This window comes from Mixophyes fleayi, chromosome 4, assembly GCF_038048845.1.
Source record: "Mixophyes fleayi isolate aMixFle1 chromosome 4, aMixFle1.hap1, whole genome shotgun sequence".
NCBI lineage: Eukaryota > Metazoa > Chordata > Amphibia > Anura > Limnodynastidae > Mixophyes > Mixophyes fleayi.
The window spans coordinates 26,523,838-26,595,926 of record NC_134405.1 but is presented as its reverse complement, the minus strand read 5'-3'; the positions used below and the strand labels follow the sequence as shown (position 1 = coordinate 26,595,926).

Below are 72,089 nucleotides of genomic sequence, written 5' to 3'. Positions count from 1 at the left end.
GTATATTTAGGAACCGTGGCCGTCCTCCATCCTGAGGGTCTGCGCATGCGCAGCCCTTTCAAACCCTTCAGTACCTGTTCCTTTAACTTAATTGGCAGATCAGGCAACACTCCCTATATTAAGCACCTGTGGTCAATACCACGTTGCCTGATCTTGGAGTCTCATTCCCCATGAGCCTCTAAAGGTGTTCCTGTGTTTCCTCGTGTATTCAGTGCTGCTGATTCCTGTGGTTTCCAGACCACTTCTACTCCTGTGGTTTCCAGACCACTTCTACTCCTGTGGTTTCCAGACCACTTCTACTCCTGTGGTTTCCAAACCACTTCAACCCTCCTGTGTATCATCGTGACTGTTAGCTGATTCCTATCCGCTGCCTCCGTGCACTACAGGCTTCAAACCACTTCAACTCTGCTGTGTATCATCGTGACTGTTAGCTGATTCCTATCCGCTGCCTCCGTGCACTACAGTCTTCAAACCACTTCAACTCTGCTGTGTATCATCGTGACTGTTAGCTGATTCCTATCCGCTGCCTCCGTGCACTACAGTCTTCAATCTACTTCAACTCTGCTGTGTATCATCGTGACTGTTAGCTGATTCCTATCCGCTGCCTCCGTGCCCTACAGTCTTCAATCTACTTCAACTCGCCTGTGTTTCATCGTGACTGTTTGGCTGATTCTTACCTGCTGCCTCCGTGCGCTTCAGTCTTCAGCTCATCTCATCTCTCCCGTGTTTCCTCGAGACTGCTACAACTGATTCCTATCCGCTGCTCTCCGTGCTCAACAATTCCAGCTCAGCTCTGCTCTCCCGTGTTTCATCGTGGCTGCACCTGCTGGTTGCTACCCGCTACCTCCGTGTACCTGCAGAGTCCTGCTGACCGCTACTCCTCAGTTCTACTCGTGTCTACAACAGCTGATCCGCTCTCCGTGCTTCTCAGTGTTCCTGCTGGTCTCTACTCGCCAGTCTGCATCGGATCTGCGCCTCACTGCTTTCATCTCGTCTAGACCATCGCTACTCTTCAGGGTCCACCAGGAGTCCAGTTCTACATACTACTGCTTCCTGAGTATTTGTTCCCCTGCTGGTCTACCTACCTGTGCGCTGCACCTACTTGATTACCGCTTCACTCTTCTGGGACTTCGTATCCTGCCGGCCTCCAGCCGTTCAGGTATCTCTGCACTCCTGTCTGACAGCCTGCTCCTGAATCACGGTATGCATACTTCTCATTGACTATGCTGGTGTATTGCATATCTTGCTGGACTGAGTTTGTTCTCCTCTGGAGTTTACTATCCGCTGAGACTATTACCATCATTGACTGTGTTATCTTTTGCCCGGATAGTTTCAGTGACTTTCTATTATTGCAGTGCTGTTCAGTCATTACTATATTGTGCATGTTATTGTGGATCAAGTTTAAGGTGCCCGTGTATCCTCTGTATTGCAGTCTCTCCCCGTGCTCCTCCTCACATATATATTCAGTGGTACAACTTGCCAGAGGCAGACCACTGATCCCTGTTTCCTGTGTCACCTGTTCCAGTATCCTCTCACATAGCAGTGGTACAACTTGCTAACGCAGACCACTGACTCCCCGGATACCTCCACTTGGATTCCATTCCTTCACTCAGACAGCGGTACAACTTGCCATCCGCAGACCGCTGACTCTCATCACCTCCTTGTTTCTGTTGGACATTCCTCCTCACTATAGCAGTGGTACAACTTGCTACCGCAGACCACTGACTACCCTCACGTGTCCTTTGTCCATACAGTTCCTCGTGTATTACTACATCCATATTACCAGTGCTGCTAGTCATAGACTTTCCTGAGCATCTCTATCATCTGCTATTTCCTGTTCCGTGATCACCCTGCTACCAGAGTACCATATTACCATCTATACTGCTCTGGTAAGCCTATCACCTGGTGATCCCTGGGTAAAGACTCCTAGTGCCCGTGACATCTGCCTTCTAAACAGATGACATCACAAATCCCCAAGGCGAGTCCAAGGGTGTTGGTGGTTGTGAAGCCTGACCTTCCCATCACTGTACGGGAAGAGGTGACTCCATCCAGCATTTGTAGCACACCCTCTGCATATGTTGGAAGGATCACCCACAGTGTAGATCTAGATTTGGATAATCAAGGTGTCAATGTTGTACACCGGGAGGAGGCTATTGATTTAGCTGGCGCTGTGGAGGAACTTGATGATGAGGATGGTGATGTGGTTATTGTAAATGAGGCACCAGGGGGGGAAACAGCTGATGTCCATGGGATGAAAAAGCCCATCGTCATGCCTGGTCAGAAGACCAAAAAATGCACCTCTTCGGTCTGGAGTTAATTTTATCCAAATCCGGACAACCAATGTATGACCATATGTAGCTTATGTAAAGCTCAAATACACAGGGGTAAGGATCTTGCCCACCTAGGGACATCCTCCCTTATACGTCACCTGAATAACCTTCATAGTTCAGTGGTTAGTTCAGGAACTGGGCCTAGGACCGTCATCAGTACAGGGACACCTAAATCCCTTGGTCCTGTTAGATACACACCACCAACACCCTCCTCGTCAACTTCCTCCACGATCTCCATCAGATTTAGTACTGCAGGCCATGTCACCAGCAAGACTGAGTCCTCTTCAATACGGGATTCATCCGAGGAATCCTGCAGCGGTACGCCTACTACTGCCACTGCTGCTGTTGCAGCTGTTAGTCGGTCATCTTCCCAGAGGGAAAGTCGTAAGACCCCTACGTCTTTCAAAAAACAATTGACCGTCCAACAGTCGTTTGCCATGACCACAAAATACGATAGTAGTCACCCTATTGCAAAGCGTATAACTTCGGCTGTAACTGCTATGTTGGTGCTAGATGTGCGCCCGGTGTCCGCCATCAGTGGAGTGGGATTTAGAGGGTTGATGGAGGTATTGTGTCCCCGGTACCAAATCCCGTCGAGATTCCACTTCACTAGGCAGGTGATACCAAAGATTGTACCCACTGTCCACTTAACCACGGACATGTGGACAAGCGGTTCTGGGCAAACGAAGGACTATATGACTGTGACAGCCCACTGGGTAGATGCATCCCCTTCCGCAGCAACAGCAGCAGCTGCATCAGTAGCAGCATCTACACAATGTCTGCTTGTGCCAAAGCAGGCAACATTGTGTATTACAGGCTTTAATAAGAGGCACAACTCTGACAACCTATTAGAGAAAATGAGGGAAATTATTTCGCAGTGGCTTACCCCACTTAGACTGTCCTGGGGATTTGTGGTGTCAGACAACGCCAGTAACATTGTGCGGGCATTGCATATGGGCAATTTCCAGCACGTCCCATGTTTTGCACACACCGTTAATTTGGTGGTGCAGCATTACCTCAAGAGTGACAGGGGTGTGCAGGAGATGCTTGCGGTGGCCCGTAAAATTGCTGGACACTTTCGGCATTCTGCCAGTGCCTACCGCAGGCTCGAGGCACATCAAAAAAGCCTGAACCTGCCCTGCCATCACCTCAAACAAGAGGTTGTGACGCGCTGGAACTCCACCCTCTATATGCTGCAGAGGATGGAGGAGCAGCAAAAGGCCATTCAGGCCTACACCGCCATCTACGACATAAGCAAAGGAGTGGGGATGCGCCTGAGTCAAGCGCTGTGGAGACTGATTTCCGTGTTGCGCAAGGTTCTCCAGCCGTTTGAACTTGCCACACGAGAAGTCAGTTCCGACACTGCCAGCTTGAGTCAGGTGATTCCCCTGATCAGGCTGTTGCAGAAGCAGCTGGATAAAGTGAGGGAGGAGCTGGTAAACCATTGCGATTCCACCAAGCTTGTAGCTCTTGTGGATGAAGCCCTTCGTACGCTTTGCCAGGATCCGAGGGTGGTCACTATTTTAAAGTCAGAGGAATACATTCTGGCCACCATTCTCGATCCTCGGTTTAAAGCGTATGTTTTGTCTCTGTTTCCGGCGGACACAAGTCTGCAGCGGTGCAAAGACCTGCTGGTCAGGAGATTGTCCTCTGAGGAGGACTGTGACATGCCAACAGCTCCACCCTCATTTTCTTCCACATCTGTGGCTGCGAGGAAAAAGCTCAGTTTTCCTAAAAGAGCCGCTGGCGGGGATGCTGATAACATCTGGTCCGGACTGAAGGACCTGCCAACCATTGCAGGTCCTTGCAACTGGCTCTATTTTACCTGAGTTGTCCCCCCTCCAGTGTGTACTCTGAAAGAGTTTTTAGAGCAGCGGGGAACCTGGTCAGTGAGCGGCAAAGGAGGTTGCTTCCTCAGAACGTTGAAAAAATGATGTTCATAAAAATGAATTATCAATTCCTCAATCAAGTACAGCACTGCCCTCCAGATAGTACAGAGGGACCTGTGGTTGTGGAGTTCAGCGGGGACGAATTGATAATGTGTGAGGAGGAGGAAGTGCGCACTGTAGGGGGAGAGGAATCAGAGGTTGAGGATGAGGACGACATCTTGCCTCAGTAGAGCCTGTTTAGTTTGTACAGGGAGAGATGAATAGCTTTTTTGGTGTGGGGGTCCAAACAAACCAATCATTTCAGCCACAGTTGTTTGGTAGGCCCTGTTGCTGAAATGATTGGTTTGTTAAAGTGTGCATGTCCTATTTCAATAACATAAGGGTGGGTGGGAGGGCCCAAGGACAATTCCATCTTGCAAATCTTTTTTTGCCATTATGTGACCATTCAACAGTCGTTTGCCATGAGCACAAAGTAAAACAAAATTAAAACAAATTCAACAAATTAAACCAAAAGTAAAATGCCCTGTCATAATCAAAAACAAGAGGTATTGATGTGCTAGAACTACTGTAGTTATTATAAGTTATAAACACTACACTTGAAAGCTTGAGCCTTTAAATGAAAAAGTCACTCTTCATTGCACGCATATTTGAAACAGGGACAGTTTTTTTGTTAACAAAGTCAACAAATAACACTTCCACCCTGTCTGTCTTTCACATACTTGATGTGATCTCAATGATGAATGCTCTGTACCATGGTCGTCTAAAACAAGAGGTATTGACATGCTTGAACTACTGTGGTGTTTATAACTTATAAACACTACACTTGAAAGCTTGAGCCTTTAAATAAAAAAGTCACTCTTCATTGCACGAATATTTGCAACAGGGACAATTTTTTGGTTAACAAAGTCAACAAATAACACTTCGATGCTGTCTGTCTTTCACATACTTGATGGGATCTCAATGATGAATGCTCTGTACCATGGTCGTCTAAAACAAGAGTTATTGACGTGCTATAACTACTGTAGTTTTTATAAATTATAAACACTGCACTTGAAAGTTGGAGGAGGTATTGTGGCCCCGGTACCAAATTGGGTACCGGGGCCACTCCACTATGCAGTCCAGATAGAGGCGTATCAGATATTAAACAACGTTGACTGTTGCTGCCAAATCATAAATTAATGAAAATGACCTGTCATTGTCAAAAACAAGAGGTATTGACACGCTCGAACTACACCCTGTATATGCTGCAGAGGATGTAGGAGCAGGCAGCTGTGCAGTGGAATTCAGACCATTTGAAGGCGGAGGTATTGTGGCCCCGGTACCAAATTGTGTACCGGGACCACTGCACTATGCAGTCCAGAAAGCTACCTCGGTGAAACGTTTTGGACTAAAAACAATATTGTGAGGTGTGAGGTGTTCAGAATAGACTGGGAATTAGTGGAAATGATTGTTATTGAATGTTATTGAGGTTAATAATAGCGTAGGAGTGAAAATAAACCAAAAAAAACTTGATTTTAACACTTTTTATGTTTTTTTCAAAATAAATCCGAATCCAAAACCTTAAATCCGAACCAAAACCTTTCGTCAGGTGTTTTGCGAAACAAATCCGAACCCAAAACCTCAAGCAAATCCGAATCCAAAACACGAGACACCAAAAGTGGCCAGTGCACATCCCTAGGGATATATATGCCTTATTGAAGCGCCTCATGAGCTCAACATTTCTGTCATATGACATCAGCAGCAGCAGTTATTTATATAGTGCCACTAATTCCGCAGCGCTGTACAGAGAACTCATTCATATCAGTCTCTGCCCCATTGGAGCTTACAGCCTAAATTCCCTCACATACACACACACAAAGACTAGGGTCAATTGGATAGCAGACAATTAACCTACCCATTTGTTTTTGGATTGTGGTTGGAAACCGGAACACCCGGAGGAAACTCACGCAAACACAGGGAAAACATACAAACTCCACACAGATAAGGCCATGGTCGGGAAACAAATTCATGATCCTAGTGCTGGGAGGCAGAAGTGCTAACCACTAAGCCACTGTGCTGCCCATGGTAATAGATTTTCTAAAAAAAAAACATATTGTCATATATCAATACACCAAAAAATGGTGTCAACGTCAACTGGTATCAATAGTAAGCAAACATATACTAGCTGATTTACATACACAACTTAATTCAAAACTTACAAACATTTCATTAAAAAAATAAAAAATTATTATTTTCCATATGCACCAGTCAAGGACAATTACAGAAAGTCTTATGATATAAAGTTCTACCTTGATGTACTAACGAAGAAATCTGGTAAACGTTTGTTCGGTGCATTCGTTCGTATCCTACGGAATGTTAACGGTAAACTATTCAGACATATCAGCAAGCACGAGGTTATTATACAGGAATTAACTTTCACCCACAATGCTTCATTCATTACTTTTACCTGCCGTGATTGGTCCATATCATTTCTGCATCTATAAAATTATTGAGGAGCCACTCTGGCGGTGGTGGTGTGAGCGAAGATGGTGAATGAGGAACAGGTGCCGGAGAAAGGTGACAGAAGTGATGGAGGAGATGGAGGAGATGGAGGAGTGGAGGTAGACATAGGAAATGGAGGAGATGCAATGCAATTTATAGACATTAAAAGAACAAAGCCAATGAACCCAAGAGAAATGGAGATGATGGTAAGAGTGCTGACCAGCACGACTACACCTACCAAAAGCGAAAATACCGAAAAGTTAATCACCAAAGAGAAGTAATTATGCAGAAACTCATAAATCAGATAAGGGATAAACTCCGGAAGAAAAGAACAAAATTCCAAATCCAAAAACGGTGATCAGATTTAAAAAATAAAGAACAAAGAAGGTTTTTGAGAATCCGAAACAACTTTAAAAAAGTGAGTATTAAAGTGGATATTAAAAATGTTTAAAACTAGCTACTAAAGTGTGCTAGTTATTAACGATAACAATATCAGTTAGTTTGATTAGCAAAAGTTGATAGCTATGTACAGAAAGAAAAATACATGAAGAGATGTGCTATGTTCCTCTAAAATAAGAGCCTCTAAAACAATAATATTGAAATAAATGTGGAAAGAAAAGAATGTAAATAGGTAAAAGTTATGAGCCTTTCGGAAAAGTAAATGTGCACCCTGTTCCATTATACAAAAAAATGGAGCCTATTTTCCAAATACTTTGAAACTGCACGCCAGCATGTCTCACCCAAGAGGGACATCAGCATAAAGTGATTTCAAGTAATGTCCAAGATGAGCAAATGATAGTTGGCCCTGTGGTAGAAACAAACTTGTGTTCCGTTTGTTCCTTATACATAATTAAAATACTTCTCCTTTCTTCATAGATACAATCTTCATTGTCAAGGTATCAGATGTTAGAATAGACCCTGCTCAGGTGATGACTAACCTTCAAGAGGTGTGGTGTCTAACGGGAAGCGAGGTATTCACCACGGATCCCCGCAAGGGGATATGGGTTTGGCTGCCCTCTAACCACAGGTCGCGGCTCTCTGATGAGGCACAGAGAAGGACACAGATGCAATGAAAGGGTGAGCTGGAGCACTAGTAAGTAAGTACATAGATAGATCTAAGGAACGAAATGGAATGGCAACAGAGCAATGGAACACGGAGATCCTAGTAGGTAATAGAGCACAGGATCAATGCTGATGCGCAGTGTTCTAAGTAGAGATGGGCGGGCTCGGTTCCCAGAGAACCGAACCCATCCGAACTTTGGGTTTTCGAGTACCGAGCCGAGTAGGCTCAGTACTCTCCTGCCCGCTCAGAATCCAAATCGTGGCCGAACGTCATTGTGACGTCGTCGGATCTCGGGGCTCGGCTCTCGCGATACTTGAAGATTATAAATACACGCCTCCACAGCAATCCATCGCCATTTGACAGAGGGAGAGAGCAGGATGTAGTCACAGGCTGATTAGAGCAGAGACAGAGAATACAATATTCTGATTACAATTATACTAACAAAAATCGCTAGAGAAGAGAGAAGGATAGAGGGTTTTTTGTTTTTTTTCAATATTTGGCACTCAAAGTGCTTTTTGGGTGTCCCCCATTATTTTGCCTAAATATTTCTGGCTGTCAAAATTACTATCTGTCAGCAGTATCTACCAAATAAATTTTAGCACTCCCCAGTGCTTTTGGGGTGTTCCCCATAAATGTGCATAAATATTTCTGGCTGTCAAAATTACTATCTGTCAGCAGTATCTACCAAATAATTTTTAGCACTCCCCAGTGCTTTTGGGGTGTCCCCCATAATTGTGCATAAATATTTCTGGCTGTAAAAATTACTATCTGTCAGCAGTATCTACCAAATAATTTTTAGCTCTCCCCAGTGCTTTTGGGGTGTCCCCCATAATTGTGCATAAATATTTCTGGCTGTCAAAATTACTATCTGTCAGCAGTATCTACCAAATAAATTTTAGCACTACAAGTGCTTTGGGCTCAGAATGGATTCAAAGCAGTCCACATATGAGCAAAATGAGCAACCAGGTTCTGTCACCAGTCCTGATGGTAGTGTTGCCAGTACGTCATCTGGGAAAGGCGTTGTCAAACTACACCGTCTTTTGAAATCATCCAAAAAAACACACACCAAAAAAAATTTTACGGTGTTGAAGCGAAAAAAAAGTCTAACTGAGGAAAAGTTAAGTGCCGATAAAAAAAAAAAAAATTGCCAACATGCCATTCTACACACGCAGTGGCAAAGAGAGAATGAGGCCTTCGCCTTTCTCTATTAGTGGCAGATCCAAAAATGTTACCAAGCCTACAAGTGGTGCACAACTACTGTTAGGCATCAAAGCCGAGCTGCAAGATAACAGTAAGGCATTGGAGGATATTGTTTGCTCTGAATCAGAAATGACACCAATCCCTGTGGAGAGTCCATCCAACAGTGGTACGTCTAATCATGAGCATTCTGTTAGTGTACCCATAAAGAAGGGCCCTTTCAGCAGTTCTGCTGATTTGTACCTGAACAGCCCGAGTGTAGCCGGTGATACACAAATTGAGGATGCCACTTTGGAAATAGAGGAAGATGAGGGGGTGATTTGTGGAGGTGACGAGGGCGCTAATGAGGATGTTGATGATTATGATGCAGACAGATACCAAATTGCCTTTCTTAATTTCTATTTATATTCTAGATTATATAACGGCTGAATAGTTTTCTATGTTACTCCTAGTGGAGAGGGGATCTGATGCAGACAGATACCAAACTGCCTTTGTCCATTTCTTTGTATATTCGAATTTCTAGTTCTACAGTCTATGCAGGCTGCTTTTTTTTCTATTTTACTACAAGTGGATGGGGGGAGGGTCTGATGCAGACAGATACCAAACTGCCTTTGTCCATTTCTTTGTATATTCGAATTTCTAGTTCTACAGTCTATGCAGGATGCTTTTTTTATATTCAACTACAAGTGGAGGGCAGGGGGGGGGGCATAGATAGTCACCAAAATACCGTGGTCCATTTAATTTTACTTTCTAATTCCACAGTCTGTGCAGGCTGCTTTTTTATATTCAACTACAAGTGGAGGGTGTAATATACACCCAAAGACGATGGCTACATTGCCAATAATCAAAGATGGAGGAGGTAGACAACCCGGTTTGTCTGTATAATTTGCAGACAAGTGTTCGAATTAAGGACGGCCTACCATGGATTAAACTGTTTTTTTCATATTTTATTAGCTTTAGATTTACCTCACTTATCTAAGAAACTGGTGGAGACTAAATTAGGTTATTTTAGACCAAAAAAATGGTATTTTTTTCAAAAATACCAAAACAAAACCAAACAAAACCAAAACACGCAAGGGCGGTTTTGCCAAACCAAAACCAAAACCAAAACACGAAGGTAATCCAGATCCAAAACCAAAACCAAAACACGGGGGTCAGTGAGCATCTCTAGTTCTAAGGAGCAGGCCTCAAACAGGATTGAGAGGTGGATGACCAAAACTAGAGGAAAGACGATGCGCTGTAGAGCATAAGAGCGCTGAGATCCTGGTGGACAGTATAGTCTAGAAACAGGATCGATGATAATACAGAAAGCTCTGCAGATTAGCTACAGATCTTGATTGTGGAACAGGTAACACAAGTACAAACAATACCAATAGAAGATAGAGAGAACAGCGTCCTCACAGGGGGTGAGATCTTAAGATCTGACAATGGAAGCTAGGAGAAAGTACTTTAAATAGTTAACTGACCTACGGTCAGCCAATGAGAATACAGGGGAGGTTTGAAAGTTCTGGGCTTGCACGTGCGCAGCAACTGCAGGCCAATGTCCTCAGAAAGGAACACCGAGCACACCAAAGGGGTCGATAGTCAAGGGAAACCACGATATCAGTAGTCCCAAACAAAATAGCAGGTGAGCTGTGTGCTAGTCATATCTGCCAAAAATTCTAAAGGATAAAAAAAGCAACATGCAGTGATATTTGTAGTCCTTCCGGTGATGGGAAAGGTTTGATTGAGAAGATGGAAAAGCTGAAAGAATATTTTAAAGAATTAAGAGCAAACATCAATTATGGTAAAAAGAAGTTCAAGAAACTGGAAAAAATTGACCTAGAAATTTTTGAAGTATATGAAAAAGTTATGAAAAAGTTATGTCAGAATGCAGTAGCCATGCTACACTTTAGAGATGTAAGAAGTTCTGTTACTTCTATTTCTTCTACATCCTTTTCAGTGGATAGTGTGAAAAAATAAATGATCACACCTGTTTGGTTCATTTGGTACACTTGCAAGAAAAATATAGTTCAAATAAAGGCAAAAACAACTGACATGTCCAAATCTTTGGTATACAAACATGGTGGATGCAATTGAGATATTATCCTAGGATAATTTTTTTTGTGGAACTACAGGGCCCAGCAAGCCAGGGATGTCAGGGCATGTTGGCACTTATGGTTCTCCAAGTGCCAACATGCCCTGGCTGCCGTGGGTATGCTGGTGCTTGTAGTTATACAAGCAACAGCATGGCCACAGTTTTTAGGGCAACCGGGCTGGCTGGGACTTGTAGTTCCACAAAAAAAATTGGTGTCAGTTTGTTTTTTTAACTCTTTCTCGCCGTATTACCCTACTACCCACAGCCCAGGGGTAGTAGGAAGAGCCCTAGTGCTATCAGCACTGGGCTGGTTCTTTCTAGGGGGGGGGCCTGCTCGTTTTTTTTCGGCGGACCCCACTCCCTATGGAATCCAGCCCAGCGCTGAACAGTCTAGGGTTGGTTAGTCATTATGGCAGGGGTACCCCTGCCACGCGCCCCCCTGCTATAGTGCTGCCAACCCTGGCTGGTTTGCCTAGTGCTGGTAAAGTGAAAATCGGGGGAACCCCAAGCAAAATTTTTCCCCGATTTTCACGAGACCAGCACTAGTCAGGCAGCACTAGGGTTAAGCATAAATAGCAGGGGGACCTCACGCTTTTTTTTTTTTTAACTTTTATCTATTCTTTAACTTTTTAACACTGCCAGGGCAGTGTAACAGTGATGTGTTTCTACAACACGCTGCTATCAAGCAGCGTGTTGTATCTGGCGTGTTTAGAAGCAAACTCTCCTGAGTTTGCTAACTCGCAGCTTCATACATTGGAGACTTGTATAGCTGCAGTGGCAAACAGTGGTGAGTTTGATCTCTGGCGATTTTGCAAGTAGCGATTTTGACAGAAGCACATATCTGGCGATTTTGTATGAAAACTCAGCTTCATACATCGGCGAGTTTCAACTCTCCCGAGAAAATCGCTGGAGTTGCAAAATCGCAGCTTGATACATTTACCCCCAGGTCTTGTCTACTGTAAAAGAATTGACCAGAACTAGTGACACCTCTGATGTAACTCCACCTAATCCTATTATCAACTATCAACATAAAACAAATGGTGGAGGGGTATTTTTAATTTTTTTGAACGGTATAAAGACAATAGTTTTAATAACACTGAACAATGTTGGTTGCAGAAGTAATGTAAGCATGGATGTCTAAATAGACGTGTATATTCCACTTTGCTGCTGTTTCATCAAGTGTTTGTAATCTGGACTTTACATCAAAGGTACCTAACTATATTATCCTAATGTGGGAATTGGGGCTGATTCGAAGCTCAGTGATGAACTCGCTTTTTGCTGGGAATTACAATGGCTCTTTTTAGTGCATTGTCTGGCACCCTGGATTGGTGTGGGTCTGATAAAAGCATGCATCCCGGGGGAGTCTGCGCTCATTGACATGTATTGCAGTAGAATAACCTCAGTCATCCAAGAAATGGGTAGAGCAATCAAATGAACCATAACTGGTTTCATGACCCAAGGACAATTCCATCTTGCACCACTTTTCTATTCTGTAATTGCTCTGTGCCAATGTTTCCTAGATGTGTTTGAGTCATTGCTCTGTCGCTTAGCATCCAGCCCGACCACTGCAGTATTTGTCCGATCGTGTATAAAAATAATATTGTGACCTTTGAGGTGGTCAAAATTGACTGAAAATGACTTTATTAGTGTTATTGAAGTTAATAATAATGTAGGAACAAAAAAGAGCAAAATTATGTGAATTTAGCATATTGTAGCAATTTTTCTAAAAAAAAATACAGATCCAAAACCAAAACACACGAGGACGGTTTTGAAAAAAAGCCAAAATCCGAAGTTAATGCAGATCCAAACCCAAAACCAGAACACGGTGGTCAGTGAACATTTCTAATACTAGGACGCTCTACGTAAAAATAGCCCTGACGTTAAATTTATATCATTCACATGTAATAAATAGACATATGCCCCCCTCAACAGCTCAAACATTAAATTAATAGTATTAAAGTAATAAATAAACCTACCCACCCCAAACAGCCCAAAAATTACACATGCAATTCATAGGAGTATATTTTCTAAACTGCGAGTTGAGGAGATGTTGTCTATAGCAACCAATCAGATTCTAGCTGTAATTTTGTAGAATGTACTAAATAAATGATAACTAGAATCTGATTGGTTGCTATAGGCAACATCTCCACTTTTTCAAACCCGCAGTTTAGTAAATATACCCCATAGTGTCCATGTTTACAAAATACCCGTATCAACATTAAATAATTAATATTCACATTTAATTAATAGCTCCCCTATGCCCCTATGCGCATTTAATAGTCCAATTACACAAGCTTAAATTAATAGGCACTAACATAAGCCCATTATTAAATTAAATAGCCTCCACACCCACCCACAAGATATAAAGATCACTCCCCCCACACTTATCTTCTTGCATTTGGCACTATAAGTTTCAGAGGCACCGTTCTATCTGCTTCTCTTGTATGCCACGGTTCCTCTGCAACTGGTTCGCCTGCAATCAGCTGGCTTCTACATACAGTTTCTGTGGCCCAGTCTGATTGGGGAAGGGGTACATTCTGACCCTATAGCGAAAATGTAGACATTTCAGTAGGTTAGGATTTAACCCCGGAAGTGATTAGGACCTAGGGTCCCAATTCCATAGGGGGGTGATGCGGGAGAAGTCTAGGATTAGACCTATGAGCATCACTCCATACCATCCACAGTCCAGTGGACTATATGACAGGTTCAATGATACACTGGGGGAAAAGTCCCTGCAGCTGCTGCAGTTTTCTTCCCGAGAAGTAATGAAGGAGTCTGAAACATTGGGACAATGGCAGTTTGCTGACAGTTCATGGACGTTGCTAAACAAGAAGTAGCGGTAGAGGCAGTGCAGATAGGGGTGCAATCACAGAGGAGCTGAATAGAAGGATTGTGGAACTGTTTGAGGAGTAACAGCCCCAATTTACCAGTATAACAGGGTGTACTCTTGTACTGACCCACCATGTTGATGCTGGGGAAGCTTGTTCCATACAGCAAACCAACTTAATACAAAAACCATAGTATTGACCCACGGCGCTATGAATGTACAATCCGCAATATAGAATAAAATAAAATAAAATAAAAATAGATACAAAAATACACAAAAGTGATGACAATGATATAATAACAACAGAAGGCACTCTGGAAATACCCAGAAGGATTTAATAAATAAATCCCTAAATGATAAAGGATGAAAGGATAGCTAAAAATAGTCCATTAGATGTATAACAAAAAGAAAAAATATATTCAAATAGCAAAAAAAAAAAAAAAAAATGGGCCAATGATGATATAAGCCAGTAAAAAAATCATTTGATTTTTTACTGGCTTATATCATCATTGGCCCCTTTTTTATTTATTTATTTTTTATTTAAAAATTTTTTGCTATTTGAATATATTTTTTCTTTTTGTTATACATCTAATGGACTATTTTTAGATATCCTTTCATCCTTTATCATTTAGGGATTTATTTATTAAATCCTTCTGGGTATTTCCAGAGTGCCTACTGTTGTTATTATATCATTGTCATCACTTTTTTGTATTTTTGTATCTATTTTTATTTTATTTTATTTTATTCTATTCTATATTGCGGATTGTACATTCATATCACCGTGGGTCAATACTATGAGAAGTGAGGCACATTAAGCCAAACGTCCTTAAACTTATCCACATGTTCAGAAGCATAGCACTTACCCATTGAGGGTTAAGTTGTTGGTCACCTCCAGCCAATAGAATCCTGTGGGAGTGTTTAGGTTTGTGTGCCCATATATTCTCACGCAGAGGATGCTGGGTCTCTTCCGTCGCAGAAATCCCCTGGGAATAGCTGTGTCAGGCTGAGTAGCTGCATTTTGTGTTTTAACTGTGTTTCTAGCTGTTTTTGCGGTAGTGGTGGGAATTGAAGCTTGATATAGACAGTGGGATTGTATTTACTGCTGTTTCTCTACTTTTACTGCTGTTTATTTCGGTTTATTTTGCTTCCAATTACTACCAATTTAAACTCCCAGTTTATTTCTTTATTTTGCCTTTATCCTTTCCATCGCCTAATTCTTTCCCTGCATAGTGTATTTTGGCCATAAAACATGTCCCGCCCGAAGAGAAGTGCCCCTGCCCCCTCTAGATTCTCGGAGGGAGCTGATTCTCCTCCCCGCAATGCCCCCCCCGCTTCCTCTTCAGCCCAGATGCCCGCTGTTTCCTCCGGCGCTGACACTATGTCTGCACGCCGAGGCAGCAGCGGGGCGAAGCGCGCAGCACCTAGTGCGGCCGGGCGGGGAAGAGAAAGGGTTAGACGCTCTTCCCGCCGCGGTCGTTCAGCAGGGGGGAAGGGCGCAACCACGGCGGCCATTGATAGGAGGGCGCATGCGCCAGAGAGAGAGGCTGTGCAGCCAGTCTCCGGCGTTACAGCTCCAGACAGGGTCAGACAGAGCACGGCAAGGAGAGGGTCTCCCTCTTTGGGGTTTGCTCGGTCTGCTGAAAACAGTAGAGGACGCACTATTAACCCTTCAAGGGCGGGGGGAAGAGAACAGAGGCCCGTGGCGCAAAGGCACCAGGGTAAGGAAGTCGGCCCATCATATGCCCGGTCAGAAGTAGGGACTGTGGTGCAGAGGCAGCCGCAGAACACGAGGCCCAACAGCGCCCCACCTCTCATGTCTTTGGCATGCTTTCCACCGCCAATCCCTGTGTCTCAGACTGCGAGGGATCTGGTTTTGCCTGCTCAGATACCTGATCCCAGGTTGCACCAAAACGTACAATCACAAGACAGTTTTGTTCAGTATCAGGCTAGGGAGAGGGCAGCTCTTAACTCACAGCCCCCCTTCTCTAGCTTTCAAGCGGAGGGAATGTCTCCTTTATTATTCTCACAGGATGTTAGCGGTTCCTCATTTACCCCGTTCCCCCCTACCCAGCCCATCCCTCAGGTTCACACGACAGCCTGGCACAATAACGGGACAAGGTTCCCACAGCTTGGTCAGGTGGGAAATGTGTTGCATAGTCAGGCGCAACCGCATACATGGTATACGCCTTCTCAGTCATTAGTTGGTCCCGGTTCCTATCTACCGTTGCGAAGCCCATTTCCCCAGCCCGCACAGGTCGAGTTTCGTACGCAGACGCAGTCTCAGCAAAGAATGCCGATCAGGGGTGATGCCATTGGGGAATGGTCCGCCCCTTACCCCCCCTCCTAATTTTCCCATGTCTTTGCCTACCCCCTATGCTGGCACGATATCCGCTACCGTACATAGTGCCCACCTTCAAATGATGCAGACTTCTGCCTGTCAATCACAGGCGCCGTCCAGCCAATTCCCTATGCCGCCTGGTTTCAACTTAATACCATTCCCGGGCCAAGTTCTCAGTACTAACAGTGGGGCGGTGGGCACAGGGGTGAATTTACAAGGGAGCAGTCCCGCTGTTGATATGTCTTGTCATTCAGTATTACAGGGTATGCCAGGAGGCGAGTGTGTTTCCGCTGATGGTCGGGTCGAGTCGGGTCCACAGGGCGGTACTTCAACGTCGCACGGAACCAGGGAGGCGTCGCCTGCGTCCGGGCAGGAAGCAGCAAGCAGCGGTGAGTACTTAAATTGTTTTTCTCCGGTAGATCATTCATGTAGTCCTCCCATGTCATCCTCGGGTAGCAACAAATCTGACACAGAGGCTGGGCCGCGCAAGCTCATGAAAGTGTTGCAACAGCATTTTGGCGGGGCAAAAGGGGTTAGGAATTCAGGAGACGCAGTACCTGCTTATGAAGAAGGAGGTGATGGCAGTGACAAAGTGCGTTGCGCTAACACAGGGCTTACTACCGGTATTAGGCCATGCATAAGAGACCGAATAAACAAAGGTTTTTATGTAGACATTTTTTCAATCACGGGGCGTGCGAAAAAAGAGTTAGAAAAGGCAGCAAGTAAAGGAGGTATGGGTGAGGAGACATACAAAACGTTTACCAAGTGGATTTCAGGTTTCTGCTCATTCGCCGCGGTATATCTGGAAACCAGACCGGATGCCATGCGTGATATTCTGCGTTATCTGCATATGATAACAGTGATGTACGAGTCAGATGCCCCATTTATCTGGAGAGAGTATGATCAGGTGTTCAGAGAAAGGTTGAGTGGTAAGAGGGACATCCCGTTTGGTACCAAGGATGTTGAAACATGGATGGATATGGTTAGACGTTCAGTTTCAGAGTTGAGAAGTAACGCCGTGCCCAGGTTTCCAGGGCCGGGGAGGCAGGGGGCCTCCTTTCCCGCTCGCAATAAATGCTTCGCTTTCAATAGCGGTACATGTACAAGGGGAGTCGCTTGCAAATACAAACACATTTGCACCCTATGCAGAGGGACTCACCCGGCTCGGGATTGCACAAGAAGTAGAGAAGGGGCAGGCAGAGGAGGGCAGGCGTCAAGTGCTAAGCAGTAAGGCACGTTCACCAGTGAAGGTGCAAGCTTTGACTAGATGGTTGCGCCTTCATCCTGACCAACAGTTAGCAGAATTTTTATTTAGAGGATTTAGTTATGGTTTTAGCTTACCCATCAAGGGTGCTGTGTGCGCTCAGGCTGCCAAGAATTTGAAGTCTGCCTATACCTTTCCCGAGATTTTGTTAGAGAAGGTTCAAAAGGAAGTGTCTTTAGGTCGCATGGCAGGGCCGTTTGAAGTATCTCCTTTGGCAGATTTAGTGTTATCACCGGTAGGCGTAGTCCCAAAGAAACAAGCGGGGAGGTATCGTTTGATACAACACCTGTCGCACCCCCAAGGAAGTTCAGTTAATGACGCTATTGACCCGGAGGATAGTTCAGTGTTGTACCAGTCGTTTGAGGAAGCATTGGAGTTGGTTAGATCATTTGGGGAAGGGGCGTTGTTAGCAAAGCTAGACATAGAATCGGCTTTTAGGTTGTTACCCCTACATCCAGAGTCGTTCCATTATATGGGCTTTAGGCTTCCAGACGGTATATACGTAGACTTATGCCTCCCAATGGGGTGTTCTATTTCCTGCGCTTATTTTGAAAAGTTCAGCTCCTTCCTTCACTGGTGTGTGCAAGCAGGATCTGGTCATCCGGGTATTGCTCACTACCTGGACGACTTCCTTTTCATGGGGCCAGCCAATTCCCCAGTCTGCTCCAACGTATTGCGCGATGCGCAGTATCTGTTTTCAATTTTAGGGGTTCCAGTAGCTCAGGGCAAGACTGAGGGACCTATTACTTGCCTGTCGTTTCTAGGCATAGAGATTGACACAGTTAAAGGATGTTGTCGGTTGCCAGTGGAAAAAGTTAACAAGCTGGCGACGTTAATTCAAATGGCCATGCGTTCTAGGTCCCTGAAGTTGCGGAGCATACAGTCTCTCTTAGGGTCTCTTAACTTTGCGTGCAGAATAATACCCATGGGGAAGGTTTTCTGCAGGAAGCTGCAAATGGCAATCATTGGGTTCACTCGTCCTCATGCTTGGGTGACACTGTCGCAGGAAATTAGGCAGGATTTGCGCATTTGGTTGTCATTCCTCGTTAAATTTAACGGGGTTCGTATTTGGCCTAGTCCCATCGCTTCTAACGAGCAGCTGAACCTGTACACTGATGCAGCGGGCTCGACAGGATTCGGAGCCTACTTTGACGGGGAGTGGTGTGCTGCATTGTGGCCCGATCTATGGCGGCTTAGAGGGTTAGTTCAAAACCTGCTGGTTTTGGAACTTTTTCCCATTGTGGTTGCGGTGGAATTGTGGGCCGATAGGCTGGTAGGTCAACAAGTCGTTTTCTGGTGTGATAACCTGGGGGTGGTGCAGTGTATCAATAAGCAGAGTTCTTCATCTCCTCCCGCTATAGCCTTACTAAGACATTTGGTGCTGCGTTGCCTGGACAAGGACATCACTTTTAGCGCTAGGCATGTTCCAGGCGTAAACAATAACATAGCAGATGCCTTATCGCACTTTCAATGGACAAGGTTTAGAACTTTGGCTCCTCAAGCTAAGCTTACTGGCTCCCCGTGTCCCCCATCTATCTGGCAGATTGTCGAACAGGCTTGCAAGATCTAGCTGTAAGATCGTTGGCCCCTTCTACCAGGAGAGTGTATCAGGCAGCCTGGCAGCAGTGGTGTAGATTTCTGGAATCAAAGGGTCGACAAGATGGAGGTCAGAAAGAGGATATAGACGCTTTTATTTGGGAGCGTTTCAAGGAGGGTTTATCTAAGGCGGCTATGTCCTCCATGTTAGCGGGCATCTCCTTTATGGCCCGTTTATATGGGTTTAATGACGTAACAAAGGGTTTTCTTATATCAAGGGCCATGAGAGGTTGGGCGAGGGAGCAGCCATCAGTCGAGGATCATCGCAGGCCCATAGAGACGAGTCTATTGAGGCAGTTGATAGTTGCGCTGGCTAGTGTTACAAAGTCAGATTATGAAACCCTGTTGTTTAGTACTGCATTTTCACTTGCCTTTTTTGGCGCATTCAGAGTCAGCGAATTGGTTTCCCCCTCTAAACATGTTATCGGCAATGCGCTAATGGCCAGGCATGTTTTACTTGCACATAATGTCCTCTCTTGTAAGATTCTCAGATCAAAGACGGATCAAATGAGCAAAGGGTATTGGATGTCGATCAAAGCTCATGAGGACCAGAGTATCTGTGCGTTTATGTTATGCTCTAGATTGGAGGGGGTCCGACCCAGTGGATCTGAGCCATGGTTGATACATTTGGATGGGGCTCCATTGACCAAGTTTCAGTTCAATGCAGTACTTAAAGCTACGCTGAAGCATGTTGGTTTGAACCCAGAGTTGTACGGTACCCACTCCTTTCGGATTGGGGCAGCTACTGCAGCGGCTGGGAGAGGAGCGTCTATATCTGCAATTAAGTCTATAGGTAGATGGAAGTCTGATGTTTATAAGAAATATGTTAGACCTGAGCTAGGCTAGCAGCCCCCTTCGTTGTACGTTAGCCCAGGGCTCCTCTGCTCGTCGCTTTTAGCGGGGGCGTGGAGGGATTTTTCTCATCCTTTCTGGATCAAGGCCTGATTAGTGGTGCGCCTCCATGAATGGTTGGGTGTTTACCTCCACCTGGGTCAACGTTTAAACCCCATATCACTTTACTGTTATTGTAGGCTTATAATATTATTTGAAGGTTTGTTGAAAGAATGTTTTTATATATGATATGTGGTTACGGTTGATATGGAGCTGATATGGGAATGGTAAGTGGTTGGAAAGAGGTTTTATCAGAGGAGTGGTAAAGGTGGCAGGTAAAGGAGTTGTAAACTGAGGTTGATGGGTCAAGAGGATCGTGGTGTGCGATCTGGTTTTAATGCGGATTTTATTTACAGGTACATCGGATCGAGAGAGACAGATATGGTTGGTAGGTCATTCCTATGTGTACTGGGCATCCAGGCACGATAGGGAGGTAAGAGGTTCGGTAATACCTGATTCGTTTCAAATTAAATGGTTTGGTTATAGGGGTATGCAGTGGAGTGCTCTTATTCCTTTGTTGAAGAAATTGGAGTGTAGTGAAGGAAGACCAGACGTTTTAGTGTTGCATCTAGGGGGTAACGATTTGGGTAAAGGGAAGTCCCTTGATCTTTTTATAGCAATAAGAGAAGATTTGCGCGCTATTCAGGCTTACTGGCCGCAAGTGCGCAAATGCTGGTCTAATATTATACCTAGGCTTAGGTGGAGGTCCCCCATATCGATGGCCATTATGAAAACACTGCTTTCAAAAGCCAATAGAATGGCGAGAAAGACGTTGCAGTCCCTGGGAGGGGTGGTTATTCCTCATCCTTTGATCACAGCTACAAAAGTTCATTTATATAGGCAAGACGGGGTGCATTTGTCGGTGGTAGGGAATGATTTGTTTGTAGAGCAGATTGGGTGGTCTTTGGTTGAGGTCATTAGGTCACTTGGTGGCGGGCTGTCTGACCTTTAAGGTCGTCAGCTTGGCAGGAGAGCCCTTGCAGTTGGCAACTCGGGCGTACGGTGCTATCGCTGATTGGCTAATGCCACCACATACTTCGAAGCATCTTGGTTCGTGGTTACCCGGTACGGGAACCCTGTGTTCTGCATTGTACGGCAATTCATTCGTGAGCCCTGAAGTGATGTGGTCACTATTACGCCAGATTTAGCACCGGCCAATCGTAAGGGACTAGGTCCCGGTATCAGTGGTAGGCCGGGGGGCCGTACACTGTTTGGTTTAGCTTTTATTTAGTTAGCTGAAAGCAAGTGCTCTCGCCCCACCAGGTTTATACATTTAATAAACTGTGACCTTTTTTAAGCCATAGCTGAAGTTGTCGGTGTCTTTATTTACTAGTGGTAAGAGGTATGATTGTACATGAGGAGAGGTTGTGCGCGGAAGAAGGAATCTGTGGTATGAAGTTTATGAGAAGTGAGGCACATTAAGCCAAACGTCCTTAAACTTATCCACATGTTCAGAAGCATAGCACTTACCCATTGAGGGTTAAGTTGTTGGTCACCTCCAGCCAATAGAATCCTGTGGGAGTGTTTAGGTTTGTGTGCCCATATATTCTCACGCAGAGGATGCTGGGTCTCTTCCGTCGCAGAAATCCCCTCCCACCCACCCTGTTGTTTGTTTTTTCTTTGTTATATTATAAGGTTTGGTAGTCACAGAGTAAGTAAGGTTAAGCAGGAGAGCCCTTGCAGTTGGCAACTCGGGCGTACGGTGCTATCGCTGATTGGCTAATGCCACCACATACTTCGAAGCATCTTGGTTCGTGGTTACCCGGTACGGGAACCCTGTGTTCTGCATTGTACGGCAATTCATTCGTGAGCCCTGAAGTGATGTGGTCACTATTACGCCAGATTTAGCACCGGCCAATCGTAAGGGACTAGGTCCCGGTATCAGTGGTAGGCCGGGGGGCCGTACACTGTTTGGTTTAGCTTTTATTTAGTTAGCTGAAAGCAAGTGCTCTCGCCCCACCAGGTTTATACATTTAATAAACTGTGACCTTTTTTAAGCCATAGCTGAAGTTGTCGGTGTCTTTATTTACTAGTGGTAAGAGGTATGATTGTACATGAGGAGAGGTTGTGCGCGGAAGAAGGAATCTGTGGTATGAAGTTTATGGTTTTTGTATTATAGCTTTATGGGAAGTTTGGAATTCATCCCACACAGACCCACATTGGCAGCTTCACATTTTCTTAGAGCAGCGCTGTTATCCCTACACTTTTTCTATTTTAAACCAACTTAATGGATGAACCCTGAGGTCCTCAGCATGGTCAAGAATGAGGTGGATCAGATGCTGGAAATGGGAGTGATTGTGCCGCAAGTGTAGTACTAGTACCCAACAAGGATCAGACCAACCGGTTTTGCATGGACTACCATAGGCTTAATGTGTCACAGCAACAGGCTTTCTGGGATCCGTCTCAGGACCCTTGGGACTAGATGTGGCTGGAGTGTAGAGGAAATGGGGAGGCCAGATGAATGTCTTTCTAATTGAGCTTGATCTAATTCTGTATACTGGATGTTAGGAGGAGGAATGCTGGACTGGACACCGTACTGGAATAAATGACTGGAATCTGGACCTGATGGACTGGAACCTGGACATGGGAACAGAAGGGACTTGAACCCATGACCAGAGTTTCAGTACCTCCAAGAACTCAGAGACTCAGACAAATATAGTACCACAACTGGCACTGGGAAGACTCAGAACTCAGGCAGAGACTATTCAGGGGGTAGCAACCTCCTGAACAGAATAAGCCTTGGGTTGGCCTGGGACAACTCAGAACCTGAGGTAGGCCTGGAACTGAAAGTCGATACCCCGAGACACAGCTGGAATCTGTACACGAGGAGATAGAATGAAGGTGAATCTACATGAGGAATAAATAGCCAAAGTATTTATTTCAGCACGCAGAATGAATCTGAATTCACACAAAGGGTAAATGGTTTGCAGTTCATATAACAGTAACAGGATGAAGCTGAATTCACACAGAGGGATAATGGTAAAAGCCCATTAAACAGCATATATACGATGAAGCTGAACTCTGAGGTTTAATGGTAGAAATCCATAGAACAGCAAACAGGGTGAAGCTGAATTCACATGAAGGATTGATGGTTGAGATCTGTATACAACAGACAGTATGAAGTAGCAAACAAACAGCAACCGTGGAAGTCTGGAACCAGGAACAAGGAAAGTGTTGCACTGGCAATTTGCTGAGTGTAGGTGTTAGGAGTCGCAGCACCCCGACGGGCCGCCGCGACTCACTTCCGGTGCCTCGGACGTCCCGGCCGTCTCCATGATGACCGGGACGTCACTTCCGCCTCCCACGTCCCAGTTGCCTGGGCAACAACCGGGACGCTCTGTTGTCTGCCGCAGCGCCCGGCCAGCTGTCCTACAGCCGGGCGCATGCGCGCAGTAAAAGTTACACTTTTTACACTACAATAGTATTCTAGGCTGCTGATGTATGGAGTCTTAGGGAGACATCAGCTGCTGCATAAATTGTTCATTGAAAGTACAAGGAGAACATAATATATGTATTGGGAGGAGTCTCGCTGCACACTGCCCTGATTGGTTCCTCTCTGTCACGGCTCTGAGATCCCTTGCAGATCCCTTGCCTATGCTATAGAGGATGGTGGAGACGGAACTCAATAATATTCTTAGGATAAGTTCACGGCTTACACAGGAGAAAGTAGTAGTGCTGCAACGTATTATATTGAATGTTGGTACAACAGGAATGGAAGGAATTAGATATATATATATATTGGCAAAGATGAATACACGGCAATTCGTTGAAATGCAGACATTAATCACATATGCTACTTCATAGTCGGTAACCCTTGGCAACAGCATGAGATGAGATGATATACAGTTCAACGCAGTAATGATAAACAAGAACACTAGGATCCAATAGAGAACCACACAGCATATGAATGTGAATCACTGGTACAGCTTACAGTCCAAACAGAGTAGTATATAGAACTTAGTTGATTCGAGAGTAGACATGACTCAACATAGCAGGTGGTACTGAAAACACTGTGATTCATATTAAGTAGAACAGCTAGTGTTAAACATCACCCAAGGACTTGGATGAACACTGACACGTTCAGTAGAATGTTGCCTAAAAGTAGCAGAGACGTGAGTAGTATCTGAACCATGCGTGGAACTACAGGTAGCAGGATTCATTGTAACGGTAAGTTCGCTGTAGTATGAAGCAAATGAACAGAGACACGTAACTTGAGCCCAAGTACTAGCCACCGGCACAACAAGTAGTTCACAATAACAGTCCAGTAAACAGGTAACAGCAGTGTAAGGATAACTCGTGTCAGACGTGGAACTACAGGTGACAAGTAAATTGATAGTAGCTCTTACAGCAAGATGCAGTGATCTTAGACATCCAGAAGTAAAGGTGAACCAATAGGTTTAGCAACAACTCACGATACTCGTTCAGCGTGCAGATGAATAGCGGAGAGGAGTTCCAGCTTGCAGGTGAACAGCAGTGAGGAGTTTGCAGCTTGCAGGTGAACAGCAGTGAGGAGTTTGCAGCTTGCAGGTGAACAGCAGTGAGGAGTTTGCAGCATGCAGGTGAACAGCAGTGAGGAGTTTGCAGCTTGCAGGTAAACAGCAGTAAGGAGTTCAGTCCAGCGAGCAGGTAACGGACACACGGAAGGAGAGGTATACAGCCAGATCCAAATGCAACCAGAGTAACACGGGGAACAGGTAATGAGCCCATAACCTTGGGAGGTTAATATAGTGCTCCAGGACCAATGAGGTTCAGGAGGAGGTCCAGATCACAGTAGCCAGGAACACCTCTGAAAGTAATGTCTCTGAGGCAGAAGCAAGCAGAATCATGGTTCTTAAAGGGAAAGTCACAGTGCCGGCACCTAACTATGGGACCGGCGTGTGACACTCTCGCTACTTAAGGCAGTGAGGACCAGGCGCGGGCTGACGGACGTCAGCCCGGGGGGCACATGCCGCACAGGCGGCCGCATCACATTTATATTACTTCCGAGGGGCGGCCTGCCCTAACAGCCGTGATTGTGAGCAGCCCCTGGTGAGAACAGAGCCTCACTGCCAGTTATAGCTCCCAGTGTAGCTAGGCTCCCTGTTCCTGTTTCTGCTCCTTGGTTGTTTGCTTGACCTGATCTCCCGTGTATGACCCCTGGCTTGTTTCTGGACCCTGTTGTATTGCCTGTGACCTCTGACCTCGGCTTGTTCTTTGGATTCGTTGTCTGCTGCCGGCCCTTGCCCCTTGCCTGGATTTCACTCTGCTGTTTGCTTCTACACTCTATAGCTGGGTTCTCCCCCGTCAGTGCTCATCTCACGACCCTCTGTTTGTCTGCTGCCAAGTCTGTCTCCACCACAAGGGGCTCCAGTGAACACCAGACTTCAGAGCAGACTCCGGGTTTTGATGTACTGGTTGGAAGGGTTCCTAACAGTAGGAGGAGACTCTTATAGTCTGCAGAGGAAGTCAATTGGTCGATGAGGTCAGGTATTCAGATTCAGCGGGATGTTTAGCAAATGTCTCAACAAAGATGGCAGCCTCCAGTACTGCAGACAGAAGTCACGCTTGTTCCAGGATAGAATGCTGAATTTGACCAGAAGGGAGATGTACGGTGATTCGTGACATAATGAAGGTGTAAACAGGACTAGACCCCGATTCATGACATAATGAAGGTAACTGTGATAAGTGCCCCATACCCCTGGAAGATGCTGACTGGGGGGGGGGCACCCTGGACCTTATAAGGAGTAGAGGTAGAATGTGACAAGATCAAATTGCCAGACATGTTTTAAATAAATGGCAATCCAGCTTGGCACCCTCTTCCCAATAGCAATGCAGTAATTGCATGCATTAATGAATTATGTTGCATTCACTTTGAAATTTGGTGTAATAAATGGGAACCTCATTTGTATCTGTTTGGTTAACAATAGTATGGAATGTCCCAAAAATACCATTCTCTGTTTGTTATATGTTATTTTATTATATATCATTTGAATTACAGTCTTAGTTAACATATTACTAGAACCAAAGTTATCATCTGATATTAAACATGTAATAATAACTAAACTAAAGCTATTTTGTCTGCAAGACAGAGATTTGCCCTCATGACTGATCAGCAGAAGAATGAATTGCACATGAGCACATGAACTTTGCTCATTGGTCCAGTCATAAGAAATATTCTGATTTGTTAATTCTGGGCAAACTACCCCCCTCTGACAGTTTGTCTACCCCTGCTCACACAACACCAGGACTGATGCAGATATCAAGTGCTTATTTGAATTTATGACAAGAGTGTAGATGGGCTTTGGGTGTGTATAAAGACTACCTGTTATTGTGTTCACTATCTCTTTTATTACCAGGACAGTACTTACTATGGGTTACAGTCCTCGTTGGGCTGGTGCACAATCATGGCATGTGATCTGATCATAAATGGCTCAGCGAACTTTGCTACTTTGTGTACCTGCATAAAGGAGGAAGATATTGAACTTGGTACCCTGCCCTGCTGGCAGAGGAGTGAAGGGTGTGGCTCAGTGACTGGGACAGCACTCCAGCAATGACGATGAGTATAGCCTCATTAGGGTAGGGTTGAGTGGTAGGCTCTTGTGCGGTGAACCCTCTGACTTATATAGAGAAATATCTATTTTTTATCTAAAATAAACTATGTGTACTCCTTCAGTTGTTAGCCTAAGTGATTCCAAGTTAAATGTTCAAAAGAGGTATATTTGTGCCCAATATCCTTACTTCATCTCTGGGGTTTATTCTACAACTAGCACCGACGCCTCTGATTGATTTTGAAGTTAGTGGAGCCGTCCCTAGGTGGATATCTTATCATTTGTGCAACCACCTTTATAAAAACATAGTTCAGGCTGATAGCTTACTTAACAGTTGCTTCATATGTTCACAGGCAAATGAGGTTATATCAAGTAAACAGAGTACGAATCCTGGGCTTTGGCCTTATTTTTTCCACCTTTGGATTTACAAGTCACCTTCTGGAAATCCGTTTTCCAAAGTGGTGAGTGAACAACTAAACTGTTTTGCTTTATGAATATAATTTCCTAACCTCAAGGAATCTATGCAATGTCGCCATCCAACACCAGGGAGTAAATATATCAAATAGCTATTTTTGCAAATCGCATGGTAAATTTAAAGCGGCAATGGCTTTAAAGGCAAAAAGAATCCATAAAAGATTTCCCATAGTTTATTTAGGTGTTGCTATGTAATAATGCAAAAAAATGTCTGTTTCACTTGTATTCAATTAGGAAACATGTTACAGTCGTTTGTTGTTTGACAGAAAAGATTATTTGTGTCAATCAGTGTAATAAAAAATAATATTTATGCTAGGGCCTTTCTATGCGTCTCTTAATGAGCTTGTTAAATATATATGCTGACCTGTATAGCATGATATAAAATACTGTATTCCATTGTCAGGTCACCTCAGACAGCTGATCCAGGTCTGGTATTTACTGTACCTCCATCTTCTTCTCGGACATGTCAGGCTAAAAGGCACATTGTGTTTCTAAAGACCCACAAAACAACTGGGAGCATCATGGTGAATCTTCTGCGCCATTATGAAGACAGGAATGGATTAATCTTCGCATTGCCTTTTGAATACCAATTCAACTATCCAAATATCGTCCACTCTTGCAGGGTGAAATGGTTCAATTCTTCCACAGGGGTCGGGGTATGCCATCCTGTGCCACCACATGCGCTTCAACCTCCCATCACAGTGTTGTGTTCTACCGTGATTATTTGTCATCATGTAAACTATATTGAACATAATCTCTCTAGTTCACGGCTGTCGACTCCTTTTTATCTTTAAAATGGGGCATACTTTACAAAATTGTAAAAAAACAGTAACGTTCTCAAAATTTTAAACCCTCAAAGGCACTCTTCGGTCATTATTGGTTTCTTACATAACAAACTCCAAGGGGTAAATGTATCAATCTGCGGGTTCTTCAACACCTGCGTGTTCAGCCTCTTCCGCGATTAAATTTCAAGCGGCGCTGCATTGTACAGGGTTAACTTCCCTTTACAATGCAGCACCGCTTGAAATTTAATCGCAGAAGAGGCTGAACACGCGGGTGTTATAGAACCCGCAGATTGATACATTTTCCCCCAAGTCTTTAAACCTCCTGTACACTGAGTTACGCTGTCCCAAAAAAACCAGAAAAATGATTATGATTTTTAAATTTAGATTATTCTTAATTTGTCATTTTTTATTCTTTTTTTCTTAAATTTGGCACCTATGGATGGTTCTTCATTCGCATGCCAAATTTCAGATTAATAGCTTTAATACTTTTTAAAATGTAGCCCCTCAAACACCATGCCCCCCCTCTCTCAGATTTACTGTGTCCAGCTGCCTAGTAAAGTTTCCCTTTACAAGGCAGCGCCGCTTTAAATTTAAGCGCTGAAGAGGCCGAACTCGCGGGTGTTGAAGAACCCGGAGCTTAATACATTTACCCCCAGGTTTCTTAGCCTTGTGAATGTGAGCGGCTTAAACGTGGATTTTTAAACAATAAGGAGCAATAAGTGATACGCCCTTGTTAAATGTATATTTCTAGCTTTTGGTGGTAGGTACATATTAAAGTGCCCTATGGTGGACACACATGGGCCAATCCTGCTGCTTCATCCAATTGTCGAGTGACAGGATCATGAATTAATTTTGGCAAAATTCTGATTGTTCATATCGGACAAGATACAGTAAATCAACAAGCAATCAGATCACTTCTGGCTTCACTGTAGGCTGCTGGTGAGATAGCAGTGACTTCCACCATGCCCAATAATGATTAGCCATTTTCTATAGGATTGGCATTTGCAGTACTTTTCTGGGCACTCACACTGTGGTATTAGGAAAATTGCAGAGTGAGTGTGTGACTAGCTATGCAGAGTTTCTCACACAACTGGGAATACCCACATTTTACTTAACAGCAAATTTAACATGGAACACTCTGCAACTCGCTCTCATTAAAAATGATTACTTCCTCTATGATGACAGTCTGTGTCACTGAAGGAAGGACCTCTGAAACACAATCTGGCGGTCTCAGTCCAGAGGGTTTCAACTTGCGCGCATAACAAGACATTTTATCATTTACCCTAATCAATAATTTAAAGGTATCTGCAAATATGTTTTAAGGGGACCAGTCACCACCACTTTCTAATTGGCCATAAAGGACCTGATTTAGAAGGATATGGAAGTCCATTTTCGCCACATAAAATGGGACTCACATAAATCTGGATGCACTGAGCGTGCACACAACGTATATCCATATTTTGGGTCAATCTTATATTTGTGTCAAGTAGCTCTTGGAAAGGGGTGACGGGATCAGGGGTAAATTTGGCGGACATGGAAAAGCAAGTTAACTATGCCTCTATTATATTCTCTTTGCGTAGACCATAGACCTGATTAAATATTAAGTTGATGAACACATATTTGCACCTGGCATATCTATATGCTAGATTTAAAGTGCAACGTATCTTAAGTCACAAACAACTCAATATATAGTCACAGAAATGTAAGTTTATTAGTGCATTTTTGCATCTATACAAAATGTGCAATTTTACATTTAACTCTAATTCACAGCCAAACAGCCAATTGGTGAATATATTCTATTATACTATTAAGATCATTGTGTTTCACAGTACTTTGTCTCTAACAGCAATGTCTTAGACTTCATACATTCTCTGAGATAGACTGCATACTATCTCCGAGATCTTACTGTGACTAAACAGAAAAGGAGACATGATGAATGATGAAGTAGCAAGCACATGTAGTAGATGCCCATCCTTTTTGTAACAACTTGTTTAACTTGCATACGTTCATTATTCAATCAGAGTTAATATTTTTCCTAATAGGTGATAGATCTACTTTTAAACGTGGTCATATTTCAACCTTGTGCCTCAAGAATCTGCTGTTTACATTAACTGTCTGTGGTTCTCTCATCGACCTATGGTCCTTGTAGGAATAACTGCAAGGGCTGTCGCATTTTGTGTCGCACTGGAAACTGACGTGCATCTAAGAGTTCCATGTACTGCAGCTCTGGAGTTACCATTTTAACACAACCTGTACGGACATAGGGAGGAAGATTTTTCCTTACAGCCCATCCTAGAATCTTCTCCTGTCCAGCTTGATAAGGCTTAAGTAATTCTTCTTTAATGTCTTCTGCTATAACAGGCTCCAATCTCTCAAGACAAAATTCAGCCAATTGCTGTCTTCTTTCTCTCAACCTCCTCACCTCGTTTTCCATCTTTACCTTTCCAAACCTTTCTACCTTCTCCCAAAATGTACGGTTAAAGTGGGAATAGAGGTACCAGTCTAGAGCATTCCAAGCCCTCAGTCGCTCTACGTCTCTTTGCTCCAGTAGCACTGAAGCCCCACGCATGTTGAGTTTAAAGGTCACCACATCATCAAGCTCCCAACACAGCTCCTCTTTCAACAAGATCATGGATTCATCAAAGTTCTCAGTGAGAAGAACCAAGTTAAAAGTCCTCTCCACTTCTTGGACTTGTGCCTTTGCCAGAGCTTCCGTAAATGGGGCATCAGGGTTATATCCTAGATCAAATGACAATAGGTTGCGGGCGAATTGGTTTGATTTATCTTTTTGGTGATAGTAGCGTGATGGGTTGGAAACAAATGCTTTGAATCGACGTGCCTTCCTGAAAGCAGATGATCGAAAACGATAGTAGGAAAAAGCGGACTCTGCCATTTTAGCCGGATCACGTATAATTGTGAAATAGAAGGAATCTGAAGGCATCACCTTCTGAACCTGAGAAATAAATAAAGTTTGTTTTATTCATGTGCTTTTGTAATTATTTCATGGTATATGTGCACAATGCCTAGCGTCAGGTGCACTCGATATGTGCATTGTTCTACAAGGAATACTGAAGATTTATTTACCACCCTTATGCAATAAGCCTCACTACTCATATGTTGCTATTATTATATTTTATTTATATATCTACAATGTATTACTCAGGGCCTTGTATTACCGGCAAATTACAAACTGAATCAAATGTTGGCCCTGTCCAAACAGGCCTTTAATTAAAAATGTATACAAAAAGTACAGGAAAGAAACATGGAAACTATGGGAGGTAGTGGACAATTTAAGGTCAAGTAGTTGTAGTGAAGATATAAATAGTGGAATAGAAGAATAGTCCTCTTGAATAGGTGGGTCTTTAGGTAACATCTGAAGATTTTTAAGTTTGAGGAGAGGGATAAAACATTCCATATAAGGGAAGTTGCGCTGGAGAAACCTTGCAGCTCTACATATTAGGAGGTATTGTGAGAGTTCACCATTTGATGTTCCCTAGAGGAGTGCATAATTCCTTTAAACTTAGTGACAACCTATGTGGTCATAGCAACAAGCAAAGAGAACTTCTCTGGATGCCAGAGGAGTAACTACAGTAACTACAATGAGCTTTAAACCTTTAGAGGATGGCTTAATATGCTCTGCTTAGTTCACTTCTATTTTGTTCAAAAAGAATACCAACAATGGGGAGGGGAACCAGTGGAGAAGGGACTGGAAGTTTTGTAGCTGTTCTCTGATGATAAAGAGATGCTGCATACACTCGAGCAACCTCTGCTTAGACATCTGTCCAAGCAACTTTGTCTTCATCCTACCTACAGTTTTATATTCCATCCCAGGTGTCCAACCCAACTGAGTGGGCGTAAGTCAACACTTGTTTCCTAAAATAGGAGTATGTTTTTCCTGGGACAAACAATGTTACAATGCAGAGGGTGCAAACTAGTATATTATTTTGTACATAAGCTAAATACTGGCTGTTTTTCATGTAGCACACAAATACTTGATAGCTTAATTTTTACACTGAAATTTAAAGTTGATCTAGGACATGCCCTTTCTCATTTATAAATCTACCATCATATTTTACCTTTAGCTCCCCTTTCAATGCAACATGGTTTTGACAAAGGGGCAAAGTAACTATTTTTTTTGCTTTGCTCTCCTTAATGACTCAGGCCCATAATCTCAAAATGTTGTTTAATTTGAAGCGGCACATCTTGAAGATGGTCTTGATATATGCAGTAAAGGAAAGTGTAAGGCAAGCTTGGACATGAGGAGAATATAAGGACAATAGTGGCCCTTGAGTGCAAGGGAGAGATCAGGCAGAGGTTAGGACGATAATGAGACATCATCATTAAATTTATGTTTAAATTCCATGAGCAGATGGCTGAAAGATTGTTGGAGACATTCGGTGGTAGTCAGCATATCGATGCCGAAAACACCAACAACACTTACCCCAACATCTTGTTGGCGAACGTCTCCTGCCCGACGCACTTCATTGACGACTGTTGTGAAATGCGACTTCAAACAATTTCGATGAAGGAAGAAGCCGGCGACACTGTGAAAGGCGACGATATTATTGCTGCTGTTAAGGGGGTAATTGAAGCATGCGGCCATGTACAGTGTAGAAGCGCTTGTAAACTACATTGCCGGGGTAAGTGTAGTCGGGGTTTTCAGCATCGATATGCTGTACCCAACAAGGAGACATTGACTAATATGTAGAGTTCAGGCGCAGAGGGATAGATCTGTGTGTCATCTGCAAACAAGTGATATTGGAAGCTGTAGAAAGGTACAAGTTTACCAAGAGAGGTGGCATGAACTTAGAGCATGTTGTGACTTTTGGACATAAACAATATCTCTTCCGTGGTATAACACAATGGTGCAGAATGTCTCTCATTAGTGTTACTAAGTTCTCATGGCCACATAGCGGAGCTCATTTAGAGTTGGACGTACATTAATTTTTTATGTATGATGCACATTTCCATACTGTTCATGGGCACCAAAGTACATCTGCACATATATACGTATCTAGATTTTGCATATCATTAACCTGCATCCCCTTACACCCGGAGAGCCGGAATAGGGTGGGACAATTGTTAGAGCACATTCACATAACTGCGACACAGGTGACTATGGTCACATCCCTCATAAAAGGTGTATCTCTTACAAGTGCTGGTAGAATGGTGCAAGGATTCACAATGACCATCAGCACCACCATCTATCCGCCTCCGATTGGATTACTGCGTATAGACCCTTCCAGTACATAGTGATTAAATCATTAGTGTTGCACACATATTGGGCCCGATTCATAGTTGGATGCAACCTGCACGCAACTTGCCTTTTAAAAAAGAGCTCAGAACATGAACGTATTCAAATCCAGACATTTACAAAGATACGCTCTGATATGAATATGGTAGTAAATCACTTACAACACGTAAATCTCATGTAAGCGTAACAGCATACTTTTTTTTTTGCATTGTGTTCAAAGCAATTGCACTTTATTCCCCACATGTGTATTACTCCTAATTTACATATGAACACACATGCAGGTATTTCAGTAATTACATTTAATAGTTTTAAAATACTGTACTAAATAAATGATAACTAGGGGCCTGATTCATTAAGGATCTTAACTTAAGAAACTTCTTATTTAAGTCTCCTGGACAAAACCATGTTACAATGCAACTGGTGCAAACTAGTTTTCTGTTTTGCACATAAGTTAAATACTGACTGTTTTTTCATGTAGCACAGAAATATTAATTTTAAATTTCAGTGTACAAATATGCAATCAAGTATTTGTGTGCTGCATGAAAAAACAGTCAGTATTTAACTTATGTGCAAAACAGAAAACTAGTTTGCACCCCTTGCATTGTAACATAGTTTTGTCCAGGAGACTAAAATAAGATACCTCTTCATTTAAGATCCTTAATAATTCAGGGCCCAGAATCTGATTAGTTTCTATAGGCAACATCTCCACTTTTGAAACCCGCAGTTTAGTTAATGTACCCCCTAGGTTTTTCTGCAGAAACAAAACAATACAATATAGTACTAGGCTATCAAAAGAGATAATTAGTTTGTTGTTCAGGAGCCTGGGATTGGCTCACTGCCTCCTCTTACTGGAACTCCTGGTGTTCCTTCACAGGCTCCAGGGGCTCTTCTTTTGCCTCCTCCATGGCCTCCTCCCTCACCTCCTATTGACAAAGGCGATGGTGGCGTTTCTGAAGAAATATGACACATCGGTATTTTGATTACATTTTAATAAATATTATTTCTTTGCTTTCCTCTCTCTCTCTCTTTCTCTCTCTCTCTCTCTCTCATATATATATATATATATATATATATATATGTATATATATATATTTAGGTTTCAATTTTAACCATTAAATATCACACATGCAGTATTATCACGTTGTCTAAATACAAACAACTTGTATATGGACTTGACCTAGGTGGTTTATTAAAAATTAAATTAAATTAATTAGGCTGCTTCATGGGAGTCTGAACAGCCAGTGGCGTACAACCTGTTCCATTCCTTGCTTGAGTGGCCCAGAGGCAGCTATGGCACTGGCAATATTAGTCCAGGGGAAATAGAGTGCACTAAACAAAATTATATTTGTGTGTTTTACTTGTGTTTGTGTGTGTCTCTAATTTAATTTTTTTTTTACCACTGAATGCACTGTTTTGAAAAAAAAAATATGGTTTCTTTGTTTCTGTGTACATTTAATGTAATAATACCATTTTAATTTAACCCAAAAGATACGTACATGAAAAATATCTTGAAATCACATTTGCCTTGAAAGTCAAAAAATCTTGTGATTCTGGGGGACCAGGATCTACATCGCCTTCCTCCTGACCAGCAGCATCTGCCTCTTAAAATGGACGAAAAAATTCTATAAATGAGGGTAAGTATTGTCTTCTTTGAAGAGGAAAAACATCTACTCCTTTAATAAGCACAGAAAGCTGGCTATGGTGGCAAACTGCTGCTTTATGGGCACAAGGGACTCCTCATAGAGTGGAAAATGCATAAATTCATGGATGCACGACAGGAGCGCCCACAACACCACTTTTTGCACACGACTAAAGGTGGACTGAGAGCATCCTGTCGCGACACCAACTGTGGTCTGAAATGACCTAGATGCATCATCAATGTTTATTTATATAGCACCAGCAAATTCTGTACAAAAGTGTAATACCGCCAAGATTGGGGTCAGCAGTGGTATTGCTGTAGAGGTTCTAAGTCACTCTGCACAATGCGCGGTATCTATGATGTGGTGGAAGCCGATAGCAATGGACCTCCTCAGCAAGTGATATCCCTGACACATGGCCTGAAGACACGCTCCCTGGGCCAGCGAAGGTGTACCAGTTGATGGTTTCAGACGGGACAATGTCTGTCATCCTCCAGAATCATAGCTTCTGCAACTATTTACTATACTGTATTTGAGAAAGATGGAGGTAAAAAAATAAGGTAAAAAAATGACCTTATGCATTGTAGATTTTTAGGTCCCCTTTGAAATTATACATTATAGACAAAAATACTTACAGCTACCACAGCATCTTCCATTTTAATAAGATTTGTTTTTAAGGCTCTGTGTTTAAAAAGCAAAAAAATAAAAACAATTATTTCCAATTCAGTATAATAAAGCATTTGATGTTAGTTTTAAAATACATTTTAATATTAGAAACAAAATGACAATGCTTATGTATGCAACTACGTATATATATTTATAAAAATATATTGCAATGCAAAGGTCTACAAATGCTATCAAAGGAACAGAAAGACAATTTAAAACATCTGCATATGCTAATGTATGCAATGCTTCTTAAATAAAAAATAATCAATTTGCTTTGTTGCTACTGAGATGCATTTGTGAAAGATTCACCTACCTCTTTAACTCAGTCCTTGTTATGGCAAGGTCTCCCTCCATTGATCTTTCATAGTGTTGTTTGATGAAATGAGTGGTGTCAATTGTCCAGCATTCCATTAGAATATGAGAGGCAATGCCATGTTTGTCATCATCATCATCACCATTTATTTATATAGCGCCACTTATTCCGCAGCGCTGTACAGAGAACTCATATCAGTCCCTACCCCATTGGGGCTTACAGTCTAAATTGCCTAACACACACACACACACAGCTAGGGTCACTTTGTTAGCAGCCAATTAACTTACTAGTATGTTTTTGGAGTGTGGGAGGAAACCGGAGCACCCAGAGGAAACCCATGCAAACACAGGGAGAACATACAAACTCCTCACAGATAAGGCCATGTTTGGGAATTGAATTCATGACCCCAGTGCTATAAGGCAGAAGTGCTAACCACTTAGCCACCGTAAATAGTGATGATAATGGTGATGTCATCACTATCATCTGTCAGAAGTATTCTTGTTTTCATCGCTAGGACTTGAATCTGCTACATCCTCCCTACTGTACCCGGGCTTCGTTAATCTGCCCCTTCCCGCCCCTATAGTCATAGGCAGTCATAAGTGTCATTTGCATTCAGATATGAATTGTATACATTTGCACTCATCAGTGAAGGTCACGTTCTAGCACATGCGCAGAGTTATTTCACGCAAGATATTGCATGCAAATAGACTTACATCCGAAGAGGAATCAGGCCCATTATATCAAACAGAGGACATATATTTAGATTACTTAAATAACATTTCCATTTGGATTATTTCAGGAAAGCAGATTTTCCATTTGTATTTCATTGCATTTTATATTGTAAATGCGACATTCACGTAAATGAATAAATGTTAGGACTATATATCCTCTTGTGTAGTCCATTCCGCTATTATATTGTGTTAAAGTAGGGTAAGGTGAATTTAGCATTTACTACTACTAATAATGTCAATCCATATCTGTCACCATTGCCACGGTGCATCCGCTCACAGGCTGCTCCACTGGCTTCTGCTCCTCCTCATCCCACCCCTCATCTAGTGACAAGAGAGCGGTGGACATATGGCATCCCCGTCGCTCTCCGCATGCCAGCATTGGTAGCAGAATCGGTAGCAGTTCTGGCATGCAGATGATTACTTCGGTAGCTGCTTCTCTGCCTGCCCCCCCATCTGTGCAGTCCCCCTTCACTCTGTTCCCCCCACCACATGCCTATCATTTTCATCAGTTCTATCACATATGCTGGGCTGCCCCTCCATCTCCTTGATGCTGCTCCTGCAGTCTTGCAGTGTGGCAGCAGCATAGCTTCACATGACATATCATCCGTGCAGGTGCCTGATGTTGGGGCTGTCCCTGCCTCTGTCCATGACCCCCCAGTTTTCTGCCGCTGTGCTGGTTGCCTCATCCTGGCGGAGTGAAGATGCAGTCTTGTTGGTGCCCCTGTCTCCTTCATGCTTCTTCATGCAGTCCCCAGCTGTCCACCCCTGCTCCCTTTTTGTCCCCGATTCTGCCCCAGTCATTGCCCATCTCCACCCCCCTGGTACCTCCACAGGCCCATCCCAATTCTTCCCCTCAATTGATGACCATTCCCTGCTGTTCGTGGTCCCCCCAGTGCCACTGTCCCTGATGTCACTTGCCCTCCACCATTAAGCCTCCTGGCGAGGTGAACAATTGTCGGGTCAGCAATTCCACCAGATAGTCCCTGCTTCCCCTTCACTGACCCTACATCTTACTAGGTTCTTCCTCCCAACCCCTGGCTTCCTGGCACTGCCCATTCTGGCTACTCTTTTTACCATCTTCCCCTCCCATGTGGCTAAGTATTTTGTCTGACTGATTCCTCTATGGCCTGGTCCCGCCGCATTTGGTTATATTTTCTCCGCCTCCAGCCTTGGTTTCTAGCCTATACAATACTTATCCATGTAAGTGCATTTGCAAGTGTGCGTCTGAAATAACTTCACTATATTTCTTTGTTATTTTCATGGGACTGTGGATTTGGACTAGTAAACCATTCGAAAGACCAGACAAGATGAAGACAAAGCCACATGAGGACACAGGAACCTGCAGATCCGAAAGACTCAATTCATGCTACATACTGTTTACTCGCATACTGCTACATTATTATTTGTATCAGTAGAGCCATTGTGTACATTTTAGCTGTTTTAAACAGCGCCAAAACCCCACCTTTTTGCACTTGGTTTCTACCAGTTTGCCCAGCCATCTACGTTTCCTTGTGCTCCACTCCCTTAACCCTTCTCTGTTACCCCCTCCTCTGCCCAGGCCCCATTTTCTCCATTTTCCCTCTAACCTGGCATGCCAAGCCTGGCCCACTCCTCTACCTCCCTCCTGTCACTTCCTACTCTAACCCTTCACAGGTGACCTTTGATCAGTCTAGCCTCTAAAACCAGCAGTTGCCCTCCGAAGTATTGCCTGGAGTTGCCTGTTCTACCTCTGTTGCCCCTGCCCCACTCTCCTCCTCTACTAGCATATATGTCCACCCCCTCCCAGCACACTTCAACAATTCCTATCCAGGTGCCCCCAATGGTAGTAATGGCATGAATGTCAAGGTGTGGTTGGAGGTTACTCAGTCTAGGGCTGGATCAGTGGATGGTGGTGCTTCCAGAAACAGAGCGGGGCAAAGGCGACTTAGTGTATCTTTTACCTCCTGAGGGAAATGTTTTGCCTTTAACTGCGTGCATTGTGACAAAGGCTCAGCATGTAGATCTGGCGTTTTTTGTGCAGTGTGGAGGTTGCTAAATTGTGGGGCATGCAAGAGATTTTGAGGGAGTTAGCAAAGTCACTCGGAAACAGGTTCAGTATCTCAGAAGTTTGCAAATAGAGTGATCCCACAGGGGAGGATTGTTTTGTCAGAAGCTTGAGAGTGCTACAGTGGATGTTCTGAAAGGTCATCATTTTATTAGGTTATCTGGGTAAATAACAAAGGATTTGTTGATATGGCAGGATTTCATTCAACAATTTAATGGGGTTTGTTTGTGGGTTCCTCTTCCCACACCTAACAGTGACATGCAGCTGTTTACAAATGTGGCTGGATATTTCAATGTCGGGGCTTACTTACTGGAGATTGGTGCATTGAACCTTGACCCCTTGATTGGCATGAGGAGGTGCAAAGAACTTGCTCCTGTTGGAATTATTCTCAATTATAGTAGTGGAACAATTGGATGCAGATTGCTTACAAGACAAGAGCATAGTGTTCTGATGTGATGGGGTGGTACAGACGGTTAATAACCAACAAGCCTCATCACCTCCAGCAATTAGATTGCTTAGACACTTGGTCTGGGTTAGAGTTAGTGTTGTGGTGCCTAAGTAAAAGGAAGTAGGTTTGTCATGCCCAGATTCTGTTTGGCAGATTATCAGGCTGGCATGAAAGAACTCACTGGGAAAGTGTTGACCACCACGTCTTTGAAGAGGTATAGAGAGCTGTGGACAGAGTGGGATTTGTTCAGTAAAGCGAGTTGCCAGGGTAAAAGATGGAAGCTTTCTTTGTTAAACTTTATCTAGGACTATTTTTCTTAAGGAAGGTCCAAGGCCTCTATGGTCACAATGTTGCCAGGTGTTTCTATTTTCTACAATTGCAAAACATCTCAGATGTCAGAATTAGTGAATTAGTGGCATTCTTTAAGTTTTCGTACTATATCGGTTTGCTTATGTCATGGCCACCAATGTGGCATAAGCTTGTAGAACTATGCGGTAGAGATCTTCACCTATAGCAGCCGCCTTTCCCGTAGAGACTAGATGCGCTCATAGGTACTTGGATGCCCCCAGGACTTACACTCAGTGTAGTACAAGTTTATGTTCACACGGCGGCGCACAGGTACAGGAGGTAATACACGGAGTAGGGTCGGGTCAGAGATCTGTGGAGTGGCCAAGCACAGGTGGAGATGACAGGTGCTAGCTAGATAAAGGTCACAGACAAATTTTCAGAATCTGAGTACAGGCAAAAGATCAGGGACACAGGCAAATATTCAGAAACCAGGTGCAGGCAAAAGATCAAGGTCAGAGGCAAATGTTCAGAATCCAGGTGCAGGCAAAAGATCAGGGTCACAGGTAAATATTCAGAATCCAGGAACAGGCAGAGGTCATACACAAGGGAACAATCAGAGGTTAAACACCAACAGGGCTCAGAAGCAGGCAGCAGTACTGTGAACAGACCACTATAACCAGCAGTGAGGCTCCTACCTCACATCCTTAAATAGTACTAAGAGCCAATCAGGACAGAGGAGGACAGGGCTGACTATCAGCCTCCGGAGGCCGCTAATTAATTACTAGCTAGAACTGGCATAGGTAATAACATAAACCAGGAAGCATGTATAAAAATATAAATGAACCAGTTTAAATCATATAAGAGTTCACCCTGGAGTTGGAGGATGTCCCTACACCCTCCTACATCTATGCCACAAGGATAATCCCAAAGAATAATATCAGAGCATAGAAACTAAAGGACGTGCCCGGCTGCTAGATCACCGCAGGATGCTGCGTACCGCAGCGGCTCGTGACATCTTACAAAGCATGTGGTTTTTCAATGGCATAGTTTGGTTTGTAAGATCCTCAGATCAAGAACTTATCAACTCGGTAAAGGGCTTGCACAGTGGGATTTACCTAATTTTTCATCAGCATGAAGCACCTGGTTGACTTGTGGTTTGTGGCCCTTCGAGGGTCTTTTCACGGTTTATGAATCACCCCATGCGTCCTTTTCCTTGACTAGGACTGTTGTGTTTAGCTGTCTATTTGCTGACTTTGTTGGATGTTATCAGTAATGGGCTGCTTTAATTCAATGTATCATCTGTCTATGTTTCAATTTGTCACGTGAAGGTATAGATTGTGGGCATTCCTTTGTATACTAAGCCAGTAACACTTCTTCAGCTCAAAACATTATTATTATTATCGTAGATTTGTAAGGCACCACACATACATAAAACAGGGACATACAAGGCAGACAAAATACATGTAGACATGAAAACAAAGGGTATGAAGGACCCTGATCATTAGAGAGCTTGCATTCTAAGTGGAAGAGGGCACAGCTGAAACAAAAGGAGCAAATGTGGCTCAGTGGAGATTGGGACAGTTGTGAGGGTGCATTAGTGTGAATAGTGTTATGGGGGATAAGGTCACTTCTAAAAAATAGATGGGTTTTCAAAGAGCGTCCATAGATTTGAAGGCTGTGGGAAAGATTGACCATGGTAGGGAATTCCATAAGTGGGGAGCAGCGCGGGAGAAGTCTTGCAGTGGTAGTGAGAGGTGTTTGCCAGAGACTAAACAAAGCGCAGGTCAAAGGTAGATCTAAGAGGGGGGAGGGAGAGTATTTTGATATGAGATTTGAGATTATACAGTGATAGTATTGTTGATGGCTTTGTAGAGAAGTGTAAGTAATTAGAATTTGATTCTGAAGGGCACAGGGATTTAGTGTATAGATTTGCAAAGTGGTGCACAGCATTTAGGGTGGATTAAATAGTGGTTATATGGGTGTCAGGAATGCCAGATAGCAGGAGGTGTAATAGTCAAGACAGAAGATAATGAGAGAATGGATAAGCGTTTTTGTAGCATGTTGAGTAAGAAAAGGGTGTACTCTGGCAATGTTTTTAAGGTGGAGTTGACAGGTCTGGGAGAGAGGTTGGATGTAGGGAATAAAGCAGAGGGCAGAGTCAAGTGTGACACCAAGGCAGCGGGCTTGGAAGACTAAACTGTGGTGTTATTGACAATGAAGAAGATTTGAGGCAGGTGTGGCAGGAGTGAAGAAAATAAGCTCAGTTTTGGACATGTTAAGTTTTAGGTAGCATTGGGACATCCATGTGGAGATAGCAGAAAGACAGTTGGTTGCATGATATTTAGCATGAGCATTTTCCTGGGGGCTAGGGTCAGGCTAGGCTTTAGGGGCATGCGTTGGTCTTTATTGCTAAGAACCCTGTCCATGAATGAAGCCAAGTTTGGGCATCCTGAAGTGCTAGCTATTCATTTGGCAGGAAATGATCTTGAGAACTCAAAGGATTAGATTTTAGAGCAAGAATTAAGTCTAACACTTCACCTAATCTGGGTGGATAATATCCCCCGGAATATGTGGAAACATGCTAATAGTGCTGATCGCCTCAATAAGGCCCGTTCTAAAGTGTCCATTGGAAGATTTTTGTTGGGGAAAGAAGGATCAGTGGTATCTCACCCTGGGACTAAATTTAATTGCACTCATTCAGGTGGTGGTGGAGCACTCTTTTTTAAAAGGGAAGTTATCGTTAGTAACAGTTCCCATTGGGGAGTATTGGGTCACTGCCATTTCGGGTGTGTTTCGGCTACAGAGCCAAACAAGCGAGGGTAGGGCTCCACTGCCTTGAAGTGTCAGAGTACATTTTTGGTTGCCAAAATTTTGGTGTTGGAATGGCTGGTAGTTGATTGGTTCTGCTTTTTATTTGTGACCACTTTAATTAATTTATTTCCAATAAATATTTGTGACCTTTCTTTGCCAAACAAATATCAAGTGTCCTTTTTTATTAGGTATGATAACTCTTGATAAGTGCATTTAGGTAACAGCTAATGTTAATTCAGCCACTTGTTGACTTATTACTAATATTCTTGAGCTTGACACATTTTGAAATACATCAGACTTAACATGCCTACATAAGTATGTTTTTAGTGTGCTTTTTTTCCTGGTTATGTTCAGTGCCCAAATGAGTTTAATACTTCTAAGTAGACAAATATTTGGCATACCTGACCTAGAGAGTTTATGTTCAACAGTTTAGTAAGTACACAATGAAAAATAATGATAGTACAACACAACACTGTGGTGTTACCTCTGGGAGATGGAAGCGCATGTGGTGACACAGGATGTCGTACTGCTGCGTTATGGAGGCATTGAACCCTTTCACACTGCGAGAGTGAAAGAGATCGGGATATTTAAATTGGTGTCTGAAAGGCAAAGCGAAGTTTAATCCGTTTCTGTCTCCATAACGGTGCAGAAGATTCAATATGGTGCTCCCAGCAGTTTTGTGGGTCTTTAAAAACATAATGTGCTTTTTAGCCTGGCAGGTCCGAGAAGTTGATGAAGGCACTGCAAACATCAAGCCCAGATCAGCTGCCTGAGGGGACCTGACAATGGAATACAATATTTTATATCTCAGTATACAGGTTAGCACATATATTTACTGAAGCTAATTAAAAGAACCCTAGCAGAAATATTATGTTTGTTGAGCCTATTACTTTTACTTGGATCTGTAATACTCTTAATGAACAGTTGACAATGACCTATGAATAACTGATATGTGTTCCTCAAGTTCCTGCTTATATAAGCAGCTTCCTGGGAGCAGCTCACTGTCAGTTTATTGAGTGTGTTGCAGTGAACCAGTGGGTCTATATTAGTAGGCCTGTTACTCTTGGATTGTGTACCTGTAACATGTGGCTTGTATGACTACTTTTATGACTTTTGTCCCTTTGGCTGTGGACAACTATGCTTTTGGCCCTTGATTACCTTACTAACTCTTGACCTATGCCTATCACCATGATCTTTCTATAGACTACTCTATGCTACGGAAAACAGTCTTACACCTAAAAGTAGTAAGTCTGGATATATTATCCTGCAAATCTATCAGATCTGACAATGTACTGCAAATGGGTAGTTGAAGTTTCCAAAACAAGAGCCTCATTATGAAAAACATTTAAAGCAAATCCGAATAAGGGTCAAAGCACCAGTCAGGGAATGGATATAAGAAAAAAAGACCTTTTCTATCACCCAGTACATTGTTAAGTCCATCATAAGCAAATAAAAAAATACTGTTAGGTACCTCCCAACTCCTTGCAGTCTGATTAAACCCTGACTAAAACAAGACAGTCACCCAAATTCTGGACTGCCCCACTAGATTCATTATATTTGGCAGACTGTCCTGCTTTCTCCTACCTGTTATTTTCACATGAAATTTAGGACACTTCAACTAGCCATGGTGTTAAATCAATAGCACCCATGTTTAATAATTTAGCCTCCCTCCAGCCAAAACATTAAAATAATAATATTCACATTTGATAAATAGATCTATAAAACAGCCTTAATACTAATCGTAGTAAGCTGGAATTCACCAGTTAAAACTCTGTACCATTAAAATGTCTTTCAGTCCTGACAGTGTCCTACTAAAGGGGTAGTGAGTTTCCAAAACATGAGCTTTATCCTGAAGAACATTTAAAGTACACTCAAAAAAAGGTAATTGAAAGCACCAGTCAGGAAATAAACCTAAAAAAAAGACTATCACCCAGTGCACTGTTAATTCCGTCATAAAGCAATAAATAGAATATGGCAAAACTTTGAATTTGTTTAGAGCAGTCTGTCCTTTATACATTCATGCAAGAACAGCACTGGTAGAGAGACCCAGAGCTGAATTAAGGCTCTGGTGGGGCCAGGACACTTTAGACAGTGGGCTCCTATGACGTATTATGGTTATTATTTTAGACACATTTTAGACAATTACACAGGCAACACTGTGTGCGCTACTGTTCGGTGCACGCATCTCTCCCTTCATGAGCAGTACAGTGTGAAGCGGGACATACCTCCCAACTGTCCTTGTAGTTGAACCAAATCCTGACAAAGCGAGACAGTCACCCAAATGTGGGACTGCCCCACCAGATTCAGGACAGTTGGCAGACCTGTTCTTGTCATTTTCACCACCTGTGGCTGCTGGTGTCTTTAGTTTAGTTGTTGGTGGTCTGGGTCCTGGAATGTTTAGGGCCCTATAATTGAAAAATAAATGGGTATATGAAATTTAGAAAACTACAACCAGCACCGGTGTTACATCAATAGTAATTAAGCAAAATTACAAAGAAGAAAACTGTCATGGTCAAAAGTTTTGTGAATGACACAAATATTATTTTTCACAAAGTCTGCTGCCTCAGTTGTTATGATTTGCATATACTGCAGAATATTATGAAGAGTGATCGGATGAATTGAAATTAATTTCAAAGTCCCTCTTTGCCATGACAATGAACTTTATGCCAAAATCAACATTTCCACTGCATTTCAGCCCTGCCACAAAAGGACAAGCTGACATCAGGTCAGTGGTTATCTCGTTAACACAGGTGAAAGTGTTGAAAGTGTTGACGAGGACAAGGCTGGAGATCACACTGTCATGCTGATTAAGTTAGCATAAGAGACTGGAAGCTTTAAAAGGAAGGTGGTGCTGGAAATCATTGTTATTCCTCTGTTAGCCATGGGTAACTGTAAGGAAACACATCATTGCTTTGCACAAAAAAGGGTGTCACAGGCAAGGATATTGCTGCTAGTAAGATTGAATCTAAAATCTACCATTTATCAAATCACCAAGAACTTGAAGGAGAGAGGTTCAATAGTTGTGAAGAAGGATTAAGGGCGCCTAAGAAGGTCCAGCAAGCGCCAGGACATTCTTCTAAAGTTGATTCAGCTGCGAGATCAGGGCACCACCAGTGGAGAGCTTGCTCAGGAATGGCAGCAGGCAGGTGTGAGTGCATAGTGCATCTGCACGTACAGTCAGGCGTAGACTTTTAGAGGATGGCCTGGTGTCAAGAAGGCCAGCAAAGAAGCCACTTCTCTCCAGGAAAAACATCATGGACAGACTGATATTCTGCAAAAGGTACAGGGATTGGACTGCTGAAGACTGGGGTAAAGTCATTTTCTCTGATGAATCCCATTTCAGATGGTTTTGGGCATTAGGAAAAACGCTTGTCCGGAGAAGGAAATGTGAGCACTACCATCAGTCCTGTGTCATGCCAACAGTAAAGAATTATGAGATCGTTCATGTGTGGGGTTGCTAATCATCCAAAGGAGTGGGCTCACTCACAATTTTGCCTAAAAACACTGCCATTAATAAAGAATGGTACCAAAACATCCTCCAAGAGCAACTTCTCCCAACCATGCAAGAACAGTTTGGTGATGAACAATGCCTTTTCCAGCATGATGGAGCATCTTGCCATAAGGCAAAAGTGATAACTAAGTGGCTCAGGGATCAAAACATCGAAATTTTCGGTCCATGGCCAGGAAACTCCCCAGACCTTAATCCCATTGAGAACTTGTGGTCAATCCTCAAGAGGCGGATGGACAAACAAAAACCCAAAAATTCTGTCAAACTCCAAGCATTGATTAGGCAAGAATGGGCGGCAATCAGTCAGTATGTGGCCCAGAAGTTGATTGACATCATTCCAGGGAGAATTGCAGAGGTCTTCAAAAAGAAGGGTCAACACTGCAAATATTGACTCATTGCATAAACTTCATGTGATTGTCAATAGAAGCCTTTTATACTTATTAAATGCTTGTAATTTTACTTCAGTATACCATAGCAACATCTGACAAAAAGGTCTAAAAACACTGAAGCAGCAAACTTTGTGAAAACCAATACTTGTGTCATTCTCAAAACTTTTGGTCATGACTGTAGGTGATAATTACAGTTTCCAAAGCTAGTAGAGACTTCTCAGAAGACTCAAAGCTGTATTTACTAAGGGGTAAATGTATCAATCGGCGGATATCAGTGGTTTTCCGTTAGTATTTAAAACGGCAATAATAGTAGAGGCTAAACCCACCAGACTATGCCCTAAATGCATTCCTACCAAATATTAAAACATGAGGGTACTTATGTAGTCACTTATCGCCTGTTTTTTTTCACATTAATAAAAAAACTTTAGAGTTTTTTGGGGGTTTTTTTATCGTTCCCAATTATTTTCTGAGAATTTCCGAAAATATCCATTATGATTCCATGAGGTAGGAAAATAAAATGGGAAAATAGCAGAAAGGTTGAACACTTTTGTTCAATCTAGTTCGGTATTGATACACATCGGATACAATCTAGTATTGCAGTGGCAAAGCAGTTTGATAGCGGCATTGCAGGTTTAATAAAATTAAGAAATTATTTATAAAACAGAACCATTTAGTTATTCACTCACCTCTTTGGAAAGAGGATAGCCAGATGGAAAACTGTAAATCCAATGGTGAAAATAATAAGGCCAAAGACCAGTATTTGTAATCTGTTGACTGGAGTCATTCTCCTGTAGAAAAAAGAAGCATCTGTGAGTTATCACATGAGGTTGCTGCCCTAACACCGTGACTTCTCAAAGGTGGCTGCAGAAATTATAAGCGGTCACTCCAGGGATAGCTGCACTAACTCCAAATTCCATCAGAGGTGTCTGTCCTAATAATAGAATGATACCACAGAGGTGGAGTGAGGAGACCACGCTCAAGTGCAGCTATTTTGCCCACTTATCACTTGTTGGCCAGAAGTCAGCATTGTGCGGTGGATGATGGTTACTGTTACCCTTGCGAATTTGTAATCACTTAGACAAACAATGGGAAAAGTACAAGTGTAATTAACTTTATAAAAAATAAGAAATATGTATATGCAAGACCTACAAGGATGAATACAGTTCACAAAAGTCAGGGGGTTCACCACACAAGAGTGTACTACTCAACTCTACCCTAATGGGGCTACATTCCACACCTTCTCTGAAGAACTGTCCCAGTCACTGGGCTACAGTCTTCACTCCAATGCCAGCAGGGCAGGGGACCAAGGCCAATGTCTTTCTGCGTTTTGCCTCAAATTAGCAAAGTCCATTATGTTATTTAACACATGGATTCAAATTATATATAATATAATAACTTATAACAACCACAGAATGGTATTCTTGGAACATTCCAAATTATTTTTAACCAGACAAACAAATGCACAAATGCACACGGTTCCTTGCTGTGCCAAGAAGTTGGTAAGGGGCTTGGAGATGGAGCTATAATGGAATACACAATTGCAGTATTATCTGCCTATCCAAATGAAAGCTCGGACTTGTCTTTAGGTGGAGGGCTGAGGACATCACTAGTTATCCTGGACTTTGGCAAGCTCTAACCGAAACTTGCCAACTCCAACCCCGTTTTACATGTACAGTACCTCCATCATCCCTATCTGGCTTACATCCTTCTTAGGCATTAGCATTAAACTTACTACCCAGGGGTTTTCTAACGGCATAATCACCCCCATTTCCAGCATCTCCTCTTGACTATGTTGAAGAACTCAGGGAATCATCTGATATGAGTTTCCAAATGGGCTAAACCTCCTTGGTGTCAACATGGAGGGTCAGTGCAAGAGCGCTCAAAGGTCTTCCAACACCTCCCCATCTCTCTTTTCTGCTCCTTAAGGAGCTACACACCTATCGCTCCTGCCTCTACCATTAACTCTCACTTACTGTTCGTTAACAGTTCGTTAGAGGATTAGTCTCTGCGCTGTCTATGGGAACTAAGCAAACTGCTATTGCCTTAACATCCCATTCCAGTTATGCTTTTACCCGATTGACATGGAATGTATGTAACAATGTGCATATACTATTCAAGGCTATGGTGTAGCCAGTCTTCCAAAAACAAAAGAAAAAAATCCGCATAGGGTCAGGACTCATCTCATTTCTATAATCATATTCATTTTTGATAATTTAGGTGAGAAGGTGCTCTTCCAATTAGTAAATATTTCAAAGACAAAAAATAGAATACAGGGAGAGAGAACAATTTACAAGGAAATACAACAATTTAAACTGGGGCTGTCCAATTCTCCATAATGATACATGTGATTTGATATGAGAATCTATCAAATTGGATGAACTACGAATAATTTGGCTTAATAATATTGGATATGTGTAATTATGGGAGAGAAACACTTCTACAAGTCTAATGAAGAGAAATAACAATAGATAGGCAGATATATAATAAGTAATGGAGATTCCTATACATCCAGGAATATCAGATAATCGGTTCTGGTGAGATTATGAAATAATTCGGATATTCAATTTTGCTAAATGCATGTGTAATATTAAAAGGATATATAATTATTACGTGAACATATTATTGTATGTGCAAATGTGGTAATAGTCAATGTGTTTGACGAACAAATACAACACATATACACAGGACCAGTTTAATACTTTATATAATATCATTATCCAAGAAAAATATTGTTTCTAATACATATAGACTTGGTAAGCTGGCTCCACCTAGAGGTGGATGAGTATATTTTAAATGACATATCTTCTATCTATTACACTTATTCTCTATCTATTTTTTAACAATATTTCACTGCTTAAGATTATGAACTATGCATGAATACCTAGGATAGTATGCTTTTCTTTTAGAAATTGTATAAAATAAACAATAAAGATATGAATTTTTTAAAATATAATTTTTAAATGTAATAACAGAATTTTTTTGTTTTCGTTTTGGACCCGAGTGCCTCCTTGTATTTCCAATTATATTTTTTTGTCTTTGTGGATGTGTGTCTGTGGCAATTACTTGAACCTGCCACATAGTCTATTGGCCTAGGGATGGTATTGGGTTTATGCTTATGGATATAAGCCAAATTCTTTGTAATAAGATTTAAAGTATTTGGTTGTACCCCCTTCATCACACGGTGCCCCACACGCTACCCCCTCTCCTCATCCACATTGCTGCCCCCCTCTCCTCCACCACACGCTGCCCCCCTCCTCTTCTCATCCACATTGCTGACCCCCTCTCCTCCACCACACACTGGCCCTCCCTCTTCTCCACCACACACCCTCTCCTCCGGCTGCCGGAATGGTGCGTAAGGTTCTGGCAGACCCATTCCACCAGCCGGAATGGATGGTTAGGGTACTCTTAGCCCCATTCTGGCTGCTGGAATGGGTCTGCCAGTACCTTAGGCATCCATTCTGGCAGCCGGAATAGATGGGGAATGCACTCAGCCGGAATAAATTCTAAAAATATTTTATATGTAGCTGTAATATTAAAAATTGTGTAGTTTTTAAAACAAACAACCTCTTTTGAATTACAACCACAATTGTAATAAATCGCAATGTTAAGTGGCTGATATGACAACAGTACTTTGCTAGTGTTTGTAACAAAACATCTTACAATACGCTAGTAATAATGTTCAAAAAATTATTTATGAGACTTACACAGATGGTTTGTGCGAAATTAAACCAAGCGTACTCTTACACCATGAGCATCCACACAAATATGGGAAGGATATTTATTGATCCCACAGAGACAAGAGCGTTGGTAAAGATTCGAACTCAGGTTTGCACTGTTGCAAGATGGATTGTCTAACCGCTACGACACTGTGCAAGTGGTGTAAACCATATGCTAATGAAATAGAATAGACTGTAAAGCTGAGCAGCAACTTCTTTCATAACAAACTTTTTTCCAGATTAAATTTAATTATTATTAATACTTTGAAATATTGTAGACAGAAATCATTGGTACATGCACAGTTTACATTTTTGGATATGGAAATTCAGTCATGTATACTAATAATAATACAAAATATACTAATAATGCTTGAACTTCATTATTTTTTTCGTTTCTTTGGTTTTTTTGTCCACTTAGGTTTTTTTGGCTTTCATCTCTGGATTGGTCGTATGTCTTTGCAATCAAGTCATTTTTAACTGCTGCTTCTGTGTTGTAGCTGCACACATTTTTCAACATGCCATTTAGCCATATTACACAAAATGTAGCAGGAATCAAACTCATTAACCCACTGATGCAAAGGTGATTGTTTAACTACTACGCTAACATGCGAGTGGACACAGTGGGGCATATTCAATTAGGTTTCCGGTCCGCAAAGTTAATCCACGGTACCGCAATAACGTGGATTTTCATGCGCACCCCATAGGGTTGCATAGGAAAATCTGCGTTATAGCGTTACCGTATTACCATCAATACTGTGCACTTTCTGCGGTAGCGTGCATTACGGCGGACCAGAAACCTAATTGAATATGCCCCAGTATGTGCATGAAATTGACTAGAAGGAAAAACTAAGAATCAACATCTCTCATAACAAACAGTTTAACGCCAATAATTTGGATTAATGCAATAATCAATCAATTAGATGATTATTATCTAATCTACAATGAAATATTCGAGCCCTCAATGCTTGGTACATGCACAGTTTAAATTTTGAGAAAATCACAACACAACACATGCATTACTACCAACTAAACAATAAAGTATTACACACACATTCTCGTGTTCTCCATCTCGAAAAATGTGGCATAGCAAAATTAATTAACGTGGATGCGGATGTAACGGCTAACAATTCGCAATCATAAATTTTCCCACTAGCCATTTTACACAGCAAAATATATACTAGTGTACTCTTCTATAAGTGACACAGTGGAGTACATCCAAAGAAACATGGGAAGATACAAAGTCAGCACAGATACAGGCAGAAATCTGTGTTTGAACTCATGACCATGCTGTTGCTAGATAGAATGGCTAACCACCACACTAATGTCCAGACTAAAGAGTATGTTTGTTATATAGTCTATACTGAAATAATAGAGCATGCAAAATATCTGCAAATGCGAAACCTGATTCTTTACACAGAAGGAACATCTAAGTATATTAGCAAACAATGTAATCAAACAAACCACAACACTTACATCATTTTTTAGAATCAACTGCAAAAATATGCCTGGTTGTTTTTTCGGCAAAAACAAACACACTCGCTCTCTAAACACACTTGTCTCTGTCGTCATCTAAACAGTGTCAGCATATGCACCTGTAGATAGTTCATTAATTATGCTTCCCTTTACAATCACATTTGCTGCACTGCTTTTTGGTTGGGAGTTAAGTGGATTTTGGTGAGTAAGACAGATGAAGAACTGCAGTTTAGAGGTATTTGGAGCAGTACCTTTCCCAAATCAAAGTATGTTTTAAGAGCTAAAATAGCATTGTGATGTGTTTTATTGTTTGATACAACAATGCTAACTTAACTATAAGCTTCTCTACTTTGTGAAGTAAGGGGTTTACATTTTATTGTATATATTGGATTTTTGATGATAGGAGTAAAGCATTGAAAATTAATTTAGATTGTCGACCTTCTGGCACTGTGTATTGTCCCTTTGATTAGGGATTGCACCTTGACAGAGATATTTATTGTTTGTTTTATTTTGTGACCCCTTTTCTTGTCTCTATTTGTTACCTGCTCCCCCTCCCTAATAGATTATATGAGAGAAAGTTTTCAATCTTGGGTTTGCCTAAGGTGCCTTTTGCTGAATTTGTGTGTGGTAAGTATACTGTGGCACCCACTCTTATGTCTGGGTTTCTCTTTCTGTATCTTTCAGGTGAGGTGGTCTCTGATGTGGTGTCTTTGCTCTTTCACTATGGCTTGAGTATTGTTGCAAGTTGTGTTTTTGCAAAATTGTTTTATTCCCCCTTTTCTTGTCTCTCTTTATTACTTGCTCCCTCTCCCTAACAGATTGTCTGATACAAAATTTAGGGAAATGTTTTGGATTTGCACAAGGTGCTTTTTGTATTTTTGTGTGTGGTAAGTATCCACTGGCACCCACTCTTAAATCTGGGTTTCTCTTTCTGTATCTTTCTGGTGAGGTGGTCTCTGATGTGGTGTCATTCACTATGGCTTGAGTATTGATGCTACTTTTTTTTATTTTTATTTCAGAAATGACTGACTGTACTTGCAAATACAAGATAGAAGATGTATCATGATTTTGTTGTAAGTATAACTTTTATGTTTGGAGTCTACAGTGAAAATGCAAAGCTGTAAATGGCTCACCTAATGTTTGTGTTTTCTTTGTAAAGTTAGACTTTTGTCCTGGAGTTGGACGAGAGTCTGGTTCTCGAGGAGGCTGATCCTCCACAATGTCCAAACCAGCAACTGGTACAACAACGCTGTCCTAGGGAGCGTGTCTTCAGGCATCGTGTCAGCCTCTTTGGGATGTCAGATGCTGAGATTGTCCGTCGGTATCGTCTTACTCCTCATGTCATCTTGGACACCCTGCGCATTGTGTAGAGTGACCTTGACCCAATGCACCACATCCCGACAGCAGTACCGTCTTTGACAAAACTGTGGTACTGCGGTACTGCACTTCTGTGCGTCTGGGTCATTCCAGACCACAGTGGGGGTCGCGGCAGGTATGTCCCAGGCCACCTTGAGTCGTGTGCTGAAGGTTGTGCTACAGGCATTCCTGTCGCGGCTCTCCCAGTTCATACATCTGCCCCTCGATGAGGAGTCCTCTGTGCGGATTAAGCAACAGTTTGCCACCATAGCTGGCTTTCCGCACGTCATAGAGGCAGTAGATGGGACGCATGTTTCTGTGTATTTGAACCGGAAGCATATCCACTCGATAAATGTATAGGCTATTTGTGACTCATCTCTCCACATTTGAAACCTGGTTGCCAAATGGGGGGGGTACCCATGACTCCTTCGCGTTTAGGCAATCAGGAATGTGGCACAGATTGCAACAGAGGCAAGGTGGTGCAAGGCCGCATGGAGACACGAGGCTTCTTGGTAATTAGAATAATGTATTTACTCAATTTATTTCTATGCTTGTTTATACAATCATCAACTTCCATATTACTGTACTCTGATTGTGATCTTTGTCCTCAGATGTTATGTTTCAACATTGTGTCATACAGTTCATGTGCCCGCTCTTTATAGTTGTTACCAAACTGTGGATTTTAAAAAATGCCTACGTTTCTAAATACTCCTGGTAATGTAGCCAGCTTTCATAAACAGACATAACATCTGAGGTTACATGATGTTTCGAAAGTGTTAGTAAACTCTACAAGGCCATATGCCTAAGTCAAGTTGTTTGGAAATGTTTATTTTTACAATGGTACATTATATTTGTGTTGCTTAAATTGTTAAAGAGGTGGTTAGCTTATAAGTATTCATTACATGTAAGATAGATATCGGCCATGGCATCCCTCCAAAAGAACGTAGAAGACACATTGTATAAATCCTTCAGCCTCCTATGGTTTGTGTTTTCCAAAATGTGATTAGTTTACAATGTTCTGTTTATTTAAGGTAATAATCCTCACTTAGCTGACAATATGCCTTTGCTATAACATACTAGACATATTTTTGAATGGTAGCATTTTGAGGGTGGTCATTTGTTTGTGTTAAAGTTTATTAATGTTTGTTTCTTCTGTCTTTCCTCTCGGCCTACATAGGAGGCATCGCTTATCCCTTATACACTTGGCTCCTCACTCCGATGTTGAGCCCACACACAGAGCGTGATGTTGCATATAACTCGACTCATACAGCCACCAGATTGGTCATTGAAAGGGCATTTGGCCTCTTAAAAGCACATTTTAGATGTCTTGACCGGTCTACTGGAGCACTGATGTATGGGCTGAGTAAAGTATGTGACATCATAGCTCTGTGTGTCGTGTTTCACAATATTGCCATCCAGAGTGGGGCTCCAGGGGTGGTGGACGAGATTGCTGGGATGGACGAGGTGGGGGAGCCTGAAGCCACACCGTGGGAATCAGATCAGGGCGCCAACTTCAGGCAGTATGTCATTGATACATATTTTTGAGGTAAATCACATTTATTAGTACTGTTTCCTTTAAAGATCAAATGTCAAATGCACCCATGCTATATGATTGAATAATGAGCAAACTAAAAATATATGCAAACTTGCATTCGAAACAAAGAAATGACTTGCCAAACATACATGTGCTGTTGTCCTAATGAAATTGCTTCCATTTACCATGCTTGTAAAAATTAAGGCAACCTCTAAGTGTACTTGAAAATGCTTTAGGAATTCGCCTTAAAGTCGTGTAATTTTTGGAACAATTATTTGTCCTCCACCCCCCAAAATGTTTTGGTGTCAACAAACTAGTGGATAACGTGCAAACATCAATGTCCTTAAGTGTCGAAATTCTGACTTAGCTTTCAACTGTCCTAACATGACCCATATGTTGTTTGAATAATATCATTGATTAAATGGCAATCAGCTTTCAAACATTAATTACTAACATTGTTAGTAAAAACGGAGGATAACAGTGTTCATCAAGGAATCAAAAGTAATTAATCTAATTTGTAGCCATTAGACTGAATAAAATGCTACATTTGTACAACAAGTAATGTCTTTTCTTTGTAATCACAGGCTGTTTCAACAACATGCCACAACATGTAGGTGCTGGCAGGGCTAAGGGCCCACAGCACTTGCCTTTGGAAATGCCGGAGGTGCCCATTGTTGTCGTAGCCAGTTGAATGTAAGTATCTAGAGTGTTCTAATAAATAACATTTAATATTATAGTAAAGTGTGGGTGCTGCATACAATATTGCTGTAATAAACCTATAGAATTGTGATGGAGATTTGGGTGTCTGCTTAGGCCACATTAGTCAAACCTCATTTAACCAAAATATAGCCGAAACCCACAAGCCACTATTACAGACAGTACTGTGTTGAGCCTCACAAGACACTTTGCATGTTAGGTTACAGCGGCCACCTTCATGTGCACCAAGGCAGAAACTAAGTACACGCAGTAAAGTTAGATGTGAGCTAATATTGGTGTCGTCATTTTTTGCTTTACATTCAACAGGCACAGATGACAAGCATTTTATAATTCTGAATTGCGTGTCTTCTTAGACATTGAAGAATTTATCCAATGCTACAACCCTGCCTATGTCTTTCTTCAATTGTCCCTGATTGTTTGCTGATCATCCAAGGAACTTTCACTCAAAGACCACTGTCTTACTTGCTATGTATTGTGCTGCACTAAATCTGACCCTGTGATAGTGTCAACAATCAGTCACAAAGAAGTATCTGCTGCTTACTACACTTCTGTTCTTCCTCTTGTCATACACAACAATCACTTTATAGTCCTTTGTGGCCCATTTTGGTACATGTATACATGTATCATCTATTACAGCCATCCGTGCTTATTTTGACATTAGCCACATACAGCCCTTCCCCTTAAATCAAACTCTATATTGTGCTTTTGAACTTTATAAGATTAGATATATTTGTGTGTCTACTATGTATGCTCTCTTTTCTTGGTCTACGTGTTAGGATTTTGCATTGGTCAAGTTCAACATGATATGTAAACTTAATCTTAATTATTTTTTTTAGTAACCGCTGTAAATGTTGTCAAAGTAGGTTCCTTAAATGTTAGATTCATTGCCAACAGCACTTCCTAGGTTAGGACATATTCAAACCACAAAGCTAAAAATAGAATCCAGACTCAATCACCACTTTGCTTGGTATCGTGGCCACAGACAAATGCAAAACACAAAGTCCACACAATCAAGTCCAATGCCTTGGTGTCATACGCAAGTTCAGCATCTGTTGGAGTCCTTATCAACATTACCTTTAAATCCGGTTTTGTACAGTAGTTAAACAATTACACTATCCACCCTTTTCAGTTTTGACCGGCTTCCTAAGCTAGTTTTAACATGCTACACAGCAATTATATTGGGGGTTTTTTTTGGTTTCTGGGCTTCATATATTCCACTGAGTGAACGTATTATCTTTGAACTCTATCCATTCTGACCACAGCAAGTAAAATTCACTATATTTATCGGTCGCAGAATAAATTATCTCTTCCATTGACATATAAAAGTCTATACGTGCAAACCATTCTTTTAAAGTGGGAGCTGATAGTGATCTCCAGTGAACCGGTATCACAGCCTTTGCTGCACTATTAAGGTATTTTACAGAGGACTTTTTATATTAGGAAATTGGTATTTTAGTATCATTGAGTAACCAATACCTCAGACAATTTGTCAATTCAATTCCCACATTTGTTTTGGAGATGAGGACCTCTGTATCCCAGAAGGGTCTGAGTGCCGCGCATTCCCACCAGATGTGCAATGGAGTGCCTGATGCTCCCTGACACCTCCAGCAAGGATCCAAGACACCAGGGAACATTTTAGCTAGCAGACTGGGACACCGGTGCCACAGAGTCAATATTTTGTGATGTGTTTCAGCCACTCTTACACTAACTGAACTAGCTTGAGTACACTGAAATATATCCACCCATCTGACTCAGGTAGGACTGTGTTTAACTCCTGCTCCCAATCACTAGTGAATTTAGGTAGTGCATTGAATAAATGCCCAATCAAAGAGCTTATATATAGATGATAAAGTGTGCCCAGGGCGTTGGGACGCGGTACATAGAGATTCAAACTATGTGAGGGCCCTGTGTGAGGCAGGGAGGTCCGATGGTTCCGTCACGGCAGCCGATTTCCCCTCATGAACCACCCTGTAGTTTGAATGGAAAGCCTCAGCAATATTTAATGTTATTTTTCTGCAGCTCTTCTGTAAGGGGCCTTAACATTTGCCGCTGTTGGAGCGTGTACCATGATAAATCTTGAAAGACCTGAATCTCTTGACCATTAAATTGGAGGCCCTCCAGACACCGCAACTTCCCCAAAATCTCATCTTTTTGTGTAAAATAATGCAAGCAACAGATGACATCCCTGGGCCTTTCTGAAGGAGCCACTCATGGGCGCAGTGCTCTATGTGCTCTATCAAAGGTGATTTCACTCTCCGGTGGAAGCTCTAGTATTTTGTTAAATATTTTCATAAGGGCATCCACCAGACCTTGTAATGGGACTTCTTCTGGCAGACCCCTAATTCTCAAGTTATTTCTGTGGCCTAGATTGTCCTTATCATCCATCTTATAATGTAGCCTCTGTAGAGCCTTTCCCTGGGCGGACACTGCGGATTAAAGAGTGGAAAAACAGGTTTCCTCTGCCTTCCTGCTCTCCTCCAATGCCACCAACCAATGGCCTAGATGTGTCAGGTCTGGAGAGTGGCAACTTCCTGACGGACCACTTCCTTCAACCTAGTCTCCAGTATCTCAAAGTCCTTTCTGGAAGAAACTTCTTGTTTGGTTGGTAGAGTCAGAAGCAGGCCCATAATCTGTGACAGTTCTAGCTGATCTTTGGCGGGTGGAGCCTAAGCGCCCTGGGACATGGATATTTGGAACTCAGGCGTGGATGGTCGAGAGGGAATAGTGGATGAAGCCATATCTCTTGCTTCTAACTCGGTTGAAGATTTCAGAAAAGCATGCAGATTCGAGTGCTGGGGAGTACCCGCTGGTTTTTTAGAAGCTTTCTTAGTGGAACCTCTCCTGTCCTTGCCCATCTTAAGTTGCAAAGATTAATCTTCATCAGCAGTACTGTAACAAAAAAAAAAAAAAAATTGTCACTAGACATTTCTCCCCATCTGAGGTCTAGATCGCCATATCAGGTGAGGGAAGACAAAAATACCTTTGGGCCGACATTGCGAGAGCCGTTAGGGGTTTCTTAAAGTCTTCACATCTTATAGATCGCAGCAACGGCTGATACCGGAGTATGATCACTCTTCACTTCATCTATTAATTTCTCAAGAGCCAAGATCAAACTTAAGAGACCTGTAGCACTGTTATGTGTAGATAGCTAAAAACAGTCAGTTGTTGTGCACTTTACTTAAACAGCCACAAGGTGGCATCGGTTGGCAAACTGTTCTGAGGCCAAGCATTGAAATGCAAACCCCGGAGCTTTTTAAGAACTTCAGATCCAATTCTTGTTGGCACTGTGAGTCCAACCGATGGCTCTGCATAGAGTTACATGAGACAGAGGATGTCCAGACTGCTGCTTCTAAGATGCTGACAAGGCTGGAGTGATGGTCTTCACCGCGATGGGCGCCGCCCTGCACGCCAGCTGCAGGACCCAGATTTCCAGCGGGAAGGACCCGCGTCTGATCCACTAACCCCACTTCAGGTAAAACAAGTAGACTGCTTCTCTTCAGGGTGGGTATATAAACGAGCCGCTTCGGTGGTGCACTGACACTGTACACCGGTTCCTGGCTTGAGCTGCAAATTGAGGCAGCGGATGTCAGTCCCGAGGTAGGCCTCAACAATGTCTGGGCGGTCGGGAGTATTAGAGACGACCCCAGAGGTCACCGAAGAGCAGCGAACATCCAAAGCAGCCGTAATCAGTAAGATGTCCCGTGTCTCTGCAGCGAAACAAGTGCATCTAGAGCTAAAGCAGAGCTGCTGCAGACTTGGGCGCCATTTTCCAGCCAACTATAGACGCGGTCTCCGTCCTCTGAGACGGTTCCTGAATTAGATTTTTATCCACATGAGGCCACAGGAGGAGTAGGGATGTTATAGTCCCCAGACTTAACTTTTTTGAGGCAGGGGCGACTTCGAAAATCTCACGATTTAGGCTCTGGACAGCGGAGCAAAGCAGCCCAGCGACTTGCCGACACGGCGTCCAGACCACGTCCCCATATATGTTCTTTTTTTGGGGGTGGTAAAATCTGGGGGGACACACAGTATTGATCTAAACTCAAATGTTCATATCGGATCTTGGTGTCAAAATTTAACATTAATTTGCAATAGCATTCACATTGAGAATGGTTCCGGAAATAAACAAACATTAGCCTTAAGCCAGAATCAGGATAGGAAAATCTGCAAGTAGGATCTGTAAATGTGTGTGTAATTAATCTGTTGGGCCATTTTTTGCAAAAATAAAACCAAATGCCTGCTTCAACATGTGTCTAAATGTAAGGTATTACAAGTAGGGATGTGCACCGGCGACTTTTGAGGTCTCGTGTTTTGTGTTTTGGATTCGGATTTTCATTATTTTTGGGGTTCGGATTTGTCTCGCAAAACACTTGACGAAAGGTCTCGGTTCGGATTTAAGGTTTTGGATTCGGATTTTTTTTGGAAAAAACATAAAAAGTTTAAAAATCAAGTTTTTGGGCTTATTTTCACTCCTATGCTATTAGTAACCTCAATAACATTCAATAACAAGCATTTCCACTAATTTACAGTGTATTCTGAACACCTCACAATATAGTTATTAGTCCAAAACGTTGCAACGAGGTATCTTTCTGGACTGCGTAGAGGAGTGGGTCACCACAATATATATTAAAAACCCTGAACTTTTATGATTCGCACCAATAAATGTATCTGGACTGCGTAGAGGAGTGGGTCACCACAATATATATAATAAGAAAACCATCAACTTGTATGATTCGCACCAATAAATGTACCTGGACTGCGTAGAGGAGTGGGTCACCACAATATATATTAAAAACCCTGAACTTTTATGATTCGCACCAATAAATGTACCTGGACTGCGTAGAGGAGTGGGTCACCACAATATATATTAAAAACCCTGAACTTTTATGAATCGCACCAATAAATGTACCTGGACTGCGTAGAGGAGTGGGTCACCACAATATATATTAAAAACCCTGAACTTTTATGAATCACACCAATAAATGTACCTGGACTGCGTAGAGGAGTGGGTCACCACAATATATATTAAAAACCCTGAACTTTTATGATTCGCACCAATAAATGTATCTGGACTGCGTAGAGGAGTGGGTCACCACAATATATATAATAAGAAAACCATCAACTTGTATGATTAGCACCAATAAATGTACCTGGACTGCGTAGAGGAGTGGGTCACCACAATATATATTAAAAACCCTGAACTTTTATGATTCGCACCAATAAATGTACCTGGACTGCGTAGAGGAGTGGGTCACCACAATATATATTGAAAACCCTGAACTTTTATGAATCGCACCAATAAATGTACCTGGACTGCGTAGAGGAGTGGGTCACCACAATATATATTAAAAACCCTGAACTTTTATGAATCGCACCAATAAATGTACCTGGACTGCGTAGAGGAGTGGGTCACCACAATATATATTAAAAACCCTGAACTTTTATGATTCGCACCAATAAATGTATCTGGACTGCGTAGAGGAGTGGGTCACCACAATATATATAATAAGAAAACCATCAACTTGTATGATTCGCACCAATAAATGTACCTGGACTGCGTAGAGGAGTGGGTCACCACAATATATATTAAAAACCCTGAACTTTTATGATTCGCACCAATAAATGTACCTGGACTGCGTAGAGGAGTGGGTCACCACAATATAAATTAAAAACCCTGAACTTTTATGAATCGCACCAATAAATGTACCTGGACTGCGTAGAGGAGTGGGTCACCACAATATATATTAAAAACCCTGAACTTTTATGAATCGCACCAATAAATGTACCTGGACTGCGTAGAGGAGTGGGTCACCACAATATATATTAAAAACCCTGAACTTTTATGATTCGCACCAATAAATGTATCTGGACTGCGTAGAGGAGTGGGTCACCACAATATATATAATAAGAAAACCATCAACTTGTATGATTCGCACCAATAAATGTACCTGGACTGCGTAGAGGAGTGGGTCACCACAATATATATTAAAAACCCTGAACTTTTATGATTCGCACCAATAAATGTACCTGGACTGCGTAGAGGAGTGGGTCACCACAATATATATTAAAAACCCTGAACTTTTATGAATCGCACCAATAAATGTACCTGGACTGCGTAGAGGAGTGGGTCACCACAATATATATTAAAAACCCTGAACTTTTATGATTCGCACCAATAAATGTATCTGGACTGCGTAGAGGAGTGGGTCACCACAATATATATTAAAAACCCTGAACTTTTATGATTCGCACCAATAAATGTACCTGGACTGCGTAGAGGAGTGGGCACTGGGCACCACAATAAAATATATAAAAAACCTTCAACAGGTCTGCATTACACTACACATACGGCTGCTCCTCCATCCTCTCCATCATATACATGTTGGAGTTTTAGCGTGTGACAACCTCTTGTTTTTGATAATGTCAGTGCATTTTGAATATTTTTCAATTTGCCCCACACCACTGAATGTACTTTATCTATGATACGCATCTATCTATCTTGACTGTGTAGTGTGGTGGCCCCGGTACACAATTTGGTACCGAGGCCACAATATAATTAAAAAACCCTCCACGTGTCAGAATTCCACCAAAAAAAGGGTATGGACTGCGTAGTGTGGTGGCCCCGGTACACAATTTGGTACCGAGGCCACAATATAATTAAAAAATTGGGCATCAACTGTCACCGTTGTTTAATATCTGATACACCTAAATATGGACTGCACAGTGGAGTGGCCCCGGTAGTAAATTTGGTGCCGGGGCCACAATACCTCCTCCAACTTCCAAGTGTAGTGTTTATAAAGACAGACAGCGTCGAAGTGTTATTAGTTGACTTTCTTAACCCTAAAATTGTCCCTGTTGCAAATATTTGTGCAATGGACAGGTACTTTTTTATTGAAAGACTCAAGCTTTCAAGTGTAGTGTTTATAAAATATAAACAACAATACAGTAGTTTTAGAGCATCAGCTGTTTCCCCCCCTGGTGCCTCATTTACAATAACCACATCACCATCCTCATCATCAAGTTCCTCCACAGCGCCAGCTACATCATCAATAGCCTTCTCCCGAGCCACCTCTTCCCGTACAGTGATGGGAAGGTCAGGCTTGACAACCACCAACATCCTTGGACTCGCCTTGTGGATTTGTGATAATTTCTCTTTAGAAGGCAGAGTTGTTTGCTGTTTTGTTGCTGACAGCATAACTCTCTTCAATTTTTTGTAGGGGGGGGGGAGGAGGAGGAGGGCTAAGATCCGTGGGTGAAGCTGAACCACTAGTCATGAACACGGGCCAGGGCCTAAGCCGTTCCTTGCCACTCCGTGTCGTAAATGGCATATTGGTACCTTTACGTTTCTCCTCAGATGATTTTAAGTTTCTCTTTTTGCTACTTTTTCTTAACTTGGGCTTTTTGGATTTTACATGCCCGGTACTACGAGATTGGGCATCGGGCTTGGAAGACGACGTTGATGGCATTTCATCGTCTATGTCATGACTAGTGGCAGCAGCTTCAGCATTAGAAGGAAGTGGGTCTTGATCTTTCCCTACTTTATCCTCCAAATTTTTGGTCTCCATTATATGTAGCACAAGATACTGCAGAATGTGTGAACTTGGTAATATTGCAGTACCAATGGACTTATACTGCTGGATTGGTTTTGCAAATTTGGTTATAATTATATATTATTTTTTTTATTTTTAATTTTTTATTTTTTTTTACTTTTTTTTTATTTTTTAAAAACTTGGGAATAATGGGGAAATAACTATGCCCTTAGAAGCACAGAGCACAGGACACAGCACCACTGGACTGAACAGGACACGGCACAGGACCCAGCAGCACTACGGAACTCAGCAGGACAGAGCACAGGACACAGCACCACTGGACTGATACTGCAGAATGTGTGAACTTTGTAATATTGCAGTACCAATGGACTTATACTGCTGGATTGGTTTTGCAAATTTGGTTATAATTATATAATTTTTTTTTAATTTTTAATTTTTAAATTTTTTTTACTTTTTTTTTATTTTTTAAAAACTTGGGAATAATGGGGAAATAACTATGCCCTTAGAAGCACAGAGCACAGGACACAGCACCACTGGATTGAACAGGACACGGCACAGGACCCAGCAGCACTACGGAACTCAGCAGGACAGAGCACAGGACACAGCACCACTGGACTGATACTGCAGAATGTGTGAACTTTGTAATATTGCAGTACCATCATCATCATCATCATCATTTATTTATATAGCGCCAACATATTCCGTAGCGCTTTACAATTGGGGACAAACGTAATAAACTAATAAACAAACTGGGTAAAACAGACAAAGAGGTGAGAAGGCCCTGCTCGCAAGCTTACAATCTATGGGACAATGGGAGATTGACACATGAGGTTAAGTATACATTTTGCATCTTGGCCCAGCCAGACTGCAAAGGTAGGGTGACTCATAAGCTAAATGATCCTGTCACACAACAATGTTGGTCCGGGGGTAGTTGTCTTGTGTGAAATTGTGTAACAGGCTAAAGGTAGTGAGGTTAAGATGGTGGTTGAGGAATATTATAAGCTTGTCTAAATAGGTAGGTTTTCAGAGAACGCTTGAAAGTTTGTAGAACAGAGGAGAGTCTTATTGTGCGAGGGAGAGAGTTCCATAGAGTGGGTGCAGCCCGAAAAAAGTCCTGTAACCGGGAATGGGAGGATGTAATGAGGGTGGATGAGAGACGCAGATCTTTTGCAGAACGGAGTTGCCGAGTTGGGAGATATTTTGAGACAAGAGAGGAGATGTATGTTGGTGCAGCTTTGTTGATGGCCTTGTAGGTTAGTAAAAGTATTTTATATTGGATTCGGTAGAAGACAGGCAGCCAGTGTAGAGACATACAGAGTGATTCAACAGAGGAATAGCTATTTGCAAGGAAAATCAGTCTTGCCGAAGCATGCAAAATAGATTTTAGGGGTTTGAGTCTGTTTTTGGGAAGACCAGTAAGGAGGGAATTGCAATAGTCAATGCGGGAGATGATTAGTGCATGAATTAAGGTTTTAGCAGTGTCTTGTGTGAGATATGTGCGGATTCTGGAAATGTTCTTTAGATGTATGTAACATGATTTAGATATAGAGTCAATGTGGGGAACAAAGGATAGGCGTGAATCAAGGATTACACCTAGGCAGCGAGCTTGTGGGGTGGGATTTATGGTCATGTTATCAACAGAGATAGAAATGTCAGGTATGCTCTTGTTGGCGGGTGGGAATATTATTAACTCTGTTTTAGAAAGATTAAGTTTGAGTTGACGAGAGGACATCCAAGATGAAATGGCAGAAAGACAGTCAGTTACACGGGACAACACAGATGTCGAGATATCAGGAGAGGATAGATAGATTTGGGTATCATCCGCATAGAGATGATACTGAAAGCCAAAGGAACTTATTAGATTTCCAAGAGAAGCGGTATAGATAGAGAACAGCAGAGGACCTAGCACCGAGCCTTGTGGTACTCCAACTGATAGGGGAAGCGGAGCAGATGTGGCTCCAGAGAAATTAACAGTGAAAGAGCGATTAGAGAGGTAAGATGAGAACCAGGATAGAACTGTGTCTTGAAGACCTAGGGATTGCAGCGTTTGTATGAGAAGAGAGTGGTCAACGGTGTCAAATGCAGCCGAGAGATCAAGGAGAATTAGGAGAGAGTAATGGCGTTCAGTCTTAGCAGTGATCAGATCATTAACAACCTTGGTCAGCGCAGTCTCTGTGGAGTGTTGAGAACGAAAGCCAGACTGAAGAGGATCCAACAGGTTGTTTGCGGAAAGAAAGCGTGTGAGGCGAGTGTAGGCAAGTCTCTCTAGAAGCTTGGAGGGGCAAGGGAGCTGAGAGATGGGACGGTAATTTGAGAGAGAGTTTGGGTCGGAGTTTTGTTTTTTTAGAATAGGAGTAATCACTGCATGCTTGTATAGTGATGGAAAGATGCCAGTAGAGAGTGAGAGATTACAGATTTGAGTTAGAGGTGAAATGAGCACAGAAGACAGGGATCTACCAATTTGCGAGGGAATAGGATCAAGAGGACAGGAGGTAGAGTAGGAAGATAAGAAGAGCGTAGAAATTTCCTCTTCATTTGTGGGGTCAAATGAAGAAAGGGTGTCAGAGGGTAGTGGGAAGGAAATGAGCTGATGGCTTGTTGAGGAGGAGGATACCATTTCTAGTCTGATCTTGTCAATCTTGTCCTTGAAGTAGGAAGCAAGATCCTGAGCACTGATAGTAGATGGAGGGTTCGGGGTGGGAGGATTGAGAAGATGATTAAATGTATTGAAAAGGCGTTTGGGGTTAGAAGCCTGAGCATAGATAAGAGATTGAAAGTATGTTTGTTTTGCAGTGTCCAGAGCATTTCGATAGGAGTGGTAGACAGAAGTATATGTGAAGAAGTCATTAGAGCTTCGAGATTTACGCCAGTGACGTTCTGCTTTACGGGACAGTTTTTGAAGATTTCGTGTTGCTTTGGTGTGCCACGGTTGACATCGAAGTCGACGTGTAGTATGAAGTGTCGCTGGAGCCACTTGATCAAGGGCCGTTGCTAAGGTTAGGTGAAAATGAGGTACTGCCATCTCAGGGGATGAGAATGTAGAGATAGGGGAGAGAAGGTGTTGGAGAGAGGTGGAAAATTGTTGAAGATTAATAGAATTAAGATTTCTACGAGTATGAGGAGGCTTGGTAGAGTTAGACAGTAGAGAGGTTAGAGCAGTGGGGGTGAGAGTGTAGCTGATAAGGTGATGATCCGAGAGGGGGAAGGGTGTATTAATAAAATTAGAAACTGAGCATAGTCTAGAGAAAACAAGATCAAGGCAGTGGCCATCCTTATGAGTAGATGATTCAATCCACTGGGAGAGGTCAAGTGAGGATGTTAGAGAGAGTAGTTTGGAAGCAGCTTTGGAAGGTGGGTTATCAATGGGGATGTTGAAGTCACCCATGATGATGGTGGGGATGTCTGAAGATAAGAAGTGAGGGAGCCATGCAGAGAAATCGTCAATAAATTGTTGGTGTGCTCCAGGGGGACGATAGATCACCGCAACACGTAGGGAGAATGGATTAAAAATGCGAATAGCATGTACTTCAAAAGATGTGAACGTGAATGATGGGACATTTGGTAGAACTGTGTATGTGCACTGTGGGGAGAGAAGTAGTCCAACCCCACCTCCTTGTCTGCCTTCAGGTCTGGAGGTGTGGGTGAGATGGAGGCCACCAATGGACTTATACTGCTGGATTGGTTTTGCAAATTTGGTTATAATTATATATATTTTTTTTAATTTTTAATTTTTAATTTTTTTTTACTTTTTTTTTATTTTTTAAAAACTTGGGAATAATGGGGAAATAACTATGCCCTTAGAAGCACAGAGCACAGGACACAGCACCACTGGACTGAACAGGACACGGCACAGGACCCAGCAGCACTACGGAACTCAGCAGGACAGAGCACAGGACACAGCACCACTGGACTGATACTGCAGAATGTGTGAACTTTGTAATATATATTGCAGTACCACTGGACTTTTACTGCTGAATGTGTGAACTTGGTAATATTGCAGTACCAATGGGCTTATACTGCAGGATTGGTTGTGCAAATTTTGTGGTAATTGAAAAAAATTAAATTAGTTTGTGGTATTTTTTTAAATAACTTTTTTTTATTTTTTTAAACACAGGGGAATATTGGGGAAATAACTATGCCCTTAGAAGCACAGAGCACAGGACACAGCACCACTGGACTGAACAGGACACAGCACAGGACCCAGCAGCACCACTGACCTCAGAAGGACAGAGCACAGCACACAGCACCACTGGACTGATACTGCAGAACACAGCACAGCACAGCACAGCACAGAACTAAACAGCACAGCACAGAACTAAACAGCACAGCACGAGATCTACCAGGACAGAGGACAACCTAACACACCCTCCCTCTACCCTGATCAATGCCCGAGTGAAGATGGCGGCGACTAGCGGGGAATTTATAGGATCCGAGTATCGCGAGATCCGACAACGGGATTATGAGTCAGAGCCTCAGTTTCAGATTTGAATTTGGCGCCAATACCCGGATCTGTCTCGGATCCGACTCGGATCGGCAACGTTCGGGTGGGCTCGGATTTCATAAATCCGAGTGCGCTCATCCCTAATTACAAGTACTTTCAAAGTGTTAGACATAATAGCACTATGAGGCCACAATTTAATTCTCCTCACACAGCAGAGTGGCCATCATCTAGAATGACAAGCAAGCAGTAAGTAATGACCACTGACACATAATTCGTAGGGAGATGTAAAACCCCACCCCAAACATAGGGGTTTACACCAAGGTGCATGTAAAATTAGCTCCATTCACTAAGCAGAGTTTTGTGTGCCTAAGTAGCTACTAGGCGAGGAATATACCAATGCTGCATGGCCATTCTGGGACCTAGAGGGACTGTGTTATAAAGGAAAGGAAAGCACTACCAATATGGCTAATGTTAACTGTACACAACCATGTCACAAAGGGAAGGAGTCCCAAAAAAGTGTAATTCCAAAATTAAAAACAAATATTACAAACAAAATCACATTGACCAGCCAAGGCACTCCACAAAAAATTGTAAAGTTAGACTTGGAAAACCCTATCCTAACCCTACAACAAATCTTCAACCCATTCCCTAAGGATTCGGCTCATATATTTTAATACAAGTTTACTCAAGGGCCAAACTGACCCTATACCATTTAAGATGTACTTTGTATCCCCATGTCCCCCTAGAGTGTCTGCCCTAGCACACATAAGCACTGGGAATTCATTATGTCTGTGTTCATTCCCAGAGCATGTCTGTGCTCAGCACCATACTGTGGTTGGATATGAGCCTTAAGATTGGTCAGATATGAGATGGAGTTACATTACCTAATGTATGTAATGTATTCATGTTAGTATGAGGCCTCCTATTGTTCACTTGTGGCAAATGGGTAAGTGTATGTGTATTCTCGATCTAGATAAACATACATGATTGATTCTATTTTCGTGTTTGGACCATTTTGGCTTAACAATACCTATCTTTGTCTACATAAACAACAGGAGATCAGGCTATGGCTAATGACCTGGCCTCTGTTAAAATCTAGTCAGGTAAGTGTTCTGCTTCAAAAACAATGGAATGAATAGGCAAAATTACTTAATGGTTGAACCATTTATATAGATTATGTGTATTTAGCCCTGCTATTAACATTGCTAATTATTAACACACTACAGACTAGGCAAGTTATTTTTGAATATTGTGCTTGGACATACATCACTAGGCTAACTAGGTAATGTTTTGTCGTGTATTTACAAGCACAACAGTGTGTTGTTCTGTGCCTGATGTAATCATCTTAATTAAGAAATGTGTCTTGTATTCCGAGGCCTTAATATCCTGAGACACAGCAGACAGTCCACACACCCCTACAGCCTGAGGCTCTTCTCAGAAATATCTGGCTGCTGTAGGAGGTAATGGTTTCGTCCAGCTGACGGAGTCTGGAGAATGGAAGAAGGACTGCGATGACCTTTGTTCCTATTCCTTTGTCTAAAGTTACCCCATGTCTGGTGATTCAGTGTGCTTGAAAAAAGCACGGTGACAGTGAAGGGAGGAACAGTGGCCTGCTGGCAGGCACTGGGGCTTCGCACTACCAGGAAAGGGTAAGCCTTTACTTGGATTTTCAAAGATGCCCATAATAGGACCAGCATTGTATTGTAGGTACGACTCTCTGGTCCAATGTGTATACCTGGAATTGATATTTCTGAACCATATGTTGTTTTTGTACATGTTGTTGGTGTTACATTAATTAAAGATACCATTGGTAAAGGAGGATATCTGCCTTGGTGGAAGTATTTCCACACGTACCGGGGAACACTGTAGGCTGTTCAGTCTTTGGTAGACACCGTTCCCTCCCACAAACCATGAGACACTGCAACTGCTGCAAATGATGTCTCTATTTAGAAGCTAAGTTACAGTATGACTGTTTAACCACAATCCACTAAATGTCTCTGGCCTTCACAACACACAATTTACAATAAGAGCACACTACAAGCAAACTTTTTAGGCCTAAGTGCCTAATGGGTTATTTTTCAAAGTACTAAATTATGGACCTAAGGGTCGAAACTAAACATGTACAAGCAGCACAGAGCACAGGACAATGAAACCTTAGCTTGCACTACATTTAAGTAGTACACACATCTCTGGACCACGCAATAAGGGACAGAGAGTTCTAAATGTTTTGATATTGGTCAGAAATGCGTAAATTAAGCAACCAAGATACTCAATTTTATACATTTGTCCCTGTGGATCATACTATTTGAGTGTCCTAAAGTATGCCTTGTAATTTACTAGGTACCTTTGAGTTTGGGGGTATTGTCTTGTTGTAGGTGAATGCTTGGGTATGTGTATTATTTCACTCCATCCAAACTTTGCCCAAATAAGACAAAAGATTAGAGTTGTAAACACTTTGCAGGCCCATTTTGAACTGAAATGTAGTTTAAGACACTTGGCAATGAGTGCTTTAAGTGATGTAGACTCAGTGTACTAATGTTACAATGTACTGACAAGCGCCAATATGTTCAAATATGTCCAGAAAGAATAATATGTCTACAATAAAAAAAAAAAAAACAGTTATAAATTCCAGTGTAATTTATTTGTCATTACACAATGGATTTACCATTTTTTAAAAATTGACAAATAATAAAAAAAACAAATATACATTATTTTTTTTCCCCGTTTTTTTTGCACGTTGTGGCTTGACCACACGTGCCTGGCTTAGAGTAAGCTGTGATGTGGAAGGCTCAGAGCAAGCATCCGAACTTTCTTGGCCAGCAGGGCCAATGGCGTGACTGATGGCGTGACGAAGGGCCAGTGGGATAGGCAGGGGGATGAACAGACACAAAAGGGGCAGGGGCAGCAGAGACAGAATGGGCAGGGGCAGCAGACACAGAAGGGGCAGGGGCAGCAGACACAGAAGGTACAGGGGCAGTAGACACAGAAGGGGCAGGGGGCGGAGAAGTTGACATCGTAGAAAGATTCTAAGAGAGCTGGTGGTCTGTGGGGGGAGAGGGTATCGTGTATAGTATGTGTGTACATGGGTGAAGAAGTGACAGTTACTGGATGGCTTTGGGAGTGGGCTTGCAAGATGTTTTCCAAGAGGGTGCCAATATTTGAAAGTGTATTATGTAAAGTGAACAGGTGGGTGCCAAAATTGGTGAGTGTATTATTTAAAGTGGTGAGTTGATTGTCGAATTTGTTCTCCATACTGGTGAGGGTGGATGAAATTTGTGCAACATGCATATATATGGATTTAGTGGCGGACTCAAAATGGTGACTGATGTGCGATAGTGTCTGCTGCCTCAAGAGTCGCGCATGCCTACTCTGAGGGGCCTCCACATCACGGCCAGGCACCCCAAATTCAGGGCTGGCTCCAGCCACCTCCTCTACCTCCTGCTCTGCCTCCGCTTCATGTTCTGTATATAGAGAAAAAGAAAATAGCATCAAAAATTACCTTCCAAACTAAGCAACCTAAAAGAAAAAACATTGGCCAAATATTATTTCTGGCAAAGTGTGATGCATCCATTTTGACGAGGATGAATACAGGGAATTTAGCCTCAAACATGACTTGGTATTCCCAAATAGCAACCATGTCTATTAAGTAAATGTGGTTTTGACATTACTAACGAGCCATATTTAGGTTTTGAATTAGATTGGAACAACAGATTTTCAAATCATTGTGGACATTTAATTTCCTATTATGTGGTGCACAAACAGAATATGACTGGAAAGGTTGCATTAGGGCACATACTGATAGAGGTGCCACATGTTCCTAAACACAACATAAACATTAACAGACAGAAATATTAAGTATTCCTAAATGTACCTAGGGGAGATAGCGCCCGTGTTAGGGGTGGGTCACAGCCTGTATCAATTCAGCCCACCCCAACAAGTGACTCCTCAGAAAGGGCCGCGCTTGCATGCTCCTCCAGGGCTGTTAGCTGTAGAACTTGTGAAGGCCCCCAACCGCTTTGTTGTTCGTTCCTCCTTGCATCAGCGATTTATTTTTTTTATAGTCTGCCCATCTGTCGAAATTGGAAATTAAAAAATGCCTTTAAATGGTTTGATAGTCAAAAACATGCCACATAATAGTGTCCATTTACTATTTACACACACATTCACACTACAACCAGGGTCGGACTGGCCCGCCGGTGGACCGGACTATCCACCGGTAGGCCCCGACCCTGAATCGCTCCCCTCTTCGTTGGTGGGGGGAGCTAGAAACTTTAATAGAAAAAAAAAAAAAAACTCACGTGACCGCAGCGCTGGCTCCGTTCGCACTGAATGCCGGGCGTGACGTCAGGACAGAAGACAGAGGAGAAGAAAAGGAAGAAGCAGATAGAAAAGGTAAGTGATAGTGGAGCATGGAACAGAAATAGGAGTATGGAACAGAGAAGGGGGAACATGGAACAGAGAAGGGGGAGCATGGAACAGAGAAGGGGGAGCATGGAACAGAAATAGGAGCATGGAACAGAGAAGGGGGAGCATGGAACAGAGAAGGGGGAGCATGGAACAGAAATAGGAGCATGGAACAGAGAAGGGGGAGCATGGAACAGAAATAGGAGCATGGAACAGAGAAGGGGGAGCATGGAACAGAGAAGGGGGAGCATGGAACAGAAATAGGAGCATGGAACAGAAATAGGAGCATCGAACAGAGAAGGGGGAGCATGGAACAGAGAAGGGGGAGCATGGCAGAGTGAAGGGGGAGCATGGCAGAGTGAAGGGGGAGCATGGCAGTGTGAAGGGGGAGCACAGACAGTATGGCAGTGTGTGAAGGGGAGCCAGGAGAAGGGGGGAGCAAAAGCAGCATGGAGGGTGCAGTGTGATTATAAGGAGGCACATCATGGTGATGAAGGGGCGCAGTAATGTGTGTGTGATGGCACAATGGGCTTGTGGCAATGTAATGTGTGTGTGGTAGGTGGTGGCTAAATAATGGGTGCTATTTTCTTTGTAGGGTGAAGATGGGGCAATTTAATTTTATAGTGGGGACTATTAATTTAAGATGGGGTGGTTTGGGCGCTATTGAATGTGGGGCTGAGTTTGAGGAGCATGAGGTATATTTATTAAATGTGAATATGAATTATTCAATGGCAGTGACGGTTGCAGGAAATAGGTATATTTATTATATGTAAATGTGATTAATTTATTGCAGGGACTGTCTGTTGGGAGGGAAATAGGTTTATTAAATGGGAATACTATTACTTTTATGTTGGGGCTGGAGGAAGTCCTAAGTATTAAATGTGGGTCCTATTGATTTAATGCCGGGGCTGGTTGGAATTTTCTAAATGTACCCATTATTTTTTCCAAATAGGACCCCTCAACATTCCAGGATCCAGACAAGCCGCAGCTAAAGAAACCAGCAGCGACAGGTGGTGACAAGAACAGGTAGGACAGTCTGTCAAATGTTCTGAGTCTAGTGCAGGCTTGGC

The 72,089-nt window shown here is 42.5% G+C and overlaps 1 protein-coding gene and 1 long non-coding RNA gene across 2 annotated transcripts; one reads left to right on the top strand and one right to left on the bottom strand.

Annotated features, from left to right (window-relative positions):
- Positions 1–29,746: 29,746 nt before the first annotated feature.
- LOC142149553 (galactose-3-O-sulfotransferase 2-like) lies at positions 29,747–33,898 on the bottom strand. Its single transcript, XM_075204883.1, has 3 exons — positions 33,843–33,898; positions 32,181–32,310; positions 29,747–30,692 (listed from the first exon to the last, which is right to left on the bottom strand). Exons 1-3 carry the CDS (start codon positions 33,896–33,898, stop codon positions 29,874–29,876), a joined length of 1,005 nt encoding a protein of 334 aa, XP_075060984.1. The 3' UTR covers positions 29,747–29,873.
- A 17,237-nt stretch (positions 33,899–51,135) lies between these two features.
- Positions 51,136–53,487, top strand: LOC142149716 (uncharacterized). Its single transcript, XR_012690879.1, has 4 exons — positions 51,136–51,218; positions 51,580–51,644; positions 52,037–52,090; positions 52,177–53,487. It is a non-coding gene; the product is annotated as an uncharacterized LOC142149716 (long non-coding RNA).
- The last annotated feature ends 18,602 nt before the right edge of the window (positions 53,488–72,089 follow it).

Excerpts from the sequence above, each read along its gene's own strand:
- LOC142149553 (XM_075204883.1), bottom strand. The coding sequence starts at position 33,898 with ATGGAGGAGGCAAAAGAAGAGCCCCTGGAGCCTGTGAAGGAACACCAG. Across the intron at positions 32,311-33,842 it reads AAGGAACACCAGGAGTTCCA|CAGCAATAATATCGTCGCCT; the intron begins GTAAGAGGAGGC and ends CCCCCTTAACAG. Across the intron at positions 30,693-32,180 it reads TTCGCCAACAAGATGTTGGG|GTTCAGAAGGTGATGCCTTC; the intron begins GTAAGTGTTGTT and ends TTTATTTCTCAG.